Source organism: Asterias rubens, chromosome 1 (genome assembly GCF_902459465.1).
Source record: "Asterias rubens chromosome 1, eAstRub1.3, whole genome shotgun sequence".
Classification (NCBI taxonomy): Eukaryota; Metazoa; Echinodermata; class Asteroidea; order Forcipulatida; family Asteriidae; genus Asterias; species Asterias rubens.
The window spans coordinates 14,269,051-14,335,028 of NC_047062.1; the positions used below are offsets into that span (position 1 = coordinate 14,269,051).

At 37.7% G+C, this 65,978-nt stretch overlaps 2 protein-coding genes across 3 annotated transcripts; one reads left to right on the forward strand and one right to left on the reverse strand.

Moving 5' to 3' along the window:
- Positions 1-22,211: 22,211 nt before the first annotated feature.
- On the reverse strand, positions 22,212-43,379 carry LOC117297816 (coiled-coil domain-containing protein 9-like). The gene is made up of 14 exons (XM_033780967.1): positions 43,324-43,379; positions 41,329-41,385; positions 39,517-39,654; positions 38,403-38,678; positions 37,252-37,395; positions 36,493-36,633; positions 35,550-35,633; positions 34,762-34,848; positions 31,116-31,235; positions 30,293-30,373; positions 29,497-29,703; positions 26,138-26,370; positions 23,542-23,612; positions 22,212-22,843 (listed from the first exon to the last, which is right to left on the reverse strand). Exons 2-14 carry the CDS (start codon positions 41,365-41,367, stop codon positions 22,212-22,214), a joined length of 2,253 nt encoding a protein of 750 aa, XP_033636858.1. The 5' UTR covers positions 41,368-41,385; positions 43,324-43,379.
- A 455-nt stretch (positions 43,380-43,834) lies between these two features.
- LOC117296971 (vitamin D3 receptor-like) lies at positions 43,835-58,527 on the forward strand. 2 transcript variants are annotated; one of them, XM_033780077.1, is made up of 7 exons: positions 43,835-43,955; positions 52,210-52,352; positions 54,524-54,640; positions 54,971-55,262; positions 55,800-56,200; positions 56,714-57,554; positions 57,969-58,527. In XM_033780077.1, the coding sequence occupies exons 4-7, from the start codon at positions 54,971-54,973 to the stop codon at positions 58,220-58,222; spliced, it is 1,788 nt and encodes a 595-aa protein (XP_033635968.1). In that variant the 5' UTR covers positions 43,835-43,955; positions 52,210-52,352; positions 54,524-54,640; the 3' UTR covers positions 58,223-58,527. The 2 variants fall into 2 exon arrangements, with proteins under 2 accessions (XP_033635968.1, XP_033635977.1); XM_033780086.1 differs by lacking the exons at positions 43,835-43,955; positions 52,210-52,352 and adding an exon at positions 53,944-54,021.
- The last annotated feature ends 7,451 nt before the right edge of the window (positions 58,528-65,978 follow it).

Consider the following 65,978-nt stretch of genomic DNA (forward strand, 5'->3'; position numbering starts at 1 on the left):
CTGTATTAAACTCACCTCATGTAGGGTGGAGAGTTCAAGCACAGTCGATTTGTCTATGGTACTATATTTTTTAAACTCAAAACATGTACACGTATACATTTTTATAGGATTAAGTTATTTCAGTCTAGTGTTAAATATCGTTATTGAAACACAAATATCCGAGTGTTGAGGTTTAAGGAACTCTTCAAGTTCATGTTGTTGATGTGAGATGTTAATTGTTGGATTGATATATTGTCATTTTTTTCATGTACATGTACTTGTCAAAAATTTATATTTGAGTTGGATTTGAATGTCTGGTACAATGAAAGTCTTGGTGCAAGACGTTTCTCGTTTTCCTTTCACGCACAGTGCGGCCAATTCACCGAAAGCGCCCGCACCGACTCACCTGACTTAGTCCACTCACCGCCCCGGAGAAACGTGAGTGGACTAAGTCAGGTGAGTCGGTGCCGGCGCTGTTGGTGAATTGGCCGCACTGTGCGTGAAAGGAAAACGAGAAACGTCTTGCACCAAGACTAGTACAATGATGACATGCTTATATTCACAAGTTGTGGTTTAAATTTGAATTCCTTGGACAATAGCGCTTTGAGACTTATTGTAATTTTGCGCTATATAAAAACAACCCTATAGCAAAATAAAGCTTGCCCGATTCATGAGACAACTTTAGTCTGAGGAGTTCAAATTTAAGCGGTAACCAGACAATTTTTACAGATGTGAAAATCTAACTTGCAAATGGCTTATTGCAGTTACTGTGTTAACCATTGGGTAGAATATTGCGAAATTTAACCCCCAAAGTTTGGAGCTTGTTTTGTTGTCCTTTCAAACAAAATATGGAGACATGCTTCATAAATAACAAAAAAATATTTGTGTAAATCTGAAGAGAAATCTTAAATCTGTAATAACTTTGTATGTGGTACTATTTCTGGGTTATTTTTAGTTGTTATGATAAACGTACGTATTATTTATTGTCCATTATTGGTAAAGATTGTGCAGCTTTGCGTGGTAAACTATAGACCTTGTATGCAAATGGCGTCATTTGAGTCTGGTTCTGAAAGGGTCTAAGAAATCATGGATCTGTCGTGGAGACTTAAAAAGATGTACACTTTTTATCAAAATTGCTTCTTTCAAACGATTGAGTCATGTTAGAGTATTTTCACATCTTGTTCATTGACTTAGTATTTATTATTTTAATAACTTTGTTTAATAATGCAATTTATTTCCTTGAAGTGTACTAATATTTGTGGTGAATAAAGTTTCTTTATTTTTTTGCAAGGGTTATGTTATAAGAAAATTATAATAGTTTAAAGTTGTTGAGACATATTTGTAGAATACCTTTTTGAAATACTCACATCCCTCAAGTTTATAACAACTTTGTTAAAGAATGTATATTATGGCAAAATACACACTAGATTTGAATGGACACATTAGTACGTTGTTCTTGACCAAATGTATGCCAACAAAAAAACAGTTTAAACTATTTTCAATATCTCAACTTGTATAACAGCTGTTCTTTACTGTCATATTTTTATTTTGGATTTTCCTTGTTTAGTCTTGAAACAAACTTGTTCACCTCTTGTCTGTGTAGTTTGATTCGTGATGGCATTCCAAGTTTTAACATTTTGCCATATCTGACAATTAATCATGCATTTAGTATGACACTGACACTGTGGCTCAGAGAATAGCCGGTTTCTGTTGAAATCGTGTGGATGTGGATGTGGACATGTGGATGTGGACAGGTTTCAATCGCTTCATGTTTCATCTACATTAATAACAGTGTGTGAAACAATGAGTTGTACTGTGCCAACCACCTTGGAGAAATGGCACTTGTACCACCTTCGTGTATCATTTTAGCTTGCCAAGTGTCTAATGAAAAAAAAATTAACAACTGAATTTATAAAGGGACATATGGCAAAGTTTTGGAAAATTTCATTGATACTTGTGAGCTTTTCTTATTTTGAGGTGAAAGAAGGCTGAGTGATAAACATGCTGTTGATTTGTGACATCGCTGTACAAGTTCTATATTGCCTATATAGTTCAACTGAAATCCCATTTTATTTTTTTTTTTTTTTTTTAAATACATGTATAGTTGCAAATAACTGTGTCATCTCCTGATTGGCAACTGTTGTGCAGATGAATTTGCTTCGAGAATAAACAAACCAACCAATCACTGATATTTGGCAATGTTTTTGTGGAGGATTGATGACACAAATCACTTTTTACTGAAAGCTATTTTTCACATTTTTATTTCATATTGTCCATAATACGCAGGGATGTCTGTTGTCTGTATCTGTAGTTGTGTTTCATGTTTTCCGTTATGTATTTATTTGGTTTAAAGAATAATAATATTAACAAAAATAATAGCAACTTAGTTTGATGAAAATAATTCAGTACCTTGACTCTGTTCCCCAGAGTTCTCTCGTCAACTACAGATTTTACTATTTCCTCACATTCTGACTCTTAAGTGACTTTTTAAAAGGTACTACTTGTTAGAGGTACTATTTATAAAAAAGTAAAACTTTTTCAAATTACTCACCTTAAAATCATTTCCTATGTACTTTGTTATAACCTCTCAGTGTGTATTCCTATGTAACACCATACTGTACTGTAAAGATTTTACAAGTTTAAGAGACATAATTGTTGACAGCTCCTAAGCACATGGATGGATGAATGTAAAGACATCCTCAGAGAATTTCATAGGTCAGGTTTTTGTTAACAATTGATGTTTAGTTTCCCTATAAAACAGCACGCCTTTGTAATACATGGTACCATGGTTTATTTTGAAAGGATACTATTATTAATTGAATGCATGCAAGGTATTTGCACACATAGTAAATATCAATGTGCATTGTACATTCTAACAATTTACTATTTTGTTTTCTTAGCAGAAAACTTTGCTTTTTCAAAATGCTCTTTTTCAATATACAAGAGGTGCATTTATTGTTTGGCCTTGGCCCATGTTATGATAAAATCCTGTAAGTGCCAGTGGTCAGTTACTTAAGCACTCCCGAAGTGCTTCATGCTCTGTATTGCACTCATTGCGTAGATTGGTTCATGAAGATCTCCATGTTGGTATGGTCATCTTAATCAGACTCCCTATAAGACACAGATAACTTTGATTCTATTTCGATATATAGGGACCAAAAAATAACAAAAAAACGATGGCCGAACCATGATGAATGTTAAGTGTATGTTTCTTATTGTCTAAGTGCAACGTATGCATTCAGGTACCAGTTTCATAATAGAAGCTCAGTGCAGCATTCAGGTACCAGTTTCATAATAGAAGCTCAGTGCAGCATTCTGCACTGTACATTGATACATGCCGCTTCTTGCATTAGTGATTATGTACATGAAGTGCTCATGCCTAAAAGAAGATGTTACACATGCTTAGTACCACCAGCACGTCACTACATGCATGCTTTTAGAAGCCTCCGCCCAATTTAATGGCTCTGCTTACCATGGAATTTTGCTTATGGGTAGAATCTTGTACTGCAAGGCACACAATTTTGTTGTAAGCCGGAGTTATGAAATTGCGCCGTACTACCTTTATCATTACCATTTGTGACTAATTATAAATGATTGGTTAAAAACCAACACAAAAGCATGAACAGCACTAAAGAACAGGGCAAAGCATTGCATAGCTTCTTGTCATACTGTTCCTCACACTGTATGATTTACAGACAATACAATTTCATATCCCCCCTCCCCCCCCCCCCCCTCTCTCTCTCTCTCTCTCTCTCTCTCTCTCTCTCTCAATCTCAATCTCTCCCAAAGGAAACTCAAACTACGCAATGATCCAATTGATAGTGTGACTACAGAGAGATGTTTTAATAACATGACAGACGTACATATTTCATGATCACCAAGCCACTGGGAAACCACATGTCGGTTGAATGTACATATGTAGCTGTATTTCCCCTGCCAGGGTCTTTGCTCCGCAGACCGGCGGAGTTGGTTTTTTGATCGAACATTGTTAGAAACTCTCCTGAGTATCTAACATGTATTTTGTATTAATATAAAGTCTGTTAAGGGTGTCTACACCATTGATAAATACCTCCCAAAAGAATTGTGAGGAAGTATTGCTGGTAATGAATGGATAACATTATGAAGAGTTATTCTGCATAAAAAAAACATATGAAAGAAATGAAGAAAATTGGTAGAACTCTAGTGGCATTTCTTTGTTTGTTTTGCTATGCACTTGTTTTGCCTTGAAATATTAAGATATTGCAATAGAAAGAGATAAAGTTCCACAGTTAAGTTTCAACATCATATATGGGTACCTCCTCTTTCAATTGTGGATGCATACCGGGCTACTCTATCAAAGGTGTATACTCCCAGTGTCGTAATAATTGTGTTGGACATCAATCTGCTGTGTATTATTTTTGTATTCATCAATCTTATAGGAACACGTTGCCTTGGTTTGGACGAGTTGGTCTATAAAAACCCGTTTGTTATAAAATGCATATGGTTGGAAAGATGTTGTAAAATTAGAATATAATGATCCACACACATTTGCCTCGAAATTGCGTGGTTTTCCTTTTACTTTGCGAACTAACACGGTCGGCCACTTATGGGAGTCAAAATTTTGACTCCCATACATGCCATAAAGTAATGGCCGACGGTGTTTGTCGACGAATAAAAGGAAAACCACGCAATTTCGAGTGATACATGTGTGGATCATTATGTTTTACGTTTAAAATATCTTTCTAATCATATGCATTTTATAACAAAGGGTTACAAACGCTTTTGAAAGACAACTCGACCGATCCAAGGCAACGTGTTCCTTTAACATCTCCTACATGGTAGCTAGGTAAGGGTGAATTAGGTAAGGGTGACTTGGATTTGTTTAATTTCTTGTTTGTTTCATAAATTGATTAAGTTCAATAGTGTACTAACGTAATTTAAATCAATACATCTTCGTAATAAATCAAAAAGAAAGAAAAAACATGTAGACATGATTGGCTTTCTTTCCTTGAGGACAGTGTTGTGAAGTTGTGTGTTATAAGGCTTATGTGTATTTTGAAATTGCTACACAGAGCACAGCGATATATAGTGGTATGTTTTTGTTGAGGCCGGTGTAGGGAAATCTTCATCTCTTGCAAAAAGCCTTGAATTTATTGACCCATTGAGTGAATTGCTTGAGTCCAAATGCACAGATACAGTCATTCAAATGAATGCCAAAGGTGAAATGGGAAGTACTCCCTCCCTTTATCCACTCTTTCCAAGATGGCGGAGTCATCTTGAAGAAGACCTAAAAATGCACATAGATGAAGTCTGAAGATGTTGCCTTATTTGTTTCAACATGGCTCTATTTTATAGAGTTTGTTATACAGCAAATTGTTTATTACAAAAGAATTCTGCTTAGCAAGAAATACATGTATTAGGGAACCAGTTAAAAATGTTACAGATGACTGGGTATGTTAGCGATACAACATTCCTTGGTGTAAACATGATTGTTTTGGACTTAAGCAACTCTAACAAACTTAAGCAATGGCTATATTGGGTATCTTCAAATGCTATTTGCCTTTTCACAGTTATACTGATCATTTCTTTGTATAATTGGTAAAGGTTTGAACTTGATCACCAGTAAGCTTTCTGATTTTGTAGATTACCCCTCCCTAAAAAAGAAGAAATTACCAATCCTGTATTTTTTGAAATACATTGCCTCTGCAGGCAACTAGCCATTTTTGTTTACTGTGTCTGCCGTGTCTGTAAACTAAAAAAAATGAACATAATATCATTACAATCCATCTGGTTGTTTTTTGTTCACCTTGTCTAATTATGTTACTTGAAACCAAGACTGAAAGAAAAGTAGAAAAAGATCATTGTGTGCAGTCAAGCGACAGCACGATAAGTGTGGTCTTAATGTATCATAGAACAGGATTGCTTGGTCATAAAACTGTGCACTGTACAAAAATTAGAGTCGTTTGTTGTCATGATGACTAAGTAAACTAATATAAACATGGGCGGGATAAAAAAAATGCTCTCAATAACACAGTTGATAAAGCACTTATTATTTGATGGGTGTATTCATCTATTTTGATTGGTGTCGGAGGGACCAGTGTCTATAACACTTGTATGTCACTATTTGTGATTCATTCTTTTGTTGAAGCGAGGGTCGGGGTGAATATAATCAACATGATATTTGTCCTGCCCCAGGGATGGACTTTTACAAAGTTGTTGTCGAAAGTTCCTTTTGATTAGTTTTCTGGGAAACATTTGTTAAGGGTGTTACAGTCAGATTTTAGTTTTTTTTTAAATTGCGGGATACAGTAGTGTGTGCTCAGATACAGACGTTGTTAGGTGTGGTCCTAAAGGGTGTGTCCAAGGGTTGGGGTCTAATGTGTGGCTTTTAGTGGTTGGGTCCTTTGGTTGGGTCCAAGGATGGATCATGGAGGTGTTGGTCTAGGGGATGGTTCCAGGGAATGGGACCTTGTGCCATCACACAGTTTCAGCCCTCTAAAGCTCACTACAGACCTCTAGTCCTATTGCCTGATTGCATCATAGGCCTACCCATATAATCACCACCAAAACAAATATTAATTTGCACTTTGCATCTTTTGTTTGTTTTTTTTTATTAGGAAGGGAGAGGAACCCCCTGGTAAAATTCCTGTATCAGCGCCTGGTTGTTTAATATAGAGTATTAAAACCTTCCACATATTTTGAGCACACAATGTTGTTTGAGATGAGATGTTGTGGTAATACACCATCTGCAAATTGGAACACATTTCCATTAACGGGATAGCCTTGAAAATCCGAGATTAATTAGTGGGGGTTAAAATTGCTACATTAGCAATGATAACCTCACAGAGGATGATGGGTGCGGAAGACAAACACGAAAGCCGCTGAAAACGCTACGTTTGTCACAACTTAAGGGTTCCACAGTGACATTCTAATTGATACTGTCTACAATTATTCTATGCGAATTACTCAAGGACCAGGTCTACTGTACAATTCTTAATTGCGTGTGGAGACAAAGTGCTGCATTGCTAATGATGGTAAAACGTGGACTGCATGCGTGTGTACATGCACTTGAGTACAATTTTCAATCTATTAACTAAAATATTGCAAGTAGACAACTTTCCTTTTGAGTCCAAATTACTGTGATGAAGTTGTTTTGGATGCAGCTTTTGCATCACCAAAAATATAATTTTTAAAATGACTGAAAGTTGTTTTTATCAAAGTTAAGTGAGCTTTAAACCTCACGTTGATAAATATAGCAACAGAAGTTTCACTTCAGTTGCAATGTGATAACATTGAAGGCAAAATATTTTGTTCTATATTTCTGCAAATGTGGAATTCTATATTTCTTCTCTACACAAGTGTTAAAGTGACATTTAGGATACCAAAAGAAAGCTGGACTTCATTTGCACAGAGTTGCATCATTCATCGAGTGTCTCACATTTTGATCATCAGATTTAATATAATCTTTGGTATTTTGTTCTTGCATGCCATTCTGCGTCCCTGAGATGTTTGTGGATTTATGAACATGTCAATGGTCAATTCATCATAGTTCCTAAGCTGATCATATCTGAGAACCATATAGGAGGAGTGGGGGGGGGGGGGGGGGGGGTTATAGTATCTTCAGTTGGATGGTGTTAGCGTGGAGCTATAAAGAGGAGATAGCTCCCAGCATGGAGCTACAAGCAGGAGATAGCTCCATGGTGTGAGTGATCAGCCTTGTCTTGGTTAGATATCATAACTGAAGCCAGCCATTAAGAAATTATTGACTTTGCTTTTTCCATGTCGTGTATTTCGATATCTATCCATCTAGCAACTACTCTGCATTGCCATGGCAACAGTGATGCTGAAATATCAGATGATGCACGCTTGAATGTTGATTGGGTCATTAGTATAATCCCCAGATGACGCTGTTTTTTGTTCTCTGTGTTTTTTGTTATTGCTTTCCCTCTTCTTTATTGTTTAGAGCCCCTTGCGCTGACGTCGCTGGGGGTTATACAGTCTACTGTCTGCCATCAGTTTGCAAGTCAAATTGCAAGATATGATGTGCATCTAACCATTGCTCTATGGTCTTAAAATGCACTTCACATTTACACATGGGGATTGAGGTTGAGACTCCCAATGGTGCAACCAAGATCTATCATGGGGTCTTGATGATGTTAGGGTGAATTGAGTCACTATAGGAAATTTCAACCTGGAAAATAACATGAAAACAGGTTTGTCCGTGAAATACTCGAAGCTATTGCTTAGCAATAGCTTAATGATCTGCTTAATAGCAGTGATGAAGTTTGGCCAAGATAATTGGCTTAGTGACCTAAAACTTATCTTATATAACATTGGTATAAATGACACCGATAAAATGTTCATAGTACTACCAACTCTTAAAGAACTTTAGGGCCAACCTTAGTGCAAGTCAAGGCCTGGTTCAGGATGCGAACCTAACTAGGGGTTACAGAGGTGAAGAGCAGAAGATGAAAAACAACTTTAGAGCCAACCAGACTGCCCTTAGTGCAAGTCAAGGCCTGGTTCAGGAAGCAAACCTAACTAGGGGTTACAGAGGTGAAGAGCAGAAGAAGAAAAACAACTTTAGAGCCAACCAGACTGCCCTTAGTGCAAGTCAAGGCCTGGTTCAGGATGCGAACCTAACTAGGGGTTACAGAGGTGAAGAGCAGAAGAAGAAAAACAACTTTAGAGCCAACCAGACTGCCCTTAGTGCAAGTCAAGGCCTGGTTCAGGAAGCAAACCTAACTAGGGGTTACAGAGGTGAAGAGCAGAAGAAGAAAAACAACTTTAGAGCCAACCAGACTGCCCTTAGTGCAAGTCAAGGCCTGGTTCAGGATGCGAACCTAACTAGGGGTTACAGAGGTGAAGAGCAGAAGAACAAAAACAACTTTAGAGCCAACCAGACTGCCCTTAGTGCAAGTCAAGGCCTGGTTCAGGATGCGAACCTAACTAGGGGTTACAGAGGTGAAGAGCAGAAGAAGAAAAACAACTTTAGAGCCAACCAGACTGCCCTTAGTGCAATCAAGGCCTGGTTCAGGATGCGAACCTAACTAGGGGTTACAGAGGTGAAGAGCAGAAGAAGAAAAACAACTTTAGAGCCAACCAGACTGCCCTTAGTGCAAGTCAAGGCCTGGTTCAGGAAGCAAACCTAACTAGGGGTTACAGAGGTGAAGAGCAGAAGAAGAAAAACAACTTTAGAGCCAACCAGACTGCCCTTAGTGCAAGTCAAGGCCTGGTTCAGGATGCGAACCTAACTAGGGGTTACAGAGGTGAAGAGCAGAAGAAGAAAAACAACTTTAGAGCCAACCAGACTGCCCTTAGTGCAAGTCAATGCCTGGTTCAGGATGCAAACCTAACTAGGGGTTACAGAGGTGAAGAGCAGAAGATGAAAAACAACTTTAGAGCCAACCAGACTGCCCTTAGTGCAAGTCAAGGCCTGGTTCAGGAAGCAAACCTAACTAGGGGTTACAGAGGTGAAGAGCAGAAGAACAAAAACAACTTTAGAGCCAACCAGACTGCCCTTAGTGCAAGTCAAGGCCTGGTTCAGGATGCGAACCTAACTAGGGGTTACAGAGGTGAAGAGCAGAAGAAGAAAAACAACTTTAGAGCCAACCAGACTGCCCTTAGTGCAAGTCAAGGCCTGGTTCAGGATGCGAACCTAACTAGGGGTTACAGAGGTGAAGAGCAGAAGAATAAAAACAACTTTAGAGCCAACCAGACTGCCCTTAGTGCAAGTCAAGGCCTGGTTCAGGATGCGAACCTAACTAGGGGTTACAGAGGTGAAGAGCAGAAGAAGAAAAACAACTTTAGAGCCAACCAGACTGCCCTTAGTGCAAGTCAAGGCCTGGTTCAGGATGCGAACCTAACTAGGGGTTACAGAGGTGAAGAGCAGAAGAACAAAAACAACTTTAGAGCCAACCAGACTGCCCTTAGTGCAAGTCAATGCCTGGTTCAGGATGCAAACCTAACTAGGGGTTACAGAGGTGAAGAGCAGAAGAAGAAAAACAACTTTAGAGCCAACCAGACTGCCCTTAGTGCAAGTCAAGGCCTGGTTCAGGATGCAAACCTAACTAGGGGTTACAGAGGTGAAGAGCAGAAGAAGAAAAACAGCTTTAGAGCCAACCAGACTGCCCTTAGTGCAAGTCAAGGCCTGGTTCAGGATGCAAACCTAACCAGGGGCTACAGAGGTGACAACGCAGAAGAAAGAAAACAACTTTAGAGCCAACCTGACTGCCCTTAGTGCTTGTCAAGCAATGCCTGGTCCAGAATTCAAATCTAACCAGGGGTTACCAAGGTGAAAAGCAGAGAGGAAAAAAACCCTTTGGAGCCCTCAGTACATTATCTCAGTGCGAAGTTACTTTATGACTGCCAATGTGAGTTACTGCTGCCACAAATGATTTGTGGAAGAGTTTACCTGCATATATATACACAGACATCCTTCAGAATACGTTGAATTATGGCAGGTCATCTTGGTCATCCACATTGTGTGGATAATTGAGAGTGACAGATGAAATGGTTGATGGTGTACGCTTGTTACATATCCTGGGGGTAGAATGCCCAGTATGTGCTAAGGTTGATTAAGATCATCATGCAGTGATTTTGACAACGATATGAACAAGTTGAATAATATTGGATCAAACAGACGAAGGAAAGTTTCAGTTTAATCTGGGTTGAAAAGTCATATGAGTGAGATGGATGGTCGGACAATATTAAGTAAAAAAAAAATTGTTTTATATACTTGTTTACTATACTGTACATTTCTCTATGTACATTTATATGCAGGCAATTTTTTATGTGCTCACTTGTACACCAGGCATATTTTTCTATATACAGAGAAATAAACTGTATGCAGAAACATTTCACAGATTCAAATTTCTGGGCAATTGTTCCACTCTTTAAACTTTTATTCTAAAACAAATTTCATTATTGATTTTGAAGGAATTCAGTAGGTAATTATTCATTTGTTTTTTGTTGTTTTTTGTTTGAATTTCAATTGAACACTCATCATGATCAAAGACAAAAAATACTCCCTTTTCTCAATTCGGTCATGGTTTCAATAAGGATGAAAAACATCAATTTATCTGCCTTTATGGCAGGAAGTGTATCACTCTATTAAACATCAATCAAAACTGCACTCAAAGACTCTTGAGTTATGTCATATTATGTTAAATTATTTGATTATTATTTCCTGTACTAAAACGCCGGCAGCCATTTTCAAATTGTTCCTCCCCATATCAATTTACATACAGTCTCTCCACTAGGCAAAGTTTCAAACCAATCCAACTCATGTTCATGTGTTGCAACAAACTTTACTAGACTGTAACTCAACCAAGCAAAGCTTCAAATTCTACTTAAGTTCATATTATTGCTGTGCAAGTTCTAAGCCTCGATTGTATTAAAGCTTAAAATCCTACTGATCCTGCAAATCAAGTAATATACTGTATTCTCTACCAATCAAGGTTAAATTAAAATCCTACTCAAATACATGGTGTTACAGCAACCTCACTAGATTGTATTTTCCACCATGCAAAAGTTTCAAATACTACTCCATGGTGTTACAGCAACCTTACTAGATTGTATTTTCCACCATGCAAAAGTTTCAAATACTACTCCATGGTGTTACAGCAACCTCACTAGATTGTATTTTCCACCATGCAAAAGTTTCAAATACTACTCCATGGTGTTACAGCAACCTTACTAGATTGTATTTTCCACCATGCAAAAGTTTCAAATACTACTCCATGGTGTTACAGCAACCTTACTAGATTGTATTTTCCACCATGCAAAAGTTTCAAATCCTACTCCATGGTGTTACAGCAACCTTACTAGATTGTATTTTCCACCATGCAAAAGTTCAAATACTACTCCATGATGTTACATCAACCTTACTAGATTGTATTTTCCACCATGCAAAAGTTTCAAATACTACTCCATGGTGTTACAGCAACCTTACTAGATTGTATTTTCCACCATGCAAAAGTTTCAAATCCTACTCCATGGTGTTACAGCAACCTTACTAGATTGTATTTTCCACCATGCAAAAGTTCAAATACTACTCCATGATGTTACATCAACCTTACTAGATTGTATTTTCCACCATGCAAAAGTTTCAAATACTACTCCATGGTGTTACATCAACCTTACTAGATTGTATTTTCCACCATGCAAAAGTTTCAAATACTACTCCATGGTGTTACATCAACCTTACTAGATTGTATTTTCCACCATGCAAAAGTTCAAATACTACTCCATGGTGTTACATCAACCTTACTAGATTGTATTTTCCACCGCCATGCAAAAGTTTCAAATCCTACTCGCATACATAATTTTACGGCAAACTTTACTAGATTCCTTGCTTCAATGCCTTGCTTCACTATTTTAATTAAATTACAATAAATCAAAATCCATTTTATTGTTTCCCATGCAAATAAAAACCTTATGTTGATTTTGTTTAAAATGACATGCTCCACTACTCCACTACTGGCTTTGGGTCCGTATTTGTTTTGCCATTCCTACTGATGATCATTAAGTGCAGATCTTTTTGAGTGATCTGTTTTAGTTACATCGATGAGTTTTTTAAAGCTTTTATCAATATATACCCCCCAAATAGTTGAGGAAAATCTATTTTTGGTTTTATATTCTTTCATTTCCTCTTTAGCAAGTTGTGTTCAGCATTTAATTTCATATCAGACAAACAAGGATGAGGATCACACAATTGTTATTTGTTTACTTTTATCCCAAACAATAATTCACTTATCGGAGTGAGAGTCAAGGTAATGTAGGAGATCACATAATTTCAGTTAACATTTTTGTTTACTCTTATTCCGTAAATATTTTGTTTATTTTACATACCACAATCCTTTCCGTTTTGTTTACGGTCCATTTGAAGAGAGACAAGGATAAAGACTCAAATAAGTTTGATGTGTTAGGATTTCCTTACTCTTTTGCAGCATTTGTAATTGTTTGCACATTGTTTTTTGTTGACAGAAATTTCCAATCAAAAGAGACAAAGATGTAGGTTAAATAAATTAGTGTTGTTTTGTTTTCTCTGTTCACGCTCTGTTTATATTTGTTGTTGTTTACACATTGTGTTATGACAGAGATTTCAAATCATGAGAAGCAAAGATGTAGATAAAATTATTTGTTATAATTGTTTTGTGTTTTATTTTTGTGTCTAAGTTTTATGTTTTGTTTGTGGTCATTCCGTAGTTGCTGTTGTTTACACACCATGTTTTGTTGACTTACATTTCATATTTCATAGACAGGAATGTAGATGACAACCACAGATCTATCACTAGTAATAACCATCCGATGGTAATAGCCCAGCAACATTCCCTTATGATGTCTCAGCGGGCTCTCATTTACTCCGCTATGCCTAAAATGCTGGCAGGCTCTGGCAGTTGTCCATCCTATCTTAATATAGCACCACAAACCAGTCACCTGCTTAACAAATCAAATAGTTTCTTTCCTCTTAAGAAATGAAATTAAAACTATGTTTGTGACCTTCCTTGGGGTATGGTGAACACATTTTGAAACAGTATCCCTCGCTTGACGGTGATGGTGTCGGGGGAAACATGATGCAGTAAAGTGATGTTAGTCGTCATATATCAAATCAACAATCATAACAAATATGTCAATGTAGACCTGTTGTAACGGTAGATGTAGTATTTGTTGTAACTCTGCTAATGGGCGAGCTGGCAACACTGGAGTGGGGTATTCTGTATGTTTAAGTGACGCATAAGTGATCAAAAGACTTCACTCAGTTTAAATGCAGTACATTGATACACAAACAACAAATGAGTCACGAAACAAAATATGTCCACTTCATTTGCGTCAAGGTTATATATTATTTTCCAGCAGTGTAACAATCCCTTTCATCCAGCATTATTGGATACAAATTGATGGAATATATATCATTCCTCAGATTAAAAACATGATTGATTAAGTACACTTGTTAAACAAGACTAATTACATAATTGATGTCAAAAACTGATTATTACTATTGCCCCAAATACCTGTGATAAAAAATTGTTTCAATTAAATATGCTTAATAACTACATGTAATTAAAATTATAGGATATTACTTGATTCACATTAAGGAATGGAATCTTGACAAATTTGTCTTTCCTTTAGTCATACAGATGTTTGTAATTTATTTTCAACATTGTTGCTTTCCCTTGTCATGGAAACTTTTGTAGCGCAATATTCTTGCTCTATGATTACAGTATTTCTCAGCATTTAGTAAAAAGTGAGCATTCAGTAGCATAACGACCTATTATTCTAGATAACATTATAAAAATATGGAGCCTCTAAAGGAAATATAAAGGATACAAATTCACTTTATTTTGTGCACTCAAAACCATTTTGTGCACTCAAAATGAGTAAATTTGTGTGCTCGCAATAAATGATGTTTTTTACATGCGCACTACAGTAAATGATTCTGAGCGCATGAAAATAAAGATCTCAAACTATTTCTTGGAACGTTATTTTCGTTGGAACCTTTTCATGTTATGTTCCTTTAGGGGCTCCATATGAAACCTTGTCAGTCCATGATTTAAAATTCAAAATTTAAGGATAATTTATTATACAGCCTATTTAAATATATGAAATATACAGGAAGTTTATAAAATATCAAAGCTGTCCAACATGGAAGAAGAGAAGATAATCTGGTGGTAATCTTTAAGTAAAAAGCCTTAAAAAAATTCCCCCAAAAAGTAATTAGAGTTGGCGCCATTATGGTAGTTAGATAGGCATATAAATAATTGAAGAGGCAAATAATGGATCACCACTGCGTATGCTTTTATGCAAATCGTCACATGAAATATTGACCAAGTCTGAGGATGCCACTAGCTGTACAACTTAGAGGGGTTAGTAGTACATATAAAACTAAAATACTAATTATTCAAGAAGCAAAAAAATATATGATGATTATAACTAAAGGAAGGGTCATTTAATTTTTTAATGATGGTATGATTTTAAAATGTTCACAAATGGACTCTTTCATGATGTTGCTTTATTTTTGAAATCTAAATTGTTTTGTTTATACTTGTATTTGCTTTTAGTTTTGCCTCATCAAAAAGAGAGTAAACATACCAAATGCAGCAGTTCTACCAACATTATTAGGGCCAACCATGTTTGTAACCAATTTTCATTCTAAGAAAGTCAACTCAGCTGCATCAGGTTTACAAACAAACCCTATGCTGTACCTATGTCGATTCAAAGACAGTTAGCAAGCCAGGAACTGCATATCATACCCTAAACATAAAAACCCATTATTTATGATATTCAGTTTGAGTGAGAAGGACTGCGCCTAATGTCATAGCAACACAAATCCAAATGAAACCATCCATAGTTCTAAGTAATTGATGTGGAGAACTTATTACACTAATTATGGACTCATTTATTCCCTGTAGAAACATCAAAAGTTGTGTCAGTTGTGCACTAGTCCATAAATGACAGATCTGGATTAATAACCCATGCATTAAAATAAAGCCAAGTATAGATATAGATCATAAGGATAATGCCCAGGCACTTTAAATAACAAAGTTTGAACATATAAATTTAAAAATGGCAAAAAAGCAACAACAAAAAAAGAGCAAAAAAAAAAAACCCATACAAAAACCGACAGATGGTAGACATGCACCAAGTTCTCGAGTTCATGAACAGAGATTGGTTTGTTTAACACTCAAGGTAGTTATGAGTAGAGCTGTTTTTGAACTCCAAATGCAGCATGACATAATAATATTTCAGAAATGAATACATCATCACTCGGGCCGCTACTTCTCGGAGGCAACGAAGGCGATTGCCTCTATGCCCCCCCCCCCCCATGAAATGCCTCAGTAAAAAAATTACAACTTCCTTATTGACCAAGGAGAAACTGCCTTGGTGCCCTTGCCTTTTTAAAAATGAAGCAACAGGCACGGTCACTGAAAACTATAAGCAAAAAAAAAAAAAAAAGGAAGTAAGGGTCTTATCAAGTGGAAGAAAGCCCCAGATGGAGAAAGGTTGCTAGGTTGTGAATTTTATCGCTTCCCTGGTTCTGACAATCCCCTACGTGGGTAAGTACAAACTAATTACTTTATACAGCTGTTAGTATGTTTATAAGTCTTACATACAGCATCCTAGGTTAACTGTATTTGCTTAGGAAATGACTTCAAAGCGTTGATGCATGGCCACTCCAATCAAAACTCCCAACATTGCAATTCCCATTATTGGTTTTTCCCAAGAAGGTGGTGTGAACTCTAGATACTTTGGCAATACACAAATTTGTAGATATCGTTCAACCAACGAAGCGGAGCATTCAGGGGATATGATAGTAGTTGGGGTTTTCATTGGCTAGCCATGCGCACCTTATTGCCATGAGTCTTGATAACCACTATATCATCACTTCTTGCAGACGACAAAATGATGAAGTCAAACGGCACGTAAACCATTCCCTTTTCCTTAGAGTGTTCGATACTTGTCAAGTCTTTATGACAAGTAGGCGGTGATTAACATAGTAATTTTGGAAGACATGTGCGCTGTTGGATTGCCAGTAGCTGTGACAAAACCTTATGGTTCTTTTCAGAAGAGAACCTTAGATGGTGGGTTGGAGGTCAAGGGTCAAAGGCTGTATTTCCTAAATGACATTAAAACTATTTGAATTAAAGTTGCAAGGCCAGATGATGATGTTTTAAAATGAAAAAGTACAAAAAACTTCACACACGGCACGGACAACGCACAAAATACATGCCACATGCAAAATTGTTTGTACATACTTATTACGGCTGATGGAAGTGAGTTAATGTCAGGTTTGTGTTGACAAATCATTGTTAGTTTATATAAGTTACAAATTCTTACTGGCGGATATTTATGTGTTTGCAGTAACTGAGATGGAAGCTTATAACTTTGAATCTGTAAAAAATTCTTTTTACAAATTCAATCTAAATTCAATCTAAACTTTTGGGTAAATCGGCCAAAAGTTAAAAAGTTTCATTCTTGATAACTTGTTTCATGCTTAAAGAAATAAAACATGGCCATAAGTCTTCTGTATTATTTTCCAGCAGTTTTATAACCCAATATCTGCTTAGTTGATAGTATAGCCAGTTAGCAGAGCTAGTAAAGTTAGCTAGGCTTCATGCAAAAGTTATGTTATTAAAAACATAATGCTTACAAGGGGACATAATACATTAGTTTTGGAATAAATAAAGTTAAGTTTATAAATATTTTATCAAAATCCGTACCTCATGAAAACATTTTCATTGGACTCTAACTAAAATTCAAGGCATTTAAAGGAGGGTTTAAGGTCAGTACAACATTGGTAACAACATTTTTACAAATTATAGATTGAATTGGGGACGAACAAAAACCACTATCTGTTCTTTTAGAATCTCTCCAATACCAATGTTGTACCTTCCCAAACCATCTTAATTCAAGACACTAAAACAAGGTATTACATCATTCAAAATTGATAACTAAGAATCTGTACAATTAAAGTGCTAAAAAAAAAACAATCAAATACTTAAATAAAATAAGAAGAGTTGGAAAGTAGTAAGTTGAACCCAGAACAAATAAAAACAAATTATATTTCAGAAAAATGTACAAAGCTTTAATTTTGTTGTTACCCAGGGCCCATTTCATAGAGCTGCTTAAGCAGAAAATATTGCTCAAGTGTCTGCTAAGCAGCAATGAACAGGATACCAGTCACAATTGTACACGTGAAACAGTAGTTTTGCTGGTATAGTTATTCTGGTAAGCAGAATTGTGTTGTGTTTAGCTACATTTGTACTTAAAAGCAGCTCTATGATATTGGGCCCTTGTATATTAAAGGGACACGTTGCCTTGGATCGATCGAGTTGGTCCAGCGTTTAAAACCATTTGTTATGAAATGCATATGGTTATAAAGATGTTTTAAAAGTAGTTTTAAAAGTAGAATATAATGAAATATGCCTCTAAATTGCACAGTTGTCCTTATATGTCGTGAACTAGCACGGCACGACATTTTGTGTAGTCAAATTTTTGACTCCACAAAATGGCAACGTGACCCTTTAAATGCAAGACCTTCATAGAATCTCAAGGTAACTCAAGCACGTTCAGGTCCAGCATTATGGTAACAAACCTCTTCACTAGCTGTCAAAGTCTTCATCCTTTGACCTTTTCTGATCATCCAATCTAGAATCAGACCTACAAATGGAGTCTCAAATCTTAAAAAACACAAAGACGACTTGGAATTAGGGCGTGTGATTACTCTAAGAAAAGAAAACTTCCATCAATTACTCATGGAAGATTAAGAGTTGATCCTCTTTCTCCCCTCATATCCTTTCTCGCTGGCTGTGACTGTTCATTAAGAACATTTAATTGTTGATTCAATTCTAACTTCAAGGTCAGTTTCCCAGTGGATCCATCAGGAGAACCACTTCACTACTTAGCAGGGATTTCAGCGATTAAGGGTCTTAGAATCACACGCTTAACAGAGCACTGCAAGTGCGCTACTCCCCAGTAAGCAGTGCCATGATATTGTGCCCAGAAGGGGCTAGTCTAAAGTGCTGGAATTGCCTTTAAACTAACTGTACAAACATAGCTCCATTAGGGTAGGCTATAGCAAATTTTCTGGCTAGCCACCACGTGCCTGCGAGCATACAGTATATCCCCGAACAACTTGAACTAAACAAGTGTTAAGTGTTTGGGAGGCACAGCACTTGTTTTAAAGGCATTGGACACTACTGGTAATTACTCAAAATAATTTTTAGCATAAAACCTTTCTTGGTGACGAGTAATGGGGAAAGGTTGACGGTATAAAACATTGTGAGAAACGGCTCCCTGTGAAGTGCCATAGTTTTTGAGAAAGAAGTAATTTTCCACGAATTTGATTTCAAGACCTCAGGTTTAGAACTTGAGGTCTCGAAATCAACCATCTAAACGCACACAACTTCGTGTGACAAGGGTGTTTTTTCTTTCATTATTATCTCGCAAGTCCGCCGACCAATTGAGCTCAAATTTTCACAGGTTTGTTATTTTATGTATATGTTGAGATACCCCAACTGTGAAGGCTAGTCTTTGACAATTACCAATAGTGTCCACTTCCTTTAACTACACTCATAAAAAATGTTTGTGTTCTAAACATTCGATTTTACATTTTCCTTCAATAAAAAAATGTATAAATCAAATAGTTCTAAACCATGATTCAGAAAGGTATTCTTTCTATATTGTTATAGATAGCAATGTTATATTGCTAAATAATGCATTTAAATTACCCAAAGCATTACTGTGGTTGGAAGGAAAAGGAATATAGCCCTGTTTTAGAAACACTGATAACATAATTACTGTGAACAGTGCATGAGACCTTTGCAGTAGTTTTCAATCCACTGTTGCTATAAAATCAACCAATACAAAAACAATTTCTTTTGCGATACAGATCAAGTTTGTTAGTTTGAAAACAGGACCAGCATTATAAAAATATGTGACAAATATTAAAAAAATACTGCCAGTAGAATTAAAATTCTGCTTGGATATTTATTTTTAGGTACTCATGAAAGACCAGCATAATTTATGGTATTTATAGATGATTTACCATTTGGAAACAATGCCTTGAGAAAAGCAACTGCTATCATAAATCATAAATATTTATGCCACAATGACAATTTTTTCTTTGTGTTTAGATATGTTTTTTATGAAGAGCAAAATTTCAAGGCAAACAATTGTATTGAAGAAGAGGTAAGCGCACTCTCATCAGGGGCATCCATATTTTATCATGGTGCGGGTGATTTTTGTATATTTTTCTGATAAAGAAGATTAAATCATTCATCAAGAAATATCATCGAAGTAAATATTTCAGTGACATTTTGTCATTTTAAAAACCCTAAATTTTATCGATTACAAGGGCTGACCTACAAATTATTTATGTTTTTCTGGCCTTTTCTGGCTTCTGCTCTCAGCAAACCAGGAGCAAAAATCTTCAGTGGGAAGAATATCATGCATCTTTATTTAAGTAACAGCTTAAACTGACATGTTTGTTTAAATATATAAATGTTAAGTTAATTCTTATGAGGAAGATATGGAGACAGAACCATTCTCAGGTGATTTGGTAATAGTATCAATACCAACTTAACTTCACATCGGTTTTGAAGGAGAAACAAATTTAATGAAGAAGACAAAACCCACTAAAATACAAGAAATGGGTTTTAAGATCTCAATAAAATGCTAAACAATAGCAGACCATCTCTTGGGCCATTTTGTCACAGACCAACTTGGCTTTTAGATGAAGAATAAAACCATCTTTACTTTTCCGAAAGATAAACCCACAACAAAACAAAAAGTGAAGAGGAAAATGCACCATTATGCATGATATGGTTTCTAAGACCCAACCAAACAATACCAGCTGATTTGTATGAACATGAACAATACCAACCACTGTTTATGGGAAATTATGCAAATATATGCCAAGCACATAACCACATAACCTCTAAAGAACAAATTATGTTTTTTTGCTGGTGGATTATCAACACTTAAGATTCCATACACAAGTTGACTAGTACACGAAAGCAATTCAACCTCAGCAAACACATTAAACTGTTTTACACAATGTAGCTGCAGTAAGAAGCCAGCTAGGGCCCAATTCAATAGCTCTGCTTAGCAACAAATTCTGCGCTTACTATCACCATTCTCCGCTTGCAGGCAAGCACCGAACTTCTGCGATACCTTTGTAAGCAAATAATGCCTGAACCGGTAGTACAAACGCACACAAGCCAAAATACCCTGCTAACCCGTAAAAAATTGAGCATCATAATCGGTACATATGCATTTTTTTGCCCATCAGTTTGAACATAATTTTCATGAACAATAAATTTATTCCTCAGTCTAGTCACGCACAGCCTTGAACGTGTCTGTATCCATGAGGTTTTAAATGTCTTATGGCTAAGGAATCCAGAGTTAGCACTTATAGTCAATACATACCGATTTTTGATACTAAAATCACTTATTAGTACAGCTTAACTTGTATTGTCACATGTCTGTGCAGAGTTACTGGAATGAGACAGAGGGTTTTTGTAAAACCATAATCATTGCTACAACCAGAAAAGTATGTTTTGAATCCTGCATTGCGCTTTAGGCATTTGTAACCTTGAATCATAACTACAATTAAAACTATGGGGCGGGGGTCTTACAAGCCATTTTTAAATCAAGCATTTATAGAAACAACAATGAAATGAACAAACAAAGAGGGCGCTGCGACTAGTGTTAACGTGGTCCTCCTTTCTTCATATCCAAACAAAAATGCAAAAACAACGCTTGTTACATCAGCCGCAAGAATTGCATAGTAAAGATACACTACAATAACCCCATCACGTGCTAATTAGAGAAATCAACATGCTCTCTTATCACCAGGCAAGCTGTGATGTAGCTGTTCAAGACATCTGCTCCAGAATGCACAAGGTCATGGTTCGACTCCCACCTGAGTTGCCAGTGGATATTGGTATTGTGTCCACTGGACTCGGAGGGCACCAACTATATAACAGCGTCATGGACAGTTCCCAGTTGACGGCACACAGTGTAAAGTCAGCCATAATTACAGGTAGCGCTACGTCATGAATTGTAAATGCAAAACTATGTTGCTCTGTAAGGTACACAGCTCCTCACAGTTGACATTAAGAATGAAAACAACAATTATGAGTTATGCATAAATACCACATGTGACACGCAGGAATTTTATGAAACTTCATGCATGGTTCGGCGGTAAACCACTTGGCAGCATAGAAAAAGATAAGTATGCTTGACGCAACTCAAAGCCCAAACCAAAGTTGTCAGTAAAGATTGTGTCTATCGGGAATTCATATAAGTGAAGGGCAGAACAACCAACCAGTGATTTGAACCGACACAATCCACAACATATGAGGAATAGTTATATTGCTGTAAACTGCATGCTGTTTGAAAGGAAATACCATCAAGAAAAGGCACATCTTTCAATTTTCAAATCCAAGGAAATAAATGCATTTGAAAAAGTTCAAATTTACACTGATTGCTCAATGTGAATACAATGCATTCAATTTACATGCTGCGTAATCGTGTTCAGGATACCAACATCCCTACACCTTTTGGCAAGTGCTACACAAAATACTTAAAGCTTTTTACACATTAGCAAGCCACGTGTTAAACAAAATTACTGAAATTCTCCACTTTGCAGAAGTCACGTTCGACACAGGAACACTCAGAAGGCTCATTTACAAGCTATTCTTTTCAGGCACAGGGAATTACTTCTTGCTGGCTAGACACATTCACTATCAAAAACCCTGGTTTGTCTGTGAATTGCTATAAACAAGATCATTCCCAGTAGAAAAACTACCATCATCGGGATGCCGTGCTTCGACTTCGGCAGCCCAATCTACCAGGAAGGTGTGACCAGTAGGAGTAAACGGAGACACTGGACTCCTGGGGGATTTAACCCCATCACTCGCTGATGACGGACTGGGCAAGGGGCCGATGTGTAAGCTCTCAGTGTTGTCTCTTAATGCCTTGGTTGATTCACTCTCCCACTGTGTAGTATTCGACGAGCCTCCAGCGTTCCAGTCAGATCCCGCTGACTGCTGCCACTGCCCGTACGAATCATCTCGAGAATTTGACTCTGATGTTTGTTGTCGGCCGTTGTCTCCTTGAGAATTATTCGGTGACTCATTTTGAGGACTTTGCGGAGAGGTTCGCCTGCCCGGTCTACTCTCGTCGGATCCGCTTCCCCCGCGTCCCCGACGCCCTCGATCGGCGCCCCGGCCACCGCGGTAGAATCCTCTCCCACCTCCTCGGCCTCGCTGATTACTTTCTTGGGTGAATCGTCCACTCCCAATGCGTGGGTCCTGGTCAGGGGTTTGACCTTTGACACGATCATCATGTTCAAAATGTCCACCCCCACTTCTCTTGTCTGTAGGGTAATTGAAGTAAAGGTTATATGTTTTGCATTTCGCATGAAGTATGACTCAATTGACCTTAACATCAAATGCAATACATTGTTAATGACAATTTTTTACTCTAGCAAAGTGTTTCTCAAAGGTAATATCAGTGTAACATTAAATCCAATTGATTTTGGTATTTTAATAGAAATGCTTTCTAAATTGTCTTTGAATTAGAATAAAAAACAGCAACAGAGCGAAAGAGAATTGAACATCAATTTGAATAAAACCTAAACCTTTCTTTCAGATAAGAGGAACATTACAGAGTTGGTAAGGAACAACTTACATGGTCTTATAATGACATGAATGATAGTAGAAAGTATTTCTGTCGGAAATGCCATTTGATGAGAAGTAAATAAAACTGATTTCCCATTTGGAGTTTATCGCTCAGTGATTATTTCATTAAATTTCTATTTTAACCAATGTCATGCAAAATGTGTGAGTGGTTTTTCACTATTTTCTCGTGACCCAGATGGCCGATAGATCTCAAACTTCTACAGGTTTGTCAGTTTTATTATGGTGGATTGCATAAATTGCTTACACTGCCAGCCACTGTTTTGTTAGCAAAAGCAACTCTGCAATGTTGCTTTAATCATTAATAAATGATTCAACCAGAAAACTTTGACAGAAGTATGATTACGATAGCCCCCATTGCGACATGTCGGCTTACCTCTTTGATTAGTGACTGCATCCGTTGCATCCCAGTGACCGATCCTCATTTCTCCCTGATCCCCCTGCTCTCTATAATGGAAAGATCAAAAGGAAGGAATAAGTCTATGGCCCTTTTCAAAACCATGTTTTCAGCATTGGATTTGACTTCAGGCTCCGTCCACTCGTCTGAAACCCTGAGGGCCTATATGCATAGCACGCGCAATTGTAAAAAAAAAACACTGGGCCAAGCTAGCCTGAAGCTGAATCAAAAGCCGAAGCCGTCGTTTCAAAAAGGGCCTAAGACTTCAAAGAAAAAGGTAATTAACAGCAAAAAGGCCGTGTCCGAATTGGTGGCTACGGCTGCGGCTATGACCAATGCTAGGGGTGTTGCTAAGGGCGTCCTATACTTCAATGCATGATGATGCGGCGATCCGGCCGTAGCCGTAGCCGCCAATTCAGATACGGCCTAAGACAGCATTCTTTATGAAATTATCAAAGTAGGATAGTCTGGTTTAATATTTAGGAAATTAAGTTGCTAGAGTATGGTAATAAACAGCAAAATAAATAATACAAAATTCAAATAAAATATGTCAACATCTATGTTCTTTTATAAGTTTAATGCCTATACAACACATTGAGCTCTTGCCACGGATGAAACACCCTATACCAACAATGATTAATTGTTGTTTTAAAATAGATTTAATGTTTTTTTTCCCCCAAAAGTTAACCCACATAGGTCCCAAATTCTCAATAAATATATTCAGGAAATTTCTGTCTGTTTTCTGTTGGATTTAGGACTTCAGGCCCAAATAACAATTGGAACATTTTGGGCGCAAAGTTACACAAATGGAATATTTTAGAGTCTGAAGCCAAATACACCAGGGGTTGGGATCTACTAAGTTACATTTTCATACAAAAAAGAACAACTACAGGAAACACCAATGCACCAGACACAGCTAGACAAGAAGTGATTTTCATTTCCCACAGTAAATTTCCCCTGTCACATTGCTTCGTTTTGTCCTTGTTCATGTCTCATCCATTAGTAAAGGATTACTAGCTAATGGTTGGCTGGCTGCATCTCATGGGAAATGAATGCAAACATGGAACACTCATTGGCAGCATTCCTCAACACAACATGGAAACCTCCCGAGGGAACACAATGGCAAGTGTTGTGTGCTAGAATTATAATTGGCGGGGATAGCTGACATGGATGCATAAAGGAATATAAACGATTCCTGAATCATTCTCAGAGAATGGATATTTTTTAAAAGAGGGTTCCGATGGAATGATTCTTTCAGGTCCTCATTACAAAAATAATAGATGGAAATTTGCATCGGGGATATAGTATATGTATTTTGGTTTTACCCATCATAAATATAATACAAATTTGCTGCACTTTTTATACAACGACTTTACACTTTTCTAAGAATGTGTTTAGTTTGAATTGACTAAACATTTGGAAGGAATATTCCCTGCATCATCAGAAATGATTCTGCAAGAAAAGTATTTATATTCACCAAGAGTAGACACCTGAAGCTGCAGATCAAAACGTATCTGACAAAAATTACATTTACACAATTTTGTTGGTATTACTTGGAATGTGTCTTGAACATTACTTAGGGATTCTTTACGGAGCTATTCATAGTTAAGGTCCAGCTGTGAAAAATGAGAAAAGAATCGATGCGTGAAATAAGCTGCTGTATTTAGTCTGTAGCAAGTTGGAAAAACATCTGTTTATTTATCCGAACATGAGACAAATATTGCTTTAGGTAAAGCCAAACAATTAAAGTGATGATTGAAATTAAGCTTGGGCGATATCACGATATTATCGAATATCGCGATATTAATTTGGAAACGATTTCGATATCGGATGGATTTGGTTTTAATCGAAATATCGATATCGCGATAATCGCGATATCGATTAAATATCGCGATGTATTTGCAAGCTTAGACATCTTGCACCCCATGGGTTTGGAGTAAAACCAGAAGAATAGGTCATTAGAACACCTCTCTTATGCTATGACTGTCTCTTCTACAACTTTTACTTGGAGTTTGAAGACTGATGATGTCAAATTTAATTAATCGCGATTATATCGAATATCGCGATATATTGTCGGCGATATATCGTGAATAAAATAAATCGATATCGCCCAAGCTTAATTGAAATGGAATTACATGGAACATGAAACTGTACTTGACTAACACCTGAATCAGACAGGCACGCCAGAGACTTGCCGAGACTAGGAGTAACTCTAGGTCAACCCATATTTTGGTTTCATAAAGGCGAACTCAACATAACATTTACATCGGCTCATGACAAGACTGAGGTCTGAAACCAAGGTATTCCAGAGTCGTTCTAAATGGCTGCAACAGTCAATCTTGCGACTTCCAGCGTGGCTAGTGGCTCCTAACTGTTTCAGACGGCAAACTTTTCATGGTCTTAATTCAGAATTTGATTTGGCGCGACTCTGGAGTGCCTGTCTTAAACAGGTGCCGAAGGGTCCATGAAACACAAAAAGTGCTTAACCTAAATTGGATGACAGAACACCATTTTAATTTGGTTTGTTTCGTCAGGGAAGACAGTAAGATTAAAACAAGTTTTTTTGTATACTTACTGTTTTGCCGGCAAAGTAACATTTTCTTTCCACTCTTCCTCGACTGCCTTCTCCTTCCCAGGGTTCCACTGCATTCCCTGGTCTCCTGTAGTAGCTTGTTTGTGTCTGCGTATGCGCTCTTGGTCGATCTTCTCGCGTTCTCGCTTCCAGGCTTCGTACTCGCGCCGTTCCTTCCCGCTCATTGTGACCGTCTCTGTAGTGGACTCTGGCGCACCCCTTCCTTGAGAATGACCCTGGGAATAGAAGACTTTATTGTTAAACCTCTCGCTATCGATATTGTTTGGAGTAAGTTGAGAGGTTACTCTTTAAACCACAAACCTCCCCAAATTTTGAATGGAGGAATAAAAATTCACCGTTTACCAAATATAATATAATATAGTTGCAGACTGGTAATGGTAACATCATGAATTTGTTTAAAAAGATCAAAAAAACACTTTATCAGACATATACTGATAAAATTGGCATTCAGAATTTAGAAAAAACCTTGTTTCAAGGAAACTTGTTTTGTGTCACTCCAAAAAATCTTAACGAAAAAACTTTTCTCAGGAGTCAATTTTTTTCTGAAATAATTTTTTTTTAACGAATACCATTACATTGGGTACAAACAAATAAAATGTTGAATAATTATGCAGTGTTTCATTTAAAAAACAGCTGCATTACAGCTTTCTCAAACAATGGTATTACAATTAGGGAATAACAGTGCGAGTACCCGGTCTTCACTGCGTGGTAATGACCGCGTTGGTGGCTGGCGCTGTTAACGGACCGAGTCGGAGGCGAGGTCCGTTAACAGCACCAGCCACCAACCAAGGTCATTACCATGCAGTGAAGACCGGGTACGAACACTGTTATTCCCATTAATAAATACCTTTTTTAGCGAATTAAACGGCTAAAATTGTCCAAATTTTGTGACTTTTCTCTCGGCGGTACTTCCAGACAAATTCAGGGGCCATATTTGAGCTTTTGATGGTTCCCATCTCTTTCGTGCGTTAATCACGTTACTGGTCTTTGAGACCAGTGGCTCTTTTAAATAATAATCTGTTCAGTGCCTTCACTGGGGTCAAAGGAGGCAAATGATTGGCAATAGCTGTTCCTTGTGCATTAAAACGCGCGCATGAGCTCATTGTCAGCTTATACGCGCGCACATGTTACACGCGCGCACTCAAAATCGATACATTTTCAGCGCGCGTACGCGAAGTTGCAATGAAACTAACAGGGATATAAATAAGCGTGCGATACAGTGCAACGCGCAAGGTTTACACAATTTATGCTGATTTAGTGGCCACTTATTCGCTATTTTCCAAAGCCGGTCTTTAAACCACCGTTAACACTCTCACACGTGACCGGGTTTTGACCAATCAGAGACTGGAAACCGTCCAAGGTATTTATTAATAAAGGTTTTCCAATGATTTGAATATAGATTAAAAGGAGTTGTAGTTTTCAATTGATCTTGTGGGGGAAAAAAACATTACTAACAAACAGACAAACATGATGTGAGACATCTGCATATTTTTCTACCTAAATATGTTAACCAATCCAGGAATGAGGTGGCAATTAAATCACAAGTCAAGCCATGACCAGGTTGGTGATATTTAATGCAGCTCGATCCAACCTAACATGATAGTAAGCTTATAGGCCTAATGATTGCGAATAGTAGATGTTTTTAGCACGGTAAGGTAGCAATGTAAACTTATCACCAATTAGAATTTCGTCATTTTTAGGGGCAAGGCCAATGTGGCCTTGGAATAGGTGCAAACGTTGAAGGGCCGTAGGGTCAAAAGGGCAGGGCACCAAGGCCAAACAGGAAAAGAAAAAGGACACAGGGAGGATTTTTTTTTCTTTTTTTTGTGAATATACTAAACATGTGTAACCATCCATTTCACGATGGCCATCATGAATTCCACGCCTGATCAAAAACTGTGTAATTATGGTGAAGATGCTGGTACATATAGAGTGATTAACAGGCTCAGACCTGAATTATTCAAGGACTAGGTGAATTGTCAGACATAGAGGGGGTAATTTAACTAAATACTATGGCTGATGTTGCATCTTTCAAAAGCAATTATCTAAAAAAATATCCATGTGTGAAAGACAGTTTGTTACAAAGGACAAAGGGATTGTAAATAATAGGTTTTCAGAAGGATAATTAATTTTCTCCCCTAATGTTCGTCAAACACATTCTGTAGAATGTGATAATTTTAATTAATTGTGGCAGACTTTTTAGGATACAGCTTTGTTCGAATGATTTTCTATTAAAAGGGGACTGATGTCATTATCACAGCAGGCCTGTGGCTGTACGTGAAACTGTGGACTCAAACCCATTGTTAATGTGTGTGCTGGCTTCCACACAAAAAAGGGCACACGTTCTTTCTTGGTTACTGCGGGGAAGGTGTGGAATAGTCTTCCCTACCACATCAGGACTGCAAATACAACATCTTCTTTCAAAACTGCCCTCAAAACCCTACTCTTTGCAGTTAAACAATGACCAGCGACTCTCTACAAACTTTTTCTGTTCCTTTCTTTTGAACTGTTTATTTTGTATCTCGAGCGAGCGCCATGAGCGCCTTTTTGTGGCGGATACCGGCGCTACATAAGACTCCATTATTATTATTATTATTATTACCGTTGTTATTATATTATGAAGTGGCAGTCAGCGCGCAGTAACTGAGTTACAGAGTTAATAATTTTAGGTACAGCACTGCTAAATTCATGACAAAGGTCCCTCTTTTAAATTAAGTTTTGTAGATAAATGGTTCCACTACAATTGCATGCCAGAGAAACAAGATCAGGGCCCAATTTCATGTAGCTGCTTAGCGACTGATTTTGTGCTTACTGTGAAGGTTTCCATTTCATAGCCCAGCCGTCGCTTTCACCAAACTCTTCCTAACTTAGCATTAATCTTAGGACTTAGGACGGGTTCAGTTCCAGATCCAAATACGTAGGACGCATTGAACACGTCCTAAGTAAGACGGGTTACTCGTCCTAACTCGAAATAGGATTGATCCTAGCGTTTCGTGAAATCGGCTGCAGAGCACTTATCGTGGAAGAGTAGGACTTACCTCCAGTGTTTCTGGTTCACATAGCAAGCACCCTTGTTTACAGGTTACCTCAGGCGTACGAGGTACACTGATCAAGTTCACTTACGAAGCATCCTTGGTTTCATTACCAGAAATAATAATAACTTTTGTCTTTTTTGTTTAGCCTTCGAGAGAGACTCTTCTAAAGCAGAAACGTCAGGCCATCGACTATTTTTTTCATTTATACCATCGGTCCTTTTGGTTGGTAAGTTGTTTACAACAGCCAATTCTATTTCCTCAGAAATAGTAGTACTAAACTAGAGTTCAATGAATGGTAAAACTCACCCCACGTCCACGCTGGTCTTTCCTGCGGCCTCTGCCTCCCCCAATGTCAGACTCCTGCCCACCTCTGACGTGTTGTTTCCTTCTTCCACCGCTGTGTTGATTTCCTTTAGCGGAGCGTTCATGATCTGGATCGGCCCCGTAGCGGGCAGGGTCATCAAGGAAACTATAAACAGACTTTGATGGGGAGTCGGTGACACCTGTGGCTTTCTGAAGTGACAGATGAGTCCATGATTCAAAATTCAATGGATAATTAAAAAGGTTTAAAAACATAAACTGTATTATATCTGTTCAATATACATTGTAAACATCAGAAAACCGATACAATTAAAGTGTCTTTCATTACTATTATTGTTATTATTTATTTGGAATATCGAAAAGATCAATACAAAATACAAAAAGAACAGTACTATACAACTCTATATATAACTCTCATAAAATGACCTCAAACTTTCATGTCATAGGTCGACAAGTTCATTGAGAACAGAGCCGATTATAGACCTTTATTTTGTTAAAAAAACAAACCGCCTTGGTTGGCATGGCTGGCCGAATGTTAGTAAAACACTCGATCATACCAACAGATGTTTTAACTAAATTCATCAATTTTCTGAAAACTTTCAATTAAATATAATACCTCCCGTAATTAGTTGTTTTGCTTTCAACAAAATCAACACAACGTTTTAATCTTTTTGAAACATTGTTAGCGATCTGTTTTTCATTGCGTTTATGGCTTTCCATAGTTTTCCAACCTGGGTTAACAAAAGCAAAAGCAAAAATGTCTGACGGGCAGAAGTCTTACCTGATTTTCTAATGCTTCCCTCATTGCAGCAATTTCAGCCTCTACTCTATCGTAATTATCCTTCTGTTTCAGTTCAAACTCCTGCAAAATGAAAAGTGTTCTCTCATGATTTTCACATCAAAAAGTTGTGAAGAAAATGATTTAAAAGCAGAGTTTTTTTTCTCACACCACGGCGATCAACTGATAGAGCAACCTAGGAGTTATATTTTTCATTTTCGCTAAATCATTCAATGTACACAAGCAAGCATAAACCTTAAAGGCAGTGAACACTATTGGTAATTACTCAACATATTTATTAGCATAAAACCTTTCTTGGTGACGAGTAATGGGGAGAGGTTGATGGTATAAAACATTGTGAGAAACGGCTCCCTGTGAAGTGCCATAGTTTTTGAGAAAGAAGTAATTTTCCACGAATTTGATTTCAAGACCTCAGGTTTAGAACTTGAGGTCTCGAAATCAACCATCTAAACGCACACAACTTCGTGTGACAAGGGTGTTTTTTCTTTCATTATTATCTCGCAAGTCCGCCGACCAATTGAGCTCAAATTTTCACAGGTTTGTTATTTTATGCATGTTGAGATACACCAAATGTGAGGGCTAGTCTTTGACAATTACCAATAGTGTCCACTGTCTTTAACGAATGTATTATTTTTATAACATTGTTTGTTTCAATGCCCAATTTCAAATTTATAAAGTAGTATATCTAACTGGTAAAAGTACTGACAGCATTTACAGCACAAAATACATGTGTACACACAATAAGTACAATGATGCCATCAAATTACAAATACATGTAATTACAAAAACACTTCATGAGACTTACCCGTCTCTTGACTTCCTCTTTACTGACTCTGACCGTCCGACCACGCCCCCTACCACCTCCTCCCCCACCACCACGCCCTGGTGGTTTCCCTTGATCATTCTCCACAGAGATCATCAGATCCTACAAATGTTAGGTTGGGGAAGACAAAACATTTTGGTTATAAACAATTTGAAACCCATACAGAAAAGCATATCAAACCAATGAGTTCATAATGGAAATTGTGACATCTTATAAATTTGTCTCTAACACAGTGAAGCATTACATTTTATTGTATTGAAACATTTTCTTATTCTAAGGTTAGTATTACCCCAATAATACTTTTTCTTAGACATAAATGCAAGCTGTGCATTGTAAACCTGATTTCATGACTAGTTTTACAAGAAACTGGGAAAGTCATGAGCATTAACCAAATGATGAGCCGTGTCCTGCCAACATTGAAGCAGGGTACCTTGGAACCCAAGGGTCTAACAAATAACTGAATATGCTGTGTCCAATTAAGACTAAGATCTTGCCGATTCTCAGTGAATACAATCCACATTTTCTTGAAAGCGAAAAACAAATCCTGGTACATTTTTGAGAATGTTTAATGTGTATATTTGGTTTGCGGTAACACCATGTGTGTATCTACTTGCCAGGTAGAGTTTGTTCTTAGAGAACTGTCTTGCCTTATTCTACTAAGACAGTTCTCTAAGAACAAACTCTACCTGGCAAGTAGATACACACATGGTGTTACCGCAAACAAATATACATTGATACCTCACCATGCAATGCCTCAAATCCTATAATGTTAAATGTATTAACGTTTTTTAGTTAAGTTTCAATGCGTAAACTTCATACTCCAAAAAACTATTATTCTGAAAATTCTGAAAAAATACTCCAGTGTGTGAGCATGAAAAGTTTCTGGAAACCCAGAGAAAAAGTGTTTTTATTCGGACCTAAGTGTTCATTCATCATGATTAGTTGAGAGGTTACCAATTGGGGAAATTTAAGCATGATTTCAGAGTGGGCACAATTTTGTTGAGCTGCATAAGCAGACACAGGTGATTAACAACTTCATGCTAAGCAAAAAAAAACAACAGGATACCAGCTAAATTGGTACAACAAAAATAGCAGTTTGCTTAGCACATTGCTGCGCTTAAGCAGCTCTATGAAGGTGAGCCCTGAGTTTGTGCATAGACTGACTGTGGAGGAATATAAAACCATTATGCAAGTTAGTTGATTATCAAATACATGATAAACATAAATTAAATTCATCAGCAAGATCTTACAGTGATGTTACATGCTGCAATTATTGAAACAAAGATGTTAAAAGAAACTCAGGGCAAGGCAGATAGTCATGGCTATGGCTTTTAAGTATTGCTTGCAAACCAATGCTGAATTATCTGTTGTTGGAAGATGCTGTGATCTAGCCATAGCCAGAGCCAGATAGTACCACAATCAAATCTACAACAACGTCTTAGAACGGGGCATTATGAATAGCCATTCTTTATTATTATTATTATCAAAAAGATGATACAAATATTACTATTGAAGAGTTAAGAAAATTTTAAGAAGCCAACAATGGTTAATTCAGCCGATGTCACTTTCAAAGATAAATCTTCTTTCCAACACGAACAGACTCAAAGTGAAAATAACAGCAGTTCAGCAACTGAAAATTATTAAGATGTCAGTAAAAGAGAAAACAATGAGGTTAGAATCTTGCATGGTGCAGTTCAATTAAATATACCAAATCATAAATGACAGTTGAGCCCGGTTCATACTTCCTGCGAACACAAATGCGATACAAATTTTGACGTCAAAAATGCGCAAAGAGTAATTCGCATCAGTTGACTTGAGCTGAGCTCCTGCAAAACATTTGCAGCGAGAAAGGCCTGTGACGTCTAAACTCGTATCGCATTTCCATTTGCAGGAAGTATGAACCGGGTTTTTTATTAAGTGATGTTTTAAGCTTGGCATGGTGTGCATTTAACTAGTAAACTTGAGGGTAATAATTGATGGGGCAGTAACTTTAACTAGTAAAATTAAGGTGTGCAATCACACGTAAATCTCTGTGGGAGGAGGGAGTGTTGAAAAGACGCAGATGAAAAAAGGAGAACACAACAGTGAGTCCTTAACAGCTCTTTCTTCCTACTTTCCTCGTCAGAAAATGTATTTCTTTCCTATATCTAGATGAGCCATTCCAGCAGCTTTATTCCACGTACTACATCTCTTTGGAACTCCTTGCCTGATGCCTTCTCCCCCATCCTACAACCTAGACTGTTTTAAGAGGACATCAATTCCTACCTTCAGCTCCACCCCCCCCCCAGGATTCCTTTTCTCATTTAATAATTGTTTTTCTTGTAGCCCATACAGAGATACTTTTAGCCTTATTTGGGGCGAACTTGCATTAAAAAAACAAATCTGAAAAAAATCTACCTTGTGCTAATTTACTTAAAATATAAACAAGCAAACAAATAAATTGCATCACAGACATGATTGTTTGGTTTACAGTTGATTTCGCCAATGAAAAACACCTACGTCATAATGGCCAGTGAGCACCAACAAAAGGATATTACATAATCGCTTGTTGTACGATAACGAAAAGTAATGCCACTTCTCAAAGCCAACACTCCTCCCCAAAGAGATTTATTCACAGTTCTACCTGCAAGTTTATTATTTATAGTAACTGTCAGTGCCAAGGGTCCATACCAGCAGAATATTGAAATCAAAGAACCCTTGACAAGAGACTCGTTAAATTCTGCTCAACAATTTAACAACAGTTCTTTGTGTGTGGGGTATGTTGAGAGTAGACAACATTGCCTTTTAAACACACCTGTGTGTATTTGAAGTAAGTATGAGTGATTACAACTACATCCACCATGTGTTTGACACTAAATGTCGAATAGGGTATAGCAGTTGCGTTATATATTTTATGCAAGGAGTAAAATACGAGATAATGTGAACTCATACTGTTGAACCATAGGGACTACATTTATCATCATTTCTTATCAAGGGGGAGATACAGTGTGTTCAGAGATTATTCTGGTCCATAAGCAGGCATGATATTTGATCCTTGGACAAAAAGTAGGAACATTTTATTTGAGTCAAAGGACTGACCTACATGTCAGAGCTCCCAACATTTGCATCTTGCAACCAGGGAGATTTTTGTGTACAGAAATCAGGGGGGAAAAAAATGTTTCCTCAATCAAGAAGATTTTCAAATTGTTCATCAGAACATGGACAGATTGATCAATATTTCTGCAGAATAAAGGAGAGATTGCAGCTTTTGGTGCTCATGGTGTAGGCTTTAAAAGACTAGTCAGACCTTATTACTAAAAATAATTCTCATTTTTACAAGGGCCAACAAAATTGGAAAAACAGACTAAAGTAGGGAGAATATCATGCCTGCATAAAAAAAATATCCAAGTTCATTGCATTAAAAAAATATCACATGTTTGTTGAAAAAAAAACAAAAAAAACATAGGCCGAAGTGTTCAAATTTGTTGAAGAAGACATAACAAACCATGCATAATTCTGCACACAGAAGCAGGCATTCCAACCTATACTGGTTAAGGTGAGAGTTAATGCACCAATACCAACATGCAGAATAGTAGCAACATGGGGTGGGGTCAAATCATGGAATGACCCAGGAATGACCGCTCAATACCTCTTGCTGTCCACCCCGAATCGTCACTTTGCGTTTCACCTTCTGCTCTCGAACCATCTGATCATTCTGAAATGTCACCACCAAATCCTGCTCAACAAATCCCAAGATAGACACCCACACAGACACCCAGAGAAAAGGGAGGGACAAGGGGGGCGGGGACGAGGGAGTGACAAGACAGGGCAATTTAAGTACATGTATATAACCCCCAAAAAGCATACACAGGGGAGGGGTAGACAGGGCGGAAAGGTCAAAGGGTGGAGTGTGAATCGAAAAACCAAAACAATAAACAAATAAGTAGAAGTAAACCAAGAGTTTATAAAAAGATAACAGAGCAGCTAAAAAACTTTTACGGTAAAGATCAATATGACATTGTGTAAATAAATACTTACATTTGTCATTCAAACTTTGTGTTCAAAATTCAATCAATAACATCCCAACAGGTTATTTACAGCTAAAATTATCACAAAACCATCCCTACAACATTTTCTATTTACCAAAAGAACTAGATATTGGCAAGTTATGGCTCATACTAAACAACAAGCTTAAACCAAACAAATCTATTTCATTACATAGACTTCACACAAACATGCAATGTTAACATATTTCAATATTTCAATGATTAAATGAAAGACTGTAAAGCACCCTTCCAAAATGCTTCAGAAGTACATGAGATTCAGCACACTGTAAGATGTGCCTTTCCATAATGGGGAAAATTTACACATCAAAAAGCTTTGTGTGAAATGAAAAGATAATCGGGAAGAAAAGGAAATGCTAAAAGAGAAACGTACCTCTCGCTTGGGTCTGGAGGCTTCTTTAGGCGGCCCTCTTCTCTGGCCTTCTCGTTTCTGAGGAGGCGGCCCTCTATTTGGCACCTAGATAGAGTAGGAAACAAAAAAAATCAAAATCCAATAAGGGAAATAAGGTTCATTGACATACCAAGTTTGATCTTTTATCAGAAATGATTTTGTATTGTTTTGTTTTAGACAATGTCGAACATTTGTCCTTGTGGGTTATGTTGTTCCATGGATTCTGAATGATCAGAAGATTGATTTCAGCTATCAAAGCATGTTGAATGGAAAAAACTGTTGATGTGCATCATGTCTCGATCCAGGTAGAGTTCTTCTCAGAGGCTAAATGACAACACAATACATAGATATAAGTATATTAAGTGTTAAAGATATTTTGAAGGCATTGCAGAGGGCTGGCATAGCAGAGGGGGCAGCCGTCTTGAAACCTTGGAATTCATATTGGCTGCCGTTTCGTGTTTTTCCACTCAATAGATCTTGCCATGAATGTTGGTGGCAAAATCTACATTAACGGCAACATGACAGTAGTTTAACAAAGATATGTCATAAATTTTGTTTTTAAAATAATAATAATAATAATAACCAGTTTTATAAAGTGCTTTTCACACTCGAAGGGAGTCTCAAAGCGCTTCCAACATTATTACCCCTGATTCATTCCTTAAACCATCCCAGCTCCCTGGGGAGTATACAGCGTGTGCATCATTAACTTGCGCTACTCAGCTAAATCAAGCACTATAACCATCTCTGCCCTCACAGGTACCCATTTACCCCTGGGTGGAGAGAAGCAATTATAGTTTAGTGTCTTGCTCAGGGATACAAGTGTCACGACCCGGGAACAGAAGAGCAAGAACTTGAGTTCGGTGCTCTTATCCCCTCAGCCATGACCAGAGTGAAGTCAGTTAGGTATATACAGTGTATTTCCTACCTGTATAACTTCTCTTGATACAACAAGATTGACTTCTCCCTTGCATTCCTTAAGGATGCTGTACACCTCATCGCGAGTCTTTTTCTCTACATCCACGCCATTAATCTCAAGAAGGAGATCCCCAGAATGTAGTCGTCCATCCTGCCAATAAGAATACACAAAATTCCATCTTGTCGATAAAAATGTATAATGTGTACATTATTTTTAAAGTTGTGGATACAATATTTGTGGCTGTTTGCTCTACACCTCAGTTTGCAACAGCTAATTATATTTTTCTCATTTGAAAATAAGCAGGTCACACTTACAAACATGATGTTTTTCACAGCTTATCTAATGATTTGCTTCTAAAATATTTGACGAGATGAACCCTTTTAAAGCTTTAACTGTTTAAACCAATCCTTAATGAGACTTTGATACAGCAATACACACATTCTTCAAACTTTTACAAAATTCCAACTTATTGGAATTCTGTGGAATAATTTTTCTGTTGTTAACTGATTGTAGGAGGGCTTCAACCACATGCTCCAGCGAACCCATTCAACACTGAAACCCACCAAACCCTCCATGAGCTAACACAAACAGCAAGACGGTCAGAGCACACCGATTGAAAAAGTCAAGCAGACCAAACTGGCTCTTCTCAGAGCAAACATTACTCACTAAAGAGATTTGACATGGTGTCAAGTCAACTATTGTTCCAACAATTCTTAATAATGTAATGCAGGTAGAAAATGTTTATTCACAAGAAACTACCAGACTTACCATTCCTGCAACACCGTTTGGCAAGATGGTCTTGATCGTTACGCCGATACCAGGGAAGTTCATGACCCCAAACCCAAGACCAGTGCCTGATGTGTGAAGGTTAATCTCTATTGTCTCACTGCGTGTTCTCATCGAGCTAGGTTCCTGATATATGGAAGGTAGTAAAAGGAAGAGATTAAGCCATTAACATGATGATTAACTCATCTAAGCGAGTTTTGAATTCAATACAACTGAACCTAAATAAAGACTTTAGAGATTCGCATGGTAGAAAGATTTAGAAATATTTTGCGGTGACACGGTGTAGCTAAACCTATTTTGAGTGATGGTGGTTCTGAGCAGAACCGAAGGACTAAAGGTTTCGGGCAGTATACTCTGTCTGTTTGAAACGTGGGAAACTCTGGTTCTTCTCAGAACCCCAATCACTCAAATAGGATTTATCTACAGGGTGTCACTGAAAAATCTTTCTTATCAAATGAACCTCACTAAAAAATAACACCACTTGGTAGTTTCTTATATGTATATTTAGTCAGCAGCAGTGGTCAATAAAATACAGGCGGTCACAATAAGGTACATGCAACTCTAGTTGTGATGCAAGGAAGTTTGCTGTTAAATTTAAAAGCACCCTCCCGGAGCTTGACCCCTCCCCAAATAAGTAGTATTAATGCCACCCCTGTACACAGTATCACTATTTAGCAATCCTGAAATCCTAATAAAGTATGGGCAAACTTAACACCTGGAAATATCAGTTGTAAATATATGAACAGTTATAGTTTGTAATTCAAAAAGATTTTATAAAACCTTTCATATTCATTTAAAATATTGTCTTGACTATTACACACATACATACATACATTTAAAAATTTGCAAAGCGCCTTAACATCAAGATCAAAGCGCTGAAAAGAGCAAAACCAATGAAACTATCAACATATTACATCTGATACAAATGAGTTTTGAGAGATTTTTTTAACAAAGAGTTACAATTTCTGATGTGTACTGTGAGGTTGTTCCGTATTTGGGGAGCAACACGTGAGAAAGTCCGGTTGTGAGTATTAGAGCCTGACAAATTGTAGAAGGGTTTATACAGAATTCAAGTAATGTATGTGAAAATCTATAACATAGCATTTAAGAACTAGGAAACGAAAGAATCAAACCTTGGCCGAAGATTCTTGTCTTCGTCTTGACCCTCCACTTCCAACCCTCTCCCCATCCTGAATATAATCCCTTCCCCCACCTCCATCATCCCCGTGCTTCTCAATGGATGATGCTGGTGATGCAAGCCCGCTATCTACAGATGGACTTGTCGACTGTTGAGTAGGGGAGGTTGCAGGTAAGTCTGGAGGAAATGAGGGGCTTGTAGGTTCCTGCAATGGGGTGCTTGGAATGGTCATCCCATCTTGGCTTGCTCGCCGTTTGTCTTCCTCAATTTCCTAAAGGAATCATTCATATTTTTGAGGAAGGAAAAAGAAACAGAAAAAGTGGGAAAAGGATAGATAGATCGATATTTAGATTGGGCAAGAGAAGCAATTGAAAGAAAGTGGGATAACAGACCAGACGGTTAATAAAATAGCAAACCATAAATTATATTTATGAAACAAGATGAATTCAATTGCATTATTGGCCTTACATGCTACTTACAACAATCCAAACATAACTCCAGAATAACCACTCGATATTTAGCCCAATATTTAGCCCTACATCCCAACACACCACATTGTACAAATTACCAGCAAATATTTTGTTCTGTGCAAATGCCAAGGACTAAAAACAACCATGGTGCATGCATCATAAAAATATGTCCCTTCATAAAAAGAAAATATCCAAATGAAAACTGAACATACCATGTCTATCTCATAGTGTAAAGGAAACTTTCGCATAGATTTTTGCTTTGATATTGCAGCCATGCATGACACTGAACACAAAATTATGTTTGAGACAAGGTACTTGTGATGGTTGTGAGAGTTGTATAGACCATGTAACGTTTTGTTTACAAACAGTGCCAAGCAAATTTTTGGCTCAAAAATAACGTCAAGAAGTAACTGTTGTAATTTTTCACCCTTTCATTAGATTATAATAGCTTCACGATTAACATGCAGTGAAAAAAACATTTAAAAATAGACATTAAATGTGAGCAAAAACAAACCATAAATGAGCTGAATTACTGACAAAGCAAAATACCACAAGATAAAGAGAAAAAAAGACAAATGTTATCCTTCCTCAGGTAAAACGTTTGTGAATTCTGTGAGCAGCAGGGGGGCAACCATTTACCTGGTATCTCCGCATCCTTTCTTGGTTCGTCTTCTTAATGTTATCAATCTTCTGCTCCAGGACCATTTCCTGTTCCTCTTTGCTCAAGATATCCAGTAACGTGAAATTATCAACGATCTGTGACAGATCTTGGGCCAGCTACGAAGGTGAAACAGAGACGACAAGTGGGGGAGATTGGCCAACCGCGTCATCAAAACCATTATTGAGCACCCAGTGTGAAGATAACGACCACCAAAGAAATAAAGTGATGCCAATGTGTGGAGTGCATGACATAACATGGTACAGTTGCAGCAACGAATAGGGAAAAGCAGGAACAAAGCGGACAAGCACAAAGCAGAAAGAAAAACAGGAAGAGAGAAATAAAAAGTGCTGTCAGTCAGTAAAATGATTAAATATTGATTTTTTCAAGTGATTTTATATGTAGTGGTACCCTCTCATGTGAAGGACGTACCATTATAAATGGTGTAGTACACCAGATAAAACATTCCGCCTTCTGCTCTTCTTTGTATGTCTACACCAACCACTACAAGTATATAAAAGGTTTCCTTTTGTGAGTTTTAACCACCTGAATGTTTTTCACTAAATTGTGTTGTTTTTACCAGATCATATTGGCCTGAAAAGTTTTTCAAAGAAAACACAGGAGATGACAAGACACTTCCTTCACAGATGACATTCACAATTTTTAAAATAAAACTATATAAGCAACTATTCTGACACTACACGTACGTTGACTGACATTTATGTATTAAACAACTTTCAGCACAGTGAAATACATGTAGAACTTTAGAAACAAGCATGCAAATTGATCAACTACAAATCCCCAATTCCAAACAGTCACCAACGCAAACACCATTTTCCATATTTCCCAAAATGATACCAAGCTTTTAAAAGAACTTAAAAGGTTGTTAGTTTTTACAAGAGTGAAGACAACTGTGACCTAATTTCTTGACCTTTGAATTGACACTTTCATTTTCCTGCTAGGAATTATGGTTCCAAATGGCTTTAGATTTTAATATGTAATGTAAAATGTCACTGGTAAAGGGGGTTCACAAAGAACAAGAGTTTAGTAGGATTTGAACCAGCCACCTCCAGATCAATAACTGGTGCTCTATCTTGCCCTGTGTGGGCAGTCTTCCCATTTTGTCAGCATCTAGAAAGCTCTGTTTGAAGAGCACTAACACGTAAACCTGGAGGTCGCAATTTAAATCTCACTCCAGTAAATTTTTCTTAAGCCAACCCCAAAAGTTGATTTATAAAATACCAAGTCAACTTCTATTGTTGTTTATTACCCGAAATATGTTGCCACAATTTCAAGATAAAAACAGTTAGGCCTACATGTTTCATAATTACTTATGATTCGACTTGACTTCAACCTTATATAAAATGTTTCAACATTCCATTGAAAACTTATTTTCTTTGGGAAAACTCAAAGAAACAATTCCATACAAACTTCAGAAAAACCAGTCCATTGTTTGATAACCAACTAGACTGTACACTCCAACAGAGCATCCCACATAAATGATTGATCTGTAGACGAGTCTTATTGACAAGAACGGATTTATAAATCAGTGAGGATTGGTATTTTATTTACCAGAGACTGCCGTGCCTAATAGAGGACCTCGACCACTCAACTACATCAACGCGATCGGGAGAGATACGGAGGCTGAAATCATGGACCTTCCAAACATGATGAGGGATAAACACCTCTGGAGTAACGTTGTGCATGGAATCTCAGTTGCGACCGCTAAATGATGATGATTTCATTTACACAAAGATTTAATATTTCCCCCTCAGTTCTACTTTCAATCTTACCTGATTTGACGCCACTTCAAGGTGAACATTAGTTGACATGGTCAGTTCATATGGACTCTAAAATTAGGGGGGAAAAAACAGAGTTAAAAAAAAAGTATTTTAAGTACTACATCTAGGTATCATACTTCACAATAGCTTTGTATATCTAATAACAGACGACACCTAGCTGTGGTAGCAGCCTCCAGTGTTTTATTTCTGGCCAGGGCAAATGTGAAAAATTACTTCACTTGTGATGTGGGCAGCTATGGCCGATTATCTAACTTCTTTAGGGACTTCTCGCCAGGGCAGCTCGTACAAATGCAGTCACTGGTGATATGGGGAGCTGTTTGAAGGGCAGTTCCACACTCACAGGCTGGAAAATCAAGCCCATCAGACTGATGTTTGCTCAGATTTCAACAATGATCCGTACGGCATCTGTTTAAACGATTATCTGTTTTGCCAGTATTGAACATACGCATTTGGGACTTGAATTTGATATGAATTTCAAACATTTTTTAGCTCTGTCAAAAAAAGAAACACCCTCGGCAGCTACTCTGCAACTCTATTTAAATGTATCAGTAAGATTTTAATTAATAAAGAATAAATTCTTCTTATTTGGGGATGGAAATAGATGTCATCGGAACCGGAGGCATTTCAACGTGCTACACAGTTGTTGAACATACCTGCAATTTAATTCATTAATGTCATCTACTGACTGCATATACGTAGAGGGCATAATACTACTTCTAGAAACTATAGGCCTAAGGCTCCCCCGTGAGCCTTATAGGGGTCTAATATTTCGGACCTTTTTAACGACCGTTTGCCATCAATAAATAGAATTTCCTTTGTACTACACACCCAAAACTTATCACACACACTCAATATACATTCATAATGCTTGTATTGCCTTTTTGTTGAGTTAAATTTAAAAACATCATCAAAAAATGCAAGCATCATGAATGTATATTGAGTGTGTGTGATAAGTTTTGGGTGTATACCAAGGAAATTTTAGTTTTTGATCATGGCGAACGGTTGTAAAACTTTCATCTATCAACGCCGATTTTAAAAACGTATAGCATTAAGGAGGTCCAAAATATTAGACCCCTATGGCTCACGGGGGAGCCTAGTTTTTAGTAGTAGCATAAAGCCCGGTTCATACTTCCTGCGAATGCGAATGCGATACAAATGTTGACGTCACAAATTCGCAACGAACAATTCGCAGCAGTTGAACTCTGCTCGACTCTCTTGCGAATATCGCTGCGAAAGGAGGGTTGTGAAGTCAAATTCGCTTCGCATTCGCAGGAAGTATGAACCGTTACCGGGCTTAACACAACCTGCCAACTTCATTCAAAGTTCACTACTATTTAAAGATCCCACTGTTCCAATGATCTAAAATGGGGTTAGTTTAAATGAATGGTAGGCACGGCCTATATCCTTCTCCGTGACAGGCCAGCAAAAAACAGGACTGGACAGGCAAGAAATAAAATATACTCAAGTCATTGACATGATTGTAATATTAATGCTGAACTTTGAATGGATGACAAGACATGACAATTAACACCCCCTTTTGCTTTGCTACAATGGAAAAGTTTCCGTATGGCGCCACCACTTTTTCATTCGAAATAAAATAATATAGATAGTATCTAATTCTAATTTACCTGATTGATATATCCCTTTTTTTTTAAATGAGTGAAAAAGTGGTGGCGCCATACGGAAAGTTATCCGCCACAATTCCAGCAGCCATAATATGAATAAAAGTTTACTGTAGTAACACCAATAACACATACCCCCCCCCCGGTCCCGCCCCAAACCCACCCTCCCCATCCAGGACAATTCAGTAATATGGGCCAGACAGTTCAACTCTCCATCCAGCAGTCCAACTTCAATTAGAATTATTGCTCCATGGTAGAATTAGACCTTAGCTTAGTCTTACATTGAACACAGTTATAGTATACATTTGCATTATAACAACATTATTGTATACCTATTAAATTTCCCATTAATTGACCAACAAACCTGTGAAGATTGTGCGGGTATGCAGGGCGACAACTCAGCTATGTATCGCTGGCCAAACCGGCGACATTGAATTACGTGTGATTTATTGTGTGATGAAATCAGTACGGTACCTGTTGTTCATTATTTGCTCACCTCTATTTTCTTATTTGATTGAGCATTGTACACAACTCAATGTGAATGGTACCAGACTAAATTCATCTGATCCTTTTGGTTCAATTTTCTAGGAGACTGAAGGGCTTTGCTAATCTTGTCTACTTCTCTACTCGACCACCACCCCTGAAAGTTTGTGTCTTTAAAAATGGAACTTTCAGAATAAATAAAAAGTAAAACCTTTATGGCAAAAATTAACTTGAGAGAAAAAAAAGCTAAGTTTACGAAAGTGAAATTCAATATGGCCATGTTGACCAATAAATAAAAAATAGGGAATTGACTCTCTAGCTATCAATTATTTGATGGAAAGTCACCTGACAAGCCGGACCGCCCTCTGTTGGTGAGTTATCGGTAGAAAAGTGCAATTTCCATGTCACGGAGTTCAGAGATGAACTTCGATTTCACTCAAATTCCTGCAGGTTTTCATTTATTTAACTTCAATCAAGCCCAGTGTGCCGATAAAGATAGTTCACCACTACACGGTAAGTATTTTTTAAAGTTTGGCACGACTGTAGTAAAAATAACTAACATCAACTTTTTAGCAGTTATTCAATTAATTGATCAGAATTTCGCCATAAGTTACACAGAAAATTATTTCACAAATATTGCGTTAATAATAATAAATCAATTATCAATATCATAACGCCATACCATGTCAATGTCACTGTGATACTCATCAAAAGACATAAGGTTGTAACTCATGATTGTGAAATTCCCATAGTTTTTATCTGAATATCATCAGAATTCTACTTTAGATCAAAAATATCAGGTGAATTGCTTTTAGTTTTAGATTAGGGCTGCATTTGATTTTGATACAATTTTTATTAATCGGGTGATTTTCTCAGGTTTGGCTTAGCAGATCGAGAGAGGGTCTGGATGTATAACTAGCCCCAGAAATAGAAATAGTTCCAATACGCTGGACTCCCTCCACTTCTTGGCCCTATGCTTTTTGGCCCTACGCTCTCTTCTTCCATGCAGCCAGCGTTCATTTTTGTTAAATAGACTAAACATAACACCAGGTTTTTAATTTTGTGCCGATATTTGTCAGTTTTGTTAATTTTTTCCCCTCATTTGTCGAGAGCGCATCAACTAAAAAATGTCGCCCTTGTTTTGGTGTCATTTTATTAAAAATTCTTTTAGAAAAACATCGTCTGCGCCATGATGCTCAAAAGATTAGATGTGCAAGCGAGACATGTAGTCCTCAGATAAATTCAGTATTCTTTTATTTGCACATAATATTGAGTTAGTTTGCTCTCCACAAATGAGCTAGGGTAAGTGAAAAAATGGGTAAAAATCTTTGCATCAAAACATGGTTTTCTGTGGTTTTATCAGCATATATTTCACGGAGAATTATGGTTGAATGACAAAGATTGCATGGTGTTCAATGACTGGGCTCGAGCTGTTTGTAATAATTTTGTAATCATGCAAGGAAACAAAGTTTGCGCAGTCAAAAATGGCACAATTAAATGTTTAAATTTGACAAAAACCTATTTTCATCTCCTGCTTATTAATCTGAACTTGTTCACCATTATTCCCCTACTCTGATTTTACGATCATCTCAACAGTCATTGCTATCAACTACTAGAGTTTCTTCCATTTTTTGTATGGCCAAAGATCTTTTTCATATGCTGCACCATTTCTTTGGAATAGTATTCCTGTGCATATATTCACCAGGCTAGTTCTTTACAATGTTTTAAAGATGCTATGTCAGATTTTTGGCCGATTTGACCCAACAATTTTGATTTAAAATTCAAAAGGTATTTAGATGGGGGTCGAGAAAGTTACAAGCTTTCATTTGAGCCATTGCTCGAAAAAGTCCGCCAATTATTAGTAGCAATGAAATAAAGTGCTTAAAATTAGTTTTTGTTGGGATCCCGACAATATATCAGGTGACCAATTCTTATGTGTTTTATAAGAAACGTTTTAAATTTTTGTCATGGTTCCTGACCATCAAAAGTAAAAGTTAAACTTTTTTTCGTTAGAGCGGGTGATGTTTGGGGCCAAAAATCTGACATAGCATCTTTAAGTCTCTGTTGAAAACTCATTTACAAAGCTGCTTTTTTATAATCTCCTTATTTGTAATTATCTTTCTCTCATTTGATATTTTATTGTTCTCTTTAAATGCGCTTAAAGGCTTTTCGCATTGTCGCTTTATGTCTTATTATTATTTTAGCATAATTGATCCTACCATGGAGGAAAAAAATTGAAAGAAACGACCTTCATAATCCTTTAGGTCCCACTCATGCATAGGATTATAAAATAGTACAAGTGTCATTACTCTGGACTCTCTTCCTCTGATTCTCCTATGACGTAACCTTACTATGACGTAGTTAGGAATGGAGTACATATTCCTCCATGATATAAGTGAACATGGTGTGCAAGATTCAGGTTAGTTGTTATCATTATAACCCTCCAATTCCAAACTGTAGACTGTCTGGAGGATTGAAGGCCAAACGTTGGAAGGATGAAGGGTAATGATTATCACAACTAGTTTTTTGAACAAGTAATATAGACTGAATAAAAAGCTTATGTCCATGGAAGCTGGCGCCCTTGAGGGCAAGCATAGGAAGGCAAGGGTATTCAAAATATTCACATTCATATAGCATTCTTTCTTAAAGGCAGTGGACACTATTGGTAATCGTCAAAGACTAGTCTTCACACTTGGTGTATCTCAACATATGCATAGTATAACAAACCTGTGAAAATTTGAGCTCAATCGGTCATCGAAGTTGCGAGATAATAATGAAAGAAAAAACACCCTTGTCACACGAAGTTGTGTGCGTTCAGATGCTTGATTTCGAGACCTCAAGTTTTAAACTTGAGGTCTCGAAATCAAATTCGTGGAAAATTACTTTTTCTCGAAAACTATGTCACTTCAGAGGGAGCCGTTTCTCACAATGTTTTATACCATCAATCTCTCTCCATTACTCGTTACCAATTAAGGTTTTATGATGATAATTTTTTTGAGTAATTACCAATAGTGTCCACTGCCTTTAACGGGAGATGCCAGTTAAAAAAACAGTCAGAATTCAATTCGGTCCATCTAGTCCTGTTTGCTAAAGTCCCATTGATACATGTAAACCACTTCATATTACCGGGAGTTCAAATAACAAGTTCCATGCCAATGACAATGTTGAAAGAAAAACTCAAAATATGAAACAGTGAAAAAGCTTTCAAAAGAGACCCGCTGCCTTGGATCAGTCGAGTTGGTCTATGTTGCATTTGAAACTGTTTGTTAGACCCTTCCCATGAAATATGTAAATTACACATAGCGCGTGCGCACTAACGTTTTGGTTGGCAAAATGAGGGAACATGGCGCTGTTTTGTACACGGCTAATGGGTGCGTGACGCAGACGCGATTGCGCGTCTGCTTAGTGCACAACTCTATGGCGTTTGCCATCCAACAGGGTCTGTACGCATGCGTAAATGTAATTAGCATATTTCATGGGAAGGGTCCATTGATATCGTTAGAAAGATGTTTTAAAAGTAGATTATAATGATCCACACAAACATGCCTCGAAAGTGCGTGGTTTTCCACGAAAACCTTTGCGACCTAACACGGTCGGCCACTTTATGGAGTCAAAAACTTGACTCCACAAAATGGCGTGTTGTGTTAGTTCACGTCGTGTAAGGAAACCATGGAATTTCGAAGCATATTTTTGTGGATCCTTATAGTTATATAATTCTACTTTTAAAACATAATTTTAACCATGCATTTTACAACAAACTCTAAATGCTTTTCTTTGACCAACTCGCCCGATCCAAGATAACGTGTCCCTTTAACGAACTAGTAAAATGATAAGCTACATTTAACAGGTCCAACCTTCCTGGCTAGTCACTGGAAAAGTTCAGTACAAAGCCTGTATATTGGGCTATATCATGGCTAGTTTGAGTGATGAGAATCGCTAACATTGCAACTTGTATTATTTGGACAGTGTCTGGCAAATATAAATTGTAAAAAATTTTTTTTACAAGAACCGTCATGGTTAATGTTTCATGATACAAAATGTATTGATTAGCTATCATGTTTACCCAAAAGATTCGGCAATGAGATATTTTTGAAAGTTAGATGCACCACTTGTCTGTTGAAAAACAATCAAATTAAAATATTGAACCCAACCTTACCAATCTGGTTCTCTGTCGAAGCATCTTGACACCTACAGTGTATTGTTTCAGGTCGATCTGGTTTACATGGATAGCAGTACAGTCTTCTTCAGTTACTTATAATTCAAAAGTAGTTCTTCTGAAATTGGCCTCAGTAGGCATGCAGAAAGCCTCACAGAAAATCATGTCAAACCGAAATTCACCACTGGTGTGTACAAAAAACAAGGTCCTTGCTTGCTCCATGGAGGTAGAATAGGATGAACTTCTATGAAACAGCCCAAGATTGATTTGTGGAAGCCCACAGTTCATAGAGTGTCCAATGATGCATGAGAGTCACATTCATGGTTGATGAATAGGGAATGTACCAAGCTGGGGTACTGCATGCAGGGTGGGGCTGCTGGGTGGAGCTGCAAGACACAGCAAGTCTTAAGTAGTTTTGTTTTGCTTTGAACCTGTTCCTTTTCATTGACCCTTATTGTTAATAAAGAAGAGTAGTTCTAGTGGGGGGGGGGGGGGGGGATTCCTCCATGGTTCTAGAGACAAGGTCCCCCTGAGGTCTTGTTTGATTGCATATTGATTGTGAGATAGTGATCCCACCAGTGTTCAACCATGGAGGAATAAATTCCTCCATGCTTTAACCTGTTTCAATTAAAAGACCACTGTCCAAACTGCTGGGATAAAATCCACACTTAGGTAACCTCAGCTAGGGCTACATGGTAGGATCTCAACAGTGACTTGTCGTCAATAGAGGGTATGTAGAAAACTATTTTCTAAATTCATGACTCTTGATTCTGTTTGCCTTCAATCATATCATGGAGCATATCAAGTTCAAGCCTTAATGCCCAGTCAGTATTGCATAACCATGGAGATATAAATGATATTCGGTTTGCGGTTTGCAACACCCTACTGCGCTGTGTAGGTTTTATTCTTTGGAAATTAGGTCATTGCTTTTTAGAAACCATAGGTTTAAAGTTTGATGATACAGTTTCCCCACCCACCAAATGTACACAATCAATGATGTGCTTTATCTTGATATATCTTGATAACATTTGGACCATGAAACATCCAGATATGACCCGCACACACAAAGGGAATCGGGAATCGAGTATGGGGGATGGCTTGATGGTAAACACTTTTTTAATCTCAAGAGTATAAAATTTGCATCCTATAACTCATTGCCAAACGTTGCCAGTGATAAAAACCTGATAGTGTAAGTACAGCTGTACGTATCACAGGGCCCAATCTCATAGAGCTGAGAAGCACTTCTAAAGGCACAATTATGCTAACCAGAATATAAGGGTACCAGCCATAGTATCAATGTCACATACATTCTGTGACGGGTATCCTGCTTTGTTTTGCTGAGCAGAAAGTTGCTAAGCATAATTCTCTGCTTAAGCAGCTCTATGATAATGGGCACTGATGCTAGTGTTGCATTGCAAATTGGGTTACTGACTTAAAAAGTGGTTTTTAAATACTGTCATTAGTATTGCAGGTCTGTATGCTTCATTTTTTAAGGGCAAGGACGCCAAGGCATTTTCTTTTGGTAAAGGCATGGAGGTAGACAGGGCACCCCGTGACTATGAGGAAACTCTAAATATCTACTTAGTAGAGCATTTCAAGGGCACCAAGGCAATGACCATGGAGGCAAGGGGGCACGGAGGCAATCGCCTTCAATGCCTTCATGAAATATCACGCCTGGTATTGAAACTCAAAAGTTAACAAGTTTAACACACAAGAGTGGGTTTAGTGAGGATTGCAGTACAGAAAATTAATTATGACTTAAAGAAATTCTTTATTCATATCCTGAGAAGAAGATATGTATTACAACAAGGTTGTGCAGGGTTGTAGTAGCCCACATGGCAAGTTGAGAGGTGGTGTTTACTAGCCCATTTTTTACTAGAAAATGTATGCCAGGCTAGCCCTGAAGGGCAAATCCTGAATAGATAACTTGGGTTGATGTTTTCATCATTGGTTCTAGTCATTAACCCAAGGGAAGTCGAAGATCACATGACTGACCATGGACTGACAATGGTGCAAAGTTGTTTGTCCCACAGTTGGTCATGAGATTTATAAAGGAAGTCACCTCATTACATCATCTACCTCCATGATTACATAAAGAATAACACGCAAGTGTATGTTTCGTGTGTTTTTGGTGGGTTTTCATTTCTCCACGCCCCCTTACCTCATTATTTTTAAATTTATTTTCATTGTATGCCTCCACACCCTCTTCCCTTGTAGAATTTAACAATTTAGAATAATTGAAGGACACTTTGATTTTACATCCCAAACAAAACATATATTTAAGCTCTTAATAAAGAAGCTCTTTATGTAAAGTCTTTAAATGAAAAGCATCTTTATCAAGAGCTTATATTTTGTTTGGAATACACAAATTGTCGGTAAAATGTGGAGATCTGCATACAAATGCTGGTTTAAAGCCAGTGGACACTTTCGGTAAACAGTATTGTCCAAGGCCCACACTTCGTGTATCACAACTTATATATAAAATAACAAACCTGTGAAAATTTAGGCTCAATCGCTCATCGGAGTCGGGAGCAAATAACGGGAAAACCCACCCTTGTTTCCGCACGTTTCGCCGTGTCATGACATGTGTTTACTATAAATCCGTAATTCTCGATGTCGAGAATTGATAATTGTTTTAATGTTTTCTCAAAAAGTAAAGCATTTCATGGAATAATATTTCTAGAGAAGTCTTTTACCATTACCTTCTGTAAACCCTGTAAGTTATTTGTAAATAAATCTGTGAACTTTTTTTTTTCCTGATCCGAAAGTGTATAATGGCTTTAATATGTTTTTGATTAGGTCATTTATGGAACTGTCAGGATGTAAAAAAAACCAAAAAAAAAAACCAATAGTATTACATAAACTGTGGTTTTTTTATCTCTCCGTTTGTCAAGTACAATTGAGCACTATTTTTATGCATCTATTGTTCAATGTAGCGGGGCACTCTCAGGTAGAAGGCCAAGTGAATGTGTCACGCCACGATCAAAGCACGCTCTCAACAGCATATGTCTACGTGGCCTTTAGAATCAGAGGCCAAAGGCTGTGCAAGATCAACCAACGTTTCATTTTTAGCGTTAAAATACAAAGGTCAATTAGTCAGTGTGCCTTTTAACTGAGCTGTGCAACAGAAAATGCCGTGGGTATTTGATCAAGCTATATTTACCACCCTAAAGATGCCTGTTTACTCGTAACCACGCTAATTGTATATTGTTTGTGTTCGTGTTTTTGTTTCTTGTCCCTTTTCCCTGATATGTCTGGTTTCTTGTCCCATATCCCGGTTATGTCTGCTTTTTTTATGAGCTCTATTTATTTGTCCCTCTAAAGATGCTCGAAACAAACTCTGCCACCAATTTGCAGAGAAGGCAAGCGCTTCTGTGAGATTTTCGAGGTGGTTCCCTGCTTCTGTAAACAACTCATCTATGCAACTCCGCCAACGAGCACGGTTTGGTATGTTTCACTGCAACACCAAAAGATTCCAAAACAGCCCGTTGCCCTACCTCACCAAGCTCCTGAACTCCTAGAACCATGTTAATATAATTGCTTAATTTTCTGGTCTTAAATGTATACAAATGTAGTGAACCTGTTTGTACATATCTGGCAGGCCATTGCTTTTGTGATTTTTTTTTTATCAAATGTTCACTATGTTTTTTCTATTGTAAAGCTTTTTAACAACTAATGTAATATTTTTTAATTATTGTAAAGTATGCCACAATTCAGCGGTATGCTGCGATGGCATTTTTAAATAAATAAACCAATTTATAAACCAATTTATAACCATGCTAACTGTTAAATGTTTGTGTTGGTGTTTTGTTTCTAGTCCCGTTCTCCGTTATGTGTGGGTTTTTCTTGTCCAGTCTCTTGTCCTAAATATAAGGCTTCCCCAACACAAGCACGGTCTGCTTAGGCTTCCCCAACACAAGCACTGCTTATCCACGGTTGCCTCCATTTGCCTAGTTACTATATTCTCAGTTATTACTTGATTTAATGTTAATTGGTTTGCCTATGTCTTTTTTATTTGATTAACCAGTGAAATCGAAATGTCGAAATTGGAAGGTACAATACGCCTCTCTTAATATTTATGCATGACATCATATAGTTCTCATCCAAAATGAGGCTATGGGCGCACGTCCGCCACCGCTTGCAGTGGCTGCACCCATCGCCTCGTTTTGGGTTAGCATTATGACGTACCTCATGCATAGATATTAAGAGAGGCGTATACAGGATTTGTAAGAATAAGAAAAGAAAAAACCATAATTGTTTAGTCTGAAAGCTTATTGATTACGAAGTTCATAATGGAACCACTTTTCCTGTGCAGTTCGACAAACTGGATCTGAAAACCTACAAATTATGATTTTGGTTTTTACAATCAAATGGACTGTATATAAAATGTTCAGATGCTGAAAATTGTGAATGGTTTATCACTATTTTCTCTTGACTCACAAAACAGGTTAAGCCTAAATTTTCAAAGGTTGGTTATTTCATGGTGGATTACACAAAACAAATACTGCCTCCTACCCCCCTTGTGAGCGGTAACACTGCTGTGTAGTACCTTTAATGTTATCATATAAAGATTTGTTACTAAGTTCTTGGTTTTTTTCATTGACCTAACAGGAGAAAAAGACTAGAGGGTGGTTTTCCTTTTGTCAGTTAGCTAAGAGTCTTGCTGTGTTGATGTTTGTGCCAGTATCTGACACCCATGTTGAAACTTTCAGAGCACCAGTTCACCAAGTTTTTCCCTGGAAGCTCACCATCAGGTAAGGCTGCGACGGTAAATGCATGATTTTCAGATAGAACTGTGCATTTCAAAATTTTTGTTATAAATTGACTTGCTGTGCATGCAAACAGTAAACTGAACTTTGTGTCCTTTATGTTCCTTTACACGCCCTTAGATAAAGCATGGTATAACATTGAATATTATTGTTATAATAACATTGAAGTCTTATATGGCAAATGTATCCACCGATAAGCTGCTCAAAACACCAGGTTTTGAAGTTAATTGAACTATGAGTCTACCCATTTAAAATGTATCTAGCATCCTGATAACGGTTTACAAGGTACTCAGCAGCCACTGCCAGAAACACTAGGGCAAACCCCCTTCTCTTATTAGCGTTAAGTGTAACTGGGTTATTTTAAGTGCATTAGACAATGCACAGGACACAAGTGTCAAGACTAACACGAACCCACACTCGGTTAAGAAACACCAGAGCTTGAGTTTGAAGTATACAAGTGTCACGACCGGAACTGGAACCCACACTCTGCTGGTCAGAAACACCAGAGCTTGAGTTTGAAGTATACAAGTGTCACGACCGGAACTGGAACCCACACTCTGCTGGTCAGAAACACCAGAGCTTGAGTCAAAAACATTTGACTGCTCGGCCACGCCACACCACATGCCACATTTTTCCATGTGTATATTTTTTAAAGACATGCTCTGCACTCAGAGCTTCATGTACATGTACTTACTTTGGACATTTACTAAATTTCAAGATTAGAACATTTTCTTCTCTTCCAGTAGAGATTTTACTCTACCTTGAAGAAAAAACAACAACATCAAAGTACAAACACACAGACAAGAAATTTTGAGGTTTTCCGATTATCTCAAAACCACAAAGTTCACAGATTTACAAATAACCTACAGGGTTTACAGAAGTTAATGGTGAAAGACTTCTCTTGAAATATTATTCCATGAAATGCTTTACTTTTCGAGAAAACATTAAAACAATTATCAATTCTCGTTTTTGAGAATTACAGATTTATTTTTAAAAACACATGTCATGACACGGCGAAACGTGCGGAAACAAGGGTGGGTTTTCCTCGTTATTTGCTCCCGACTCCGATGAGCGATTGAGCCTAAATTTTCACAGGTTTGTTATTTTTTATATCAGTTGTGATACACGAAGTGTGGGCCTTCGGACAATACAATACTGTTTACCGAAAGTGTCCAATGGCTTTAAGATGGTCATGACTTTGGTGTATGAACATGGGTTCATTACAGGTTACTAAAATATAGTCACCATGTAACTTGATAACATTTGGGTTGGTCACGCACTTATTACAAACACGTATGGTTGTTTATAGTGTAGAATCTCTGTTTTCATATTGTATGTAACAGGAAGATACAAACCCTGAAACACTTTCAGTTTAAATCTCTTTCCGCTATCCTGAGTATTATTAAAAACAGACACAATTGACGTTGTTCTGTTTTAATTGGAACATTGGATGTCCTGCATTGCCTGGGCTACATGTTTGTTGACTTTTGCTTGTCGGGAGACATTGTTAGCTTTCACTATCGCTGGGTATTAAGAGACATTGTTTTGGTTTCTGTCTTCAGTTGAACTAATTTGCCCAAGCTGTCTTCAGGTCTTTAAACCAAGATCATGAGTATTTAAGTTCATAAAAAATGTGTGGTAAAAAGTTACACAGGTAACAACACAATAATAAATTGATCTGTTGTGTGATTTCAACACAATAATAAATTGTTCTGTTGTGTGATTTCAAACGTTTTAAATGACAGCGCAGCTTTTATTCTTGGAAGATGATGTTTTTTGTTCAAATCCCAAAATAATGTCACAATTCACTCCTAAGCTAAGAGCTGGGGACCATGTCTTACTCAACTGCCTTTTATATAACAATAATTTATAGAAATTATATTGTACCCTTCCTTCGTGGTCATAGAGGGTGTTGGAAGTGTGGTTTGGCCTTCTTAACCCCTCTATGACCACCAAGAAAGGGTACAAAAGGCAGTTCAGTATAGGACATGGTCACCAGTCTGAAGACGTTCCAAGCTTAGGAGTGAAACACAACTATAATATTATCCAAGTAGCATCTACGTTAACCTTCGATTAAAAAAAACAAGACTCATAATCCGTGATGTTCAACAATCCAAATGATCTTATTTAATGAGCTTTTATTCTTGTCGACCCAGTGATTTGCAAGGCAGTTGGGTGGAAGTATCTTCAAAACATCCTTTAATCTCGAAATGCTGAAGTGTTTGACAGAAATCTCGGAGGTGCAGGTGTGAATCCAGTTATCAAGTGTGAAGGTAAAACAAGTCAAACCAAGTTTGGCACTACTCCGGGGATCTTACTTGAAGTTGAAGGAAAATTCATTTTTATATTTTTAAATCCATCGGCATAAACTGACTGATGAATTTGACAAAATTGTATGTTTCTTTTGCCTTAGTAGCATTTTAGCAAATGCTTGAATCGAGAAAGTCAAATCTATTTGTAAGTGAGAAAATAGAATTAGCTGTTCTGTCCACCAACCAAAAGAACCTATGAGTGAATGGCCTGATACTTCAAACCTAGCAGAGTCTTCCTCGAAGGCTTAACAGTACAAATTAAGTTGTCTGTTTTTTCCCCCCCACTCTAAGATGGAAAGCACAATAGCAATGCCCCAAGCAGCGGAATCATCTGACCTGAAATCCAGTGCCCAGTCCACCAAAGACGAACGTCTGTGTCTAGTATGCGGCGATCGCGCCAACGGGGTTCACTACAACGTCTTGTCCTGCGAGGGCTGCAAGAGTTTCTTCCTACGCAGCACCAAGTCCAAGGCAACCTTCGTGTGCAATCAGGGCGGGAAATGTTCAATGGATTTGTACACCAGACGGCATTGTCCAGCCTGCCGGATGACAAGATGTGTGGAGCTAGGAATGAATGTGGATCGTAAGTCTCCTAATATCAAACGATGCTGGAAGTAAATAGGGAACTTTTATTGCAAGAGGGCTCACTTGCAGAATATCGTTAAGTTAATTTCATGTAAATACATGGTTACTAAGTGTGAAGTACTTAATCATTTCTATGGGATTTCTAACCAAAGAAGTAAAGACTCGGACAATTGTGCTAGCATGTACATGTAGCCTCAATCCACCAATAGCCCCAATCTTTCTCTCCTATGTGGCTTCGGAGCAAATATCTTAGACCTGGATATCATTGGAATGGCCAACCCTGTAATAAGTATTTAAATCACCAGCCCTATCTTTGTGAGTCATTTACTTTGCCAATTTGACACAGTAGTAGAGGAATTAGGACTGTAAGGGCTCAAACTGGAGTACCAAGTGGATGCATATAGGTGGAAAAAAAATACATCCTGATTTGACAATTACAGTACTCGTATTTCATCTCATGTTTGAAGACTGGGTTCTTGTATCATGCGCTCCGTATTAAACACTTTTCTGCATTTTTTGTGTTTTCTTCACGCAGGGGTGTGGGACGACAGTCGTTTAAAAACGAGAAAACAGCTCATCCGGGTCAAACGAAAGAAAAAACAGCCCTCTCCTAACCCAAAGCGCAGCGCTGCGGCTGCAAGCACCGTTTCCCCTCCATCCAGTACTGACACATCGGCTGCCAACTCCCCTCCGCCTGGGCAGTCGCATCCGACATGCTCCTTCAACATGACCCCAAGTATGACCTCTGACATGACCCCAGATATAGCAGCCTTCATGAATACTGTCATGTCCCCTGGCATAGACCAGACCTCTATGCAACCTTCGCCAATGGGCCAGAGTGAGCCTCAGTGGGAGCTGACTGCAGAGCAGAAGAGCTTGTTGGAGCGTTTGGAGAAAGGCTACACGGCATCCAAGGAAGTCTTCAAAAATATCTTTGTATGTATTATTACCATTAAGATCTTATCCAGAAAATAAACTCAAGGTGGGGATACAGGGCATTCCAAATTCATCTAACATTAACTTGATTGTTTGCAGTAAGTAACGTTGTTGAGTTTGTCATTAACTCTACTTCTCAAGGCCTTTTGCCTACTGGGCCCAATGTCTTGAAGCTTTTAAGCAGAAAATGTTTCTTATAAAAACAATTCTGCTAAGCAAGATGAGCAGATAACCAGTCACAAACAATATACAATACATGGTTGTTTGGCTTGTAACCTGTCTCTTCTAAGCAATATTTTACTTAGCTAAGCAGTATTTTCAGTTTAACAGCTTTATGCAATTCAATCGAGGTTAACAAAAGATTTGTCGAACATATTTCCCCCACAACTGGAAATATTTCTTTAAAAAATACTTTACGTCAAAGTCTGTTATGGTATTGAAGTTTCAGATCAGAAATAATTAATTTCTTTTCCTTGGTAATTTTTAATCAAATTTGTATTAATTTCTCCATAGCCTAGAGCACCTGGGTCTCTTGCCATACCCATGAGTTCAATGAGTGCCAATGGTAGCAGCATATCACAACTCTTTGCGACAACATCAGAAGAAGGTTCAACGACGACAGCAGAAGAGACGGCCCCATCCCAAGCCTCTACATCGTGTGGCTCATCAGCCTCAAAGAACCCTTTGACTGGGTTGATGTCGCTCCTACCCGATGGGATGACCGCCGAGATGGCGTTGAACGCCCTGGCTACGGGAGACCTCAGCATACCCGCTGGACTCGACCTCAGCAGTCTACCCCCTGGCCTGTCGAACATTGCCTTGGGTCTAATGGGCGCTCAAAACCAGGCAGGGACTGGTGAGACAAACTCAGCTGGGACTTCATCGGACGGAGAGGGGAAAGAACCTGATGCTTACCAGTCAGTACATCGTGTGACGTCTTTCATCACCAACGGCTCCATGAAAGAGTGCGCCGCACAGGAGAGACCTAAGTTACCCATCCACAAGGAGTTATTACACACAGCGATGGACATGTTCGCCATCCTGGTCAAACAGACGATTCACTTTGCCAAAACGATTCCTGGATTTATGGACTTGCTGTGCGACGACCAGGCGGTGCTGATCAAAGCCAGTATAATGGATGCACTCCTGTTGCGCTGTGCGGAGAGCTACGTCCCCGATATGGGCTGTGTCTTCAATGAAATGACCAATGATATATTCCACATTAACATGATGTATCAGATGGGGTATACGACCCTACCGGAGCAGGCATTTCAGTTTATGAAAGAGACCAAAGAGTGTCAACTGTCCACAGGAGAGTATGCCTTGCTAAATGCTGTAGCAATCCTCTCGCCGGGTAAGTGTTAATCGAATACAGTATCATCTTCACCAACATATAAATCTAAAAGCAAATATCCTTTAAGGTTGCGCATAACATTGGTTAGAGTAAAAATAAAGCATTGATTTAGACTTGCACCAATGTTCCTCCCATTGCCAGATTGCTCAGGATATCTGGGGTAGGATCGTCGACAGTTATTAAGAGGTTTGCCAATGATTTGCAAGCGGCTTCCTGTGACTTTACTCTTGGGTTCTGGACTTAGAACGGTGTTTAGATGGTGGAATAAACGGTTATCGTTTGTGAATGCTCTGTAGTGCATCCAAAGTGTGTCATATTCAAAGTTAGGATTTCGTCATTGAAAAGCTGTTGTACTTTTTTTTCGTTTGCAAAAATCTAATCTAAAAGTTGTGTCAAATTTTTTCTCTGTCACAGACCGCATCGAACTCCACAATCGCGAGCTCGTTGAAGAGATCCAGTTCTCAGTGGTAGAGACGCTACACGCCACCACCAAGGTGTTCCACCAAGAGGACAAGACGCTGTTTGCTAAGCTGATCATGAAGCTTACCAAGATGAGGGACATTGCCGTGGTTCACCTCAGCGACCTGATGGAGGTCCAGGTACAGGAAAGAGACCTGAGCCCTCTCATTATTGAACTCTTTGGTCTGGAGACGAGCTCAACGGTATGACAGTAGGTGAGGGCAGTGTATTAGGGATAGAGCAGGGGGGGTTACTTTGGGTATGAGGTTGCTGTTATTGTCCGTCTGTGGTCTGTGGTGCATTCCACTTTCTATTTAGCAAATCTTGCTAATGTTTTTGCAAAGAAATTTTATGTTTAGCAGGTCGTAAATCTAGCATTGGTGATTTTGGTTTTTGTGGTTTTCTAAGGCATTGACAATCCTCTCTTTGCTGGTACCAACGTGTGCTTATTTGTGTTTGTTTCTTCTTAAAGGCACTGGACACTATTGGTAAATACTCAAAATAAATATTAGCATAAAAAACTTACTTGGTATCGAGCAACGGAGAGCTGTTGATAGTATTGTGAGAAGTGACACAGTTTTTAAGAAAGAGGTAATTTCTAACTAAAATAATTGAGTTTGAGAAAGACGTAACATTTGAAGCCTTTCTCAGGCATCTGAAAACACACAAATTTGTGCAACAAGGTTTCTTTTTTCTGCCAACTTCAATGACCAATTGAGCCCAAATTTTCACAGATTTGTTTTTTATTTTATATCATGCATTTATTGGGATACACCAAGTGAGAACTACCAAACGTGTAACACCAATTACCAAACATGTCCAGTGCCTTTAAACACTTTTTTTATTTAAATATAGTTGTGTTTGACAGTACGCCAACATTCATTTCAACTTGGCAGACACATTTCTGTTTGCACAACATGGTTTAATCAATAGCAGGTTGAGCTAGCCGGGTGAGCATATTCTATTATAAACACAAATCAAAATAAATCTTTGATGATATTTTTATGCTAATTTCTCGGGGGCCAACTTGTTCATCTTTGACCAAGTAGAATGATTAAATTGTTATTTTGTACCAAGTCGAAATGCACTTAATACTTTTTTAAAATGGGCAGCTGTGAATTTGATGAATGAAATAATAGTATAATATAATGATGGCTTGTGTAAATGTAATTGAGGCCAATATAAAGAAAATTTAATAATGGTATTGAAGTTTTTATCACAAAGCTACTCTGGCATGTACAGAAAGATGCACTAATGGTAGTTTTGTTTCAAGTTTCTTTCTTTTTCGAAAATTTGATATAAAAGATTCAGTTTAAACACACTCAAGTGTGTACACACCTGTAATTGATGACTTCTTTTTGTTTTTTTGTGTTTTTTTTGTACTCAAACTACTGTATATGGCATTAGCTCCCATTGGGTTTGTACACACTTTCCAACTAGGAACCTTTCCCCAATAAACAGGGACTCTATAGACCGATCCATTAAGCTCCGCCCCATTGCGTATTGACCAATCACAACCCGTTACGCAACCAAAAGTCCCACACTATAAAGTTTGACATGCGTATGCTTGGCGCTCACGGCAGAGTTGTGCAGAATGGCATTGGAGAGGCTATTGTGTTCTTGCGGGATAATGGTCTGGTTTGAATGTGTATACCTACTCACACACATACAACTCTTTGTTACACTACAGACACTCTGTGAATATTCCTTTTTTTCTGTACAAATTCTATTTTTCAACACTGTAAAAAAGAACTGTTTGGACGTGCTTAAGTCCACAAGTCTATTCGCATTCCATCTCTGGATCTTTTTTATGAAAGTCTTCACAATATCACTGGGTAGACACATTCATAACACACTCATGACACAATGCTCTGTCATGTCATTATGTTAATGGCAACATGGTACACTGGACGCAAGGAGAGAAATGCTCTCTTGACAGACATAAAGTGCACTTGATATTTATTTTGCAACACTCAAATTAGAAATCAATGAATTCTTAAAATTAAAAAAAGGGAAATTAATGCATACATGTACGTATGCACATTGGAACAGAATCAGTTAGGCGGGAGATTCTGGCCCACAATATGCCAACTGTGTGTATAAATGTCTTCTGACAGCGCCCTCTATTGACTCAACTTCCCCAAGTCCAAAAAGGAAAGCACCGAGGGATGGGGACAAAATCCCTGATGACCTGTCACTTTGACTGTCGTAGTACCACAATGTACAAGAATGTAAAGGTGAATTTGTGTAGTATAGCAAAATAGATTTCGCACCATAAAGCCTGGTTTGCATTTCAACTGTTCAACTGAAGAATTTGTGAATGCACATTTTTATCAAAATCAAGATAGAAAAAACAAACTTGTGCTGTTTCATTTGATATGCATTTACACATTAGGAAGGCAGTGATAATTTGGATTGTTGATGTGGTACAGCACTACAGGGCACAATGTCATGGCTCTGCTTTCTGCCGAATTCATGGCTTGTGACCACCATTTTTTGCTTCACAGACAAAACATAGAATTTCAATGCTAGCCTAAAAATATTGAGTTCGCACAAGTACAAGCAAAGACTCCCAGTGGAAAACGCTTGACGTAAACTTGGAATTCCCTGATTCTGTAAGCGCAGATTCTTTGCTGACAGTAAGCAGAGGTATGAGATAGGGCCCAGTGTTTGTCCCTTGATTTCGTCTCCAGCCATTTGCAACATCCACAGCCAAAAGTCTGTTGCTTGAATTTTTCCTTTTAGCATTTACTTGATAATTTACTGAAACTGTTGTTTCCAAATGTTTAGAGTATTTCCTTTAACTCCATTTTATTTGAAGTCGAATTTGTCTCGCAGATTAGTTGTTTGCACCGAGGGTCTTAACATTGGAAGATAATGAGTCAATCTTGTAGAAAGCAATATTAATTTTCTTGTTTTATCTCGGAGATTTGTGTAAACCTTTTTGGGTTTAATATTAAAATGTTTAATGAACTATGTATATTATTATGTTAAAGAGTGTCCTTTGTGTGCTAATTTACAGTAAGCTTCAATAAATGTTCTGGCTCGTTGAGTTGTGCCGGACATCGGATGTATTGTGTGCAGGTAGTTTCTGTGCACATTTAAGCACATTCTTAAATTGAAGATTTGAGGATTGAAGTTTCAAAGGCAGAGTCATAGATTGGTTTTGTCAAGGTACTATTGATTTGTAGGGGAAATTTTTCAGAAAGTTACAATCAAAGTCACAGTTTCAGGTGAATACAGTCTACTCTACAACAACAGTGAAAGTATTTTTACAAGAATGTTGAATCCATCCACGGTGACAGTGAGTACCACTTGCTTCTGGCTGCAGTATTAGCTTATGGTCACCAACCCTAAAAAAAAAACACCTGAGAAACCACTGAAGTTAAAATGTTTTGGGGTAAAAAATTATCCAAACCATATTGCTTTGAAGGGAATTCCTTCCTCAAAATAGTTTATACTTTCTACAGCTGCAGTGCTCTCCATGTCATTTTGTTATGGTCATAAATATTTTTAGTAGTTACCAATCTATGACCCTACCTTGAACCCATCTTTCCTTCTCTCCTCCCTCATCCCTCAGACAAGGTAATGGCGGCTTACACCCGTTTCAGACAGGCGCTCCAGAGTCGTGCCGAACCAAATTCTTTATTAAGTACATGAAAAGTTTGACATCTGAAACTAGAAATCAAAAGATCGACTGTTGCAGTCAGTCGGAATGACTTTGGAGCGCCTTGGTTTCAGACGTCCATCTTGTCATGAGCCGAACCTAATGTAAATGATATGTTAAGTTCGCCTGTATAAAACAAAAATTGAATTGGGTCGACCTAGAGTCGCTCCTAATCTATTTGGTTCGGCGCGACTCTGGAGCGCCTGTGTGAACCGGGGTGTTAGTGACCAAGCAGTTTGAAGTGAAATGTAAAGTTACACTAAGGAGTTCTTGTTTTCGAAATAACTTTCACTCGGGGATCTGCCATACAAGGTGTCAAAGGGTATTTTGTCCCACAGTGTGTGTATCTCCCATACAGTTAACTAACTAAAGGATTATTAATTTTGGTTTAACCCATATACATCAATGTGTGTTAGCCCTGTATACTTGGTGCTTTCCCAAGTTCTGTGAAAAAAAATCTCAGGCATATTACTTGGGTGGGATTCAAACCCACAACCTTTGCAATGCTAGAGCAGTGTATTACCAAGTAGACCACCGAGATTGCTGAACGAAATTGAGACAAAAGAGGGCGCTATCTCATGGAATCTATACGCGATTCACTGTATGGGGGACAGATCACTAGGGGGGAGGCAAAATCTCCTGCCACACCGGTACACTGTACCTGACTCCCTTTCTGGGTGTACATTCAAACTAAATGGCATTCCGTTACCATCTTATTTAAGAAAAAAGCACAGCTGTAAAGAAATGTTTTACTTTCCCTGCAACCGGTCTTTTGTTTCCTTTCAGTTTATCAGTTTGCTGTTTAGAGCTGTTTCGCAATATCTTTGGATAATGTTTTTTTATTAAAATGTATTAAATACACAGAGCAAACCAAATCATTCTATTTTATTGTATGGTTTTCCAGAAGACATTGAACTGAACATGTAAAGGAATATTTTTAGGTTCTATGGTACTTTCATTCCTCACTGGCATATCTGTGATTAGACAAAAGGCGAGTGTGTGTCCATTTTGGATTTCTCCCCAACTGATGGTATGTTGTAACAAATTTCCAACAACATTACAAGTTCAGTTTCATTTTGATGTAACTGTCATTTTTTTGTCTTCTTTATTCAAGGCCAAATAATAGCCAATAGTGTCCAGTGCCTTTATAAACAAACGAGTTGTAACTCACTGTCACCTCAATAACCCCCCAGAGGTGCACATATGTTATGTTTATTTACCATTAATGCAGAGCCTTTGCCTTTTTGTTATTTATGAACGCTCGGAAGCCTCTAGTTAACGCAGAGGAGATAAACAGTTGTCAAAACAAAAACTGCAACAGTCTACAACAACATTGTCTCCCTGCGGGCAATTTCATCCCTCTCTGTGTTTGTGCAAGTATGATGGGAAGAATGTTTGACAAGATTTATGCTTCTTCCTTTTTCTTTTGTTTTTCTTTCTCTTTTATCTCAACTAGATATAGGTTAAATGCAATATGGACAATTAGGTAATTGTCCGTTAAAATTGATCAAGGTAAACCCCATATATGAAAGTTAAGTTGGCTTTTCCCATTAAGCCTGGTTGATAGTTCCATATTTCACACGAATTGCAAAATTGAAGTGAATTTTTAATGCATCAAATTCGAAAAACATAGTTAAGAAGATTGTTTGCATCACGTAACTGGCATCTTATTCGTATTCGCTTTCGCGTTAAGATGAACCAGGCTACATTTACTGGCTTAAGAGCTCCGTTGTGATAGTTGGCACTTGAAAATATCAACATAGCCCCTATTTTCTAACCAGGGACTAATTACATGGTGCGAAAGAAAATTCTGTTGCACCAATCACAAGAGGGCCTCAGAATGTCGTTGTATTTTGGAGGGTTGATGGTTTGAGAAATATGCTAAGGTTCAATGAGATATTCTCTTACAGTAGCAGAGCCATAAAAACGGGCCCTGATGTATGTTTACAGTGAATGGTTTGTAAGTTGACTGATCACAAAATCCAAAACTCAATTTGTTACAACCATTTACAAAACATGTTCAGGGTTAACATTTCTAATAACACCGTTTTGGTTATTTTGTCAAGGCTAAAATTGTGCTGGCATTTGTTTGCTACATGTATATGAATGGTAAATAATAGGTTTTTATTTTATTTTGGGTCAGAACAGAAACATTGTCATGTACAGGATTTGAACCTGCAATTGCTGTTACTTGCAGTTTTACAATAGTATCAATATTTTTGAGGCCTTTCAGTTCTTAACAGATGTGTTAACTCTGTTAAATCCTGTGTAAAAATTCACATGGTTTTCAGTACATTATATTGTTTCCCACTAAATCACAGTTTTTAGGACCCAGCACTAAACATTCATTTATTTGTTGCTTTATATATAGGGGAATTAATTGTTAAAAGGTAATGACTGTAAAAAATAAATGTAGTTTAATGTAAATAATAAAGATATACTTTGGGCACTGTAGACCACTCAAAGTGAGATTTTACGGAAATGTTGTTTACTGAGCTCGTCTTTTGTATTTAAGAAATTGTCCAGGAAGTTGTGTGTATATGATGCATTGTGTACATGGGCATCTAAATCTATAGTCTAGCATAGCAGGCCTTGAAATAACACAGGGCAATTACCGTAGTGCCCCATGATTTTGCTGTGGTGACCTTTGCAAAGTTCCAATACAAATTTATAATTTCCTCTCAGAAGTGCCCCTTTACCAGAGGCAAATTGTTGTGACAATTAAAGAGCCTTCAAGAACGAAACACAAGGCCTGTCACTGAACATGGTGTAGTCCAACCATGACAAATAAATTAAACAACAAATCGTTATATTTGGCATGTTTTTTTTATTCCCAGTCTTTATTGTTTAAACTCCGCACTTTGTTACACTCGACCAAAACAAAAAAGACAATTTCCCCCCATTTTTGTGTACAGAACATGACAACAGATTTATTGGAGTTACAGATCGGACGCTAAAAATAACATTTTTATATTATGTATGGGGGCCAAATTGTGAGACAAGCTTAAATGGGGCTGTTCATGTATTTCTTACACCATTGGTAAGAAATACATAAAATAACACCTGATTCAGATGGGCGTGCCAGAGTTGCGCCAAACCAATAGATTATGAGGGACTCTAGGTCGACTCAAATAAATTTTGGTTTCAGACAGGCTAACTTAACATAACATCTACATTGGCTCCGCTCATGAAAAGATCGTCGCCTGAAACCAAGTCGCCCTAGAGTCGTTCCGAATGACTGCAACAGTAGATCTTTTTACTTCCAGTACGCCCAGTCGCTCCTTACTGTTTCAGACGTTGAACTTTTTATGTACTTAACTCAGAATTTGGTTCGGCGCGACTCTGGAGCGCCTTTCTTGAAGTGGGCCAATTTTACAGCATACTTACAGATATTTTCTCTTTGTGAATCTTGGTTCAATTTCATGAGGAAAAAGTAGCAAATGGTGGTTAGTAAATTTGTCTGCTAAGCAAACGTCAACAGTGAACCACAGTCGCAAACAAATGTACATTACACAGCATTTTATCTGGAAACCGGTTTCTGTTTAAGGTTCGGTTCTTCTGTGCTATGCAACTGTTTGTGCATAGGAACATTATGCTAGGCACAAAAATAGCAACAAAAACATTGGGAGCTTGATGGCAACCTGGCTGGTAATGTTTTTCTGCTAGGCAAGAATTGTCTATGCTTAGCAAATTGCTTGCTTAAATGCTTTGTGAAATTGGCCGGCCCTTAGCACATTTTTTTATTTTATAACTGTTGCTTTCTCCATGCTGTATATTAAGCAAAACAAAGTAATAATAATGTGCTAACAGGTTTTCATCATCATCACAAATAAATAGTGATAAAAACCTTGCAAGATTTTAATCGTTAAGTTTTAGAATTGAGATATTTTTAATTTAATTGTTTTACTCAGCATTTCAAGCAAACATTGAAAAATATTTGACTCTTGGCCAATGTGTTTACATGCTGACAATTGAGCATGGTTTTTCACTATTTTCCTGAGTCAAACAGGGGATTTAGCCTAAATTTTCACAAATGTTTATTTCATGTACATGTTTATGGTTGATCACACACAACATGAACACTTTCCCTGACTAGTTTGTCAGCTTGACCAATCCTTTAAGGGAAAGGGAAATATTTGAATACTTTGTCCGTATTTGCAATACAATAAAACCACCATTGATGATGATAATCACCTTTAAATTACTCAACAAACATTGAACAAATGGCCATATACATTTGTTACATATGTATTGAAAAATGCATTTTTTAATGCCAGACAAATCCATATTATCTGTTT

What these genes read in the sequence shown, in the direction of transcription:
- LOC117297816 (XM_033780967.1), bottom strand. Translation starts at nt 41,367, where the DNA reads ATGTCAACTAATGTTCACCTTGAAGTGGCGTCAAATCAG. An exon ending in TATCAAGAGAAGTTATACAG is followed by an intron (nt 35,634 to 36,492) that starts GTAGGAAATACA and finishes TACTCTATCTAG; the next exon opens with GTGCCAAATAGAGGGCCGCC. An exon ending in GGGAAGCATTAGAAAATCAG is followed by an intron (nt 29,704 to 30,292) that starts GTAAGACTTCTG and finishes CTGTCACTTCAG; the next exon opens with AAAGCCACAGGTGTCACCGA.
- LOC117296971 (XM_033780077.1), top strand. Translation starts at nt 54,971, where the DNA reads ATGGAAAGCACAATAGCAATGCCCCAAGCAGCGGAATCATCTGACCTG. An exon ending in AAGTCTTCAAAAATATCTTT is followed by an intron (nt 56,201 to 56,713) that starts GTATGTATTATT and finishes ATTTCTCCATAG; the next exon opens with CCTAGAGCACCTGGGTCTCT. An exon ending in TGTAGCAATCCTCTCGCCGG is followed by an intron (nt 57,555 to 57,968) that starts GTAAGTGTTAAT and finishes TCTCTGTCACAG; the next exon opens with ACCGCATCGAACTCCACAAT.